This window comes from Rhincodon typus, chromosome 42 (genome assembly GCF_021869965.1).
Source record: "Rhincodon typus isolate 14 chromosome 42, sRhiTyp1.1, whole genome shotgun sequence".
In the NCBI taxonomy this organism is placed as follows: Eukaryota; Metazoa; Chordata; class Chondrichthyes; order Orectolobiformes; family Rhincodontidae; genus Rhincodon; species Rhincodon typus.
The window spans coordinates 4,421,264-4,482,263 of NC_063373.1; the positions used below are offsets into that span (position 1 = coordinate 4,421,264).

At 43.4% G+C, this 61,000-nt stretch overlaps 4 protein-coding genes and 4 long non-coding RNA genes across 21 annotated transcripts in view; 3 read left to right on the forward strand and 5 right to left on the reverse strand.

Annotated features, from left to right (window-relative positions):
* LOC125487517 overlaps window positions 1–2,049 on the reverse strand; it is a 19,115-nt gene extending 17,066 nt beyond the window's left edge. The window contains exon 1 of the long non-coding RNA XR_007265931.1: window positions 1,871–2,049. This is a non-coding gene — a long non-coding RNA (uncharacterized LOC125487517). The remainder of the gene's footprint in view (window positions 1–1,870) is intronic.
* LOC109913555 (zinc finger protein 239-like) overlaps window positions 1–15,535 on the forward strand; it is a 19,149-nt gene extending 3,614 nt beyond the window's left edge. For 4 of the 13 annotated variants that reach the window (XM_048619150.1, XM_020513091.2, XM_048619146.1 and 1 more), the window contains one exon: window positions 5,102–6,225. In XM_048619150.1, coding sequence (XP_048475107.1) covers window positions 5,206–6,084 — 879 coding nt within the window. In that variant the 5' untranslated portion in view covers window positions 5,102–5,205 and the 3' untranslated portion in view covers window positions 6,085–6,225. Of the gene's footprint in view, window positions 2,540–4,893; window positions 4,968–5,101; window positions 6,226–15,333 lie in introns of those variants that run through there. The other 9 variants (XM_048619143.1, XM_048619149.1, XM_048619147.1 and 6 more) reach the window with 6 other exon arrangements.
* On the reverse strand, window positions 15,155–17,406 carry LOC125487515. Its single transcript, XR_007265929.1, has 2 exons — window positions 15,586–17,406; window positions 15,155–15,424 (listed from the first exon to the last, which is right to left on the reverse strand). It is a non-coding gene; the product is annotated as an uncharacterized LOC125487515 (long non-coding RNA).
* A 1,510-nt stretch (window positions 17,407–18,916) lies between these two features.
* LOC109913558 (gastrula zinc finger protein xLCGF3.1-like) lies at window positions 18,917–19,841 on the forward strand. Its single transcript, XM_020513095.2, has 2 exons — window positions 18,917–19,073; window positions 19,324–19,841. Exons 1-2 carry the CDS (start codon window positions 18,917–18,919, stop codon window positions 19,839–19,841), a joined length of 675 nt encoding a protein of 224 aa, XP_020368684.2.
* A 1,630-nt stretch (window positions 19,842–21,471) lies between these two features.
* Window positions 21,472–21,978, reverse strand: LOC109913560 (oocyte zinc finger protein XlCOF6.1-like). Its single transcript, XM_020513096.1, has one exon. The coding sequence runs from the start codon at window positions 21,976–21,978 to the stop codon at window positions 21,472–21,474; it is 507 nt and encodes a 168-aa protein (XP_020368685.1).
* A 24,396-nt stretch (window positions 21,979–46,374) lies between these two features.
* Window positions 46,375–49,227, reverse strand: LOC109913556 (zinc finger protein 239-like). Its single transcript, XM_020513092.2, has 2 exons — window positions 49,170–49,227; window positions 46,375–48,418 (listed from the first exon to the last, which is right to left on the reverse strand). Exon 2 carries the CDS (start codon window positions 48,110–48,112, stop codon window positions 47,300–47,302), a length of 813 nt encoding a protein of 270 aa, XP_020368681.1. The 5' UTR covers window positions 48,113–48,418; window positions 49,170–49,227; the 3' UTR covers window positions 46,375–47,299.
* Window positions 48,961–60,733, forward strand: LOC125487455. 2 transcript variants are annotated; one of them, XR_007265908.1, is made up of 4 exons: window positions 48,961–49,068; window positions 55,379–57,776; window positions 58,423–58,559; window positions 60,100–60,733. It is a non-coding gene; the product is annotated as an uncharacterized LOC125487455 (long non-coding RNA). The 2 variants fall into 2 exon arrangements; XR_007265909.1 differs by lacking the exon at window positions 60,100–60,733 and adding an exon at window positions 58,857–58,955.
* On the reverse strand, window positions 50,567–55,622 carry LOC125487453. Its single transcript, XR_007265906.1, has 2 exons — window positions 55,211–55,622; window positions 50,567–51,804 (listed from the first exon to the last, which is right to left on the reverse strand). It is a non-coding gene; the product is annotated as an uncharacterized LOC125487453 (long non-coding RNA).
* Window positions 60,734–61,000: the final 267 nt, after the last annotated feature.

Consider the following 61,000-nt stretch of genomic DNA (forward strand, 5'->3'; position numbering starts at 1 on the left):
TGACAACAAGGCAGATGAGTTAATGATACAAATTAAAACATGGGGGCATGATGACATTGCTGTCACTGAGACATGGTTGAGAGAGAGGCAGGATTGGACCCAGAATCTTCATTTGAGACAGCGAAGGAGGCAAAAGAGGAGTAGGTGTCACAATTACATTCAGGGAATTTGTTGCACCAATAAGAAGAGATGACATCTTGGAAAACTCCTGAAATAAACCTATATGAATAGAAGTAGAAGAGCTGGTCAGGAGGCAAATTTTCGGGAAGTGTAAACGTGATAAGGTTGTAATTACAGGGGATTTCAACTTCCCCAACATTAACTGTGGTCATCATACTCTGAAAGTTTTAGATGAACTTTTAAAATAGATAAAAAATGGCTTTTAAGCCAAAATGTAGAAGTCCCAATAAGGACAGGGGAAGTCCTGGACTTTAGGTAATAAAGACGGACAGGTTAGTGAAGTATCAGTGTGGGAGCATTTTGTAGATAGTTATCAGAACTCTTTTTGAAAGATTCAGGGTTGTTATGGAAAGGGACAAGAATGGCCTTCAAATCAAAGTTCCAAATTGGTTGATTTAGTAAGACCAGAAATGACTTGGCGAGAGGGAGCAAGGAACAGACACTTTCACCTAAATGAGCAAGAGGGAATTTTAATGGGGAGATATGGAAAGCTACAAGGGGAACATGAATTGATATAGCCAGGTAAAATAAAGGAAAATGCTCAGTTGTTTTACAGATACCTTAACGGTTCAAGGGTAAGGGGGGAAACAGTAAAGCCCATATAGGACTGCAGTGGAAACTGTGCGTGGAACCACAGGATGAAGGTCTTTTTTTTTCTGGAATGGTCCTAAATGAATACTTTGTGTCAGTGTTCACTAGTGAGAGAGACGATTCAGGGATAGAATTTAAAGAAATTAGCACAAAGAGAGAGAAGGTTTTGCGTAGTCTGAGGGACAGAATTAATTTACATCAGAAAGGCTGGTATTAATCAAGAATAGTCAACACGCATTTTCAAGGAGAGTTCATGCCTGACCAACTTGATTCAATTTTTTAATGAGGTGTGGCAATCGGGCAATGCTTTTGATGTAGTCTGTTGATGTCAGCCAGGCTTTTGATAAGGTCCCACATGGGAGACTGATAGCAAAGGTAATAGCCCATGGAATCCACTGAAATTTAGCAAATTTAATCCACTGTCAGCTGAGTGGCAGAATTCAGAGGGTAATGTTCGATGGGTGTTTTTTGACTGACTGGAAGTCTGTGTCCAAAGGGGTCCCACAGTGGTCAGTGTTGAGCCTTTGCTGTTTTTGGTTTGTATAAATGATTTAGAATTGAATGGTTAATCAGTTAGTTTGCAGATGATACAAATGGGTGGTAAATAGTTAGGAGGGTATCCTTAACTTACAGGAGGATTTATAGAGGCTGATCAGATTGGCTGATCAGTTGTTAATAGAATTCAATCTGGATCAGCAAGAAGTGACATATTTGGACAGGGGAATTGGTCATTGCATTTGGCTGTTAACCAAAAGATTGATGTTTTGTAGATCAGCTGGTGAGGGAAGTCTATTTCATTGTTTACATCAGTGTACTATGTGACACAGACCTGGTTTTATTTGCAAGACAATTTCGACTAATGTTGCTCGCTCCACAGTTAGACCTCAAAAGACATTTTCTAACGCATGGTGTTACAAATTGTGAAGAAGGAAAATTGATTTTTGGGCTTATTTGCTAATTAATGTACTACCCTTTAAATCCTGTCCATCTCCGATAGAAGTCCTATTGTTGTGAACATGAGTGAAAAGGCCACTCTTAGCCAGGCAAATAAATATGTGAAGTTGAGAACAAATAGTGACTGTAAATTTAAGAGACATACCTGAACCAAACTTTCCGGAGCATGCTCCCTCCCTGGATTCATTTTCTCTCCCTACAGTTGCTGCGCGTAAACAGTATCCACCCCCCACCCCCTCTCACAGGCTGAGACAAGAAATTTAAAGGAGTGGCGGAGACATTGCTTTGTTCCCAGATGTTGCGCAAAGCAGCAAGTCTCACTCTGAGGACAACATTGCGTTGTGAAGTTCACAGTGGAGGGGTGGGGCTTGTCTGAAACAGCCACTAGAAATCGCTGAGCGTGTCGGGGACGTCTTCAGGTTCCAGACAGCAGGCCAGGCGCTCGGATACGAGAGCCTCGCCCCCATCCATTGTTTCTTCTGCCCCCTCCTGGAGCCAAGGTTTCCAGGGCAACCGGCTGCGAGATCGGGCCAGAGCCAAAGCTGCCCTTCCCCCTCCGCTCCCAGGGCTGCTGCTCCAAAAAGAGACAGATTGAGCTCGACCGCTGGCGGCAGTGGCACTGCGCCTGACCCAGACAGTGGGCCCGCATGGTTTTGCGCTGCCCTCCAGCTAATGATTGGGGGAGGGGAGAATAGTTTAGAAAACTGCTTCCTTTCATTTTCCACCAGGTTATGCAACAGCACTGGGTTTGTGCATTTTCTTTGGAAAGAAGAACCGGACCAAGTGCTGAAAAAGTCATTGGATGAATCAGAAGGTGAATATGTTCAGCCTTTCATAGCACAGTGTGGAGCTGGAGGAACACGGCAGTTCAGGCAGTATCAGCGGAGCAGGAAAGTTGACGTTTCGGGTCGGGACCCCTTATTCTGAGGAAAGGTCCCGACCCGAAACGTCAGCTTTCCTGCTCGTCTGATCCTGCCTGACATACTATGTTCCTCCAGCTCCACACTGTGTTATCTCTGACTCCAGCATCGGCAGTTCTTATTATCTCTGAGTGATGTTCATGTGTGTTTGAGGTTTGTCTGTCCTGTCCGTAGGGAAATATATGGAGCATGTGCAAATAGAGAGTGGAAGACCATGGAGGAATTTGAAATCGAGAATGGGAATTTTAAAATTCAGGCATTGCTGAACAGAGGTCCAAAGTGGGATGTGGGTATTGCTGCCTGGATCAGCATTTTTTGCCCATCTCAGGTGCCCTGGAGAAAGTGCTGCCACGGACCATGTGTGAAGTTTTTCTGAAGATGTGACCAGTGAAACCAGTTGATGGGATCACTTGGATTTTCCAAAAGCTTTTGATAAAGTTACACATAGGAGTTTAGTGTGCAAAATCAAAGAATTGTTAAGTATGTACTGGTATGGATTGAGAATTGGTTAGCAGTCTGGAAACAGAGAGCAGAAACAAATGAAACTTTTACAGAGCATCAGGCTTTGATAATTAGGACACTGCAAGGATCACCACCCTTAGACACCAGCTATTCAAAGTATACATCAACGATTTGGGTGATGGAATCCAATGTAATATTTCCAAGTTTGTTGACACAAAGCTAGGGGGATTGTGAGTGAGCAAGACACAAGAGGCATCAGGGTGATTTCGACCATTTGCGTGAACAGCAAATGCTTGGTAGGCGCAGTATCAGTGCGAAGTTATCCACTTCTGTTGAAAACTCAGAATGGCAGAATATAATTTACACAGTGGTAGATTTGGAAATGTTGATGTACTAAGTGACCCGGGTATACTTGTACACCAGCCATTCAAAGCAAGCATGTAGGTGCAACAAGCAGTTAGGAAGGCAAATGGAACTTTGTCCTTCATTGCAAGAGATTTGTGTACAGGAGAAGAGTGGTCTTACAGCAGCTGTGGAGGGTTCTGTGAGGACACGAGTGGAGTGTGTGTGCAAGTTTGGTCTCCTTCACAAAGAAATATTATTCTGGTTGCAGGGAAACAGCAATCTCTTGTGTTGGTGAAATCCACAGTCAGGGACAAATGCTGTCACTCTCCGTGAATCTGGAGGAAGCTCCAGCTGCACTGTCCTTGTTTTGAGTCAAACTTGCAGAAGATGTCATTTCTTGACATCTCCATAAGGATTTGTCCACAGTAGGAAGTGGATGATATCCTTTCACTCCTGCTTCTTTCCCCTGTTGCAGAGCAACACGAAATCTGATGGCACCGTTAGGTTTTGACACTCCAACTGCAGGGCTCACAGAAGAAAAGAACGATGTGGAGAAAGTGATCCAAGAGGAGTAGTGTGAAATATTAGACAAAATGCTCATAATGAGACCGGAAGTGTTAGAGGAATTGGAATCATTGAAAGTGGATAAATCACCAGATCCAGATGAATAGTTCCCTAGGATGTTGAAGGAGGTTGCGGAGGAAATGACTGGCGCTGTGAGGATTATTTTCCGGAGGACTGGAGGAATCCAAACATGGTTTCATTCTTTTAAAAGGGTACAAAGCAATTGCAAAACAACAATAGGCCAGTCAGTCTTACTTTGGTGATGGAAAATTTCTAAGAATCAGTCATGAGATGTCAGCTAATATGTCACTTCGAAATCCGGGGACAAGTCAGGGATACCATTGCTTTGTTAAGGCAAGGTCATGCTTCACAAATTTGTTTGAATTCTTTAAGGAATTGACAAGGAATATTGATGTGGGTAGTGAAGTGGATGTTGTCTGCATGGATATTATTAAGGCATTTGATAAAGTCTGACAAGGCAGACTGGTCAAAAGAAAAAACGCATGGGATACAGGGTAATGTGTCAAATTGGATCCTCTGTTTCGAGAGATTCTGACATCATCCCAGTTGCAAGCTCCAAGAGACTCTAATATTGAAAGCAGTGAATTTTTTTCAGAGCTGAGCATTTTTGATTATTCTGGAGCAAGTTCGAGCTTTTCATGCTGTGTTCTGTTATCAGTGAAAGATTGCATGGTCTGGAGATAGCGTGGCTCCTTTATGCTCGATCTGAATCCACGTCCATCCATTGCTCTACTTCATGTCTCCCCTCCTGAGTTTCCCCTCAGTCATTGCCTAACTTCCTCAGTCCCTGATAATTTTTGTATTTTAGCTCTGTTTTGTGACTTACTGTTACTTTTGTTATTTGTGCCTATATTAGGTTTCCACCACTGCTTATCTCCTGATTGTATGCTGCTGATGTACCAACTTTACCTTCTCACAGAATCGTTAATGGTCAGAAATTGTTTCTACTGCACTGCTTTTAACTTCCACTCTAAAAATTATGAGCTTCATTGAGTTCACATGTCACAACCTGCGTTTTTGATTTTGTTGTTTATATCTCACTCCCTTTCTTCTGTCTAAATCAGTTTCACAGAGTTTTTAGGAAGTTTTTCAGTCAAGAAACTAAACTCGAGCATTACGTCAGGATCTGAGAGAGTTGCCAAACATATCACAACCTGAATGTCACTCAATGTTGAACATGGAAGGAGAAAGCACCTTATGCAGCGGGGAGAAACCATACACTGGTTCAATGTGTGAACAAGTCTTTAACCATTCAACTGGCCTGTCAGAAAATAAACATATTCATACTGATGAGAAGCCTTGGAAATGTGGGCACTGTGGGAAAGCATTCTTTCATCCATCAAAGCTGAAAATTCATCGGCGTAGTCACACTGGAGAGAGGCCATTCACCTGTTCTGAGTGTGGGGAGGGATTCACTCAGTCATCTACCCTGTTGATACACCAGAGAGTTCACACTGGGGAGAAACCATTCACCTGCTCTGAATGTGGGAAAGGATTCACTCAATCATCCACCCTGCTGAGACACCAGAGAGTTCACACTGGGAAAAGGCCATTCACCTGCACAGAGTGTGGGAAGACGTTTATCAATTCATCAAACCTGGTGACACACCAGCGAGTTCACACTGAGGAGAGACCTTTTAAATGCCCAGTCTGTGGGAAGTGCTACAAAAGTTCTGGGGAGCTGATGCTCCATCAACGTGTTCACACTGATGAGAGACCATTCAGGTGCTCTGACTGTGGAGCTGCATTTAAACGATCATCTTACCTCACTGTACACCATCGTGTTCACACTAGGGAAAAGTCATTCACCTGCTCTGACTGTGGGAAGGGCTTCTCTCAGTCATCCCACCTGTTAATACACCAGCGTGTTCACACGGGGGAGAAGCCCTTTACCTGCTCTGACTGTGGAAAGGGATTCAGTCAATCATCCCACCTGCTGAGACACCAGCACATTCACACTGGAGAAAAGCCATTCACCTGTCCCAGTTGTGGGAAGGGATTCACACAGGTGTCACATCTGCTAAGTCACCAGAGAATTCACAACTAACCACAATGATTGGATTTTATTCTTAATCACATCTCAAAATGGACTATGTTCATTGCTGTCTGTTTCTGCTGATGTTAATAACCACCTGTCTAGTCATATGTTAATCTAGATAAATGTCAAATAAAGCAGCTTTGTGTAAAACACAGTGAATCATCTTCTTATTGTCTCTAACACAGGTGATTCCCTTTTGAATTGTTCTCCCTCTCCCCTCTATCCTCACCTTTATCAAGAAGTCTAAGGAGTTTTGTTGTCACTGAGATTGAGGCAATCTGATCAGCTGCCACTGCCCAGACTGGGGAAAGTGCTCTGGACATCTCAATGATTTGATTTCCCACCAATATATTCACAGCCAGAGGAGAGACCATTCCAGTGCTCTCAGTGCAGGACTGGGTTCAGGCAATCATTTGCCCTCACTGTAAACACCAATGAGCTCACACGATGGGGAGGCTGTTCATTTGCTCTGAGTGTGGGAAGATTCACTCAGACATCCCATTTTCCGAGACACCAGTGTGTTCATTAGTGGCTGCAGCAGTTGGATTTGCTGTTAATTAATTGCTGGACCCATCCGTTTCTCATTTGTTTTTTTTCTCCTGACGTTCATAAATTCCAGAACAGTTTTAGGTGAGAATATTCAAAATAAATTTCACATGAATTAGCTTTGTCTTAAACCCGGTGTGTTTAGTATTTTTTTTAATACCTCTTACACAAGTGAGTCCCTTTTGAAGGCTCTCCCTCTCCTCTCTTCCCTCCAACAAGTATAAGGACTTCAAGGAGCTTTGTTGCCACTAAGATTGAGACAATCCGATCAGCTGCCTCTGCTGCTCCCTCCCTTCCATTAACTCCCTGAAAAAAACTGCCTGTCCAGTTCCTCCTTGCCTGACCCTTGAGCCCACAGCTTTCTCCAGTTTCTCTTCTGTCAGAGCTTGTCTTTCCACGAGACCCACTTTTGTTCCACTGACCCTATTCTCACTACAGATGCACACTAATATTGTTAACAGTTCACTCTCCTCGTACTGTCCCTAAAATCTTCACATTCACCAATTCTTTTTTAAAAAATTATTAGACTTGAACTTGGTGTCCCCTCAATGAGATATCATTGGTCCTCCTATTTCTCATCTACACACTACACCTAGTTGACATCCAGATGCACTGTGTTAGTTTTCACGTGGTCACTGACAACTACCAGCTCTACCTCTCCACCATACCTGTCCAGTCCTCCATAGTAATTAAATTATCCCATACCTAAATGTTGGATGAACATAAATGTCCTCGAACTAAATGTTTGGAAGACAAATCAATTGTCTTCAGTTACAGCTGCACATTCCATTCTCAAACTCCTGGGTCCATCCCTCTTCCCTGTCAATGAGACTGAACCACACTGTTCATAATCTCAGTCATAATTTTATCCTCAAGATGAAGTTCCGACCGCAAACACCACATCGTCAGTCTAACCAGATATTTCAACGCCATAATGTCAGCCATCTCCACCCCAGCCCAGCTTATCTGCTGCTGGAACCCTCGTCTGTGACCGTGTCATCCTTGGACTTGACGATTCCATTGCATTCCTGACCAGCTTTGTACATTCATTCCAACCTTTACGTGGAAATGTGTGATCTCCCAAAACACTGTTGTGCAATTTCACATTTCTTCTAAACTGTGTGTGTGCAGTCGCTCCAAGTTTAGCTGCTCTGACTGTGGCATTGATTTCCAATTTCAGAAGTCATGACCGTGCACTACCCTTGGAGGCTTGCAGAGCCAGAATGAAAATTCAAGAGGACGCTGGTTCTATTCACCACCACCCTCTTTGTTCCCTAACAGCATTGCTGCTCATTTCTTTTTTCTCAGCTTACCGCTGAGATCTATGTGCAGCAGTAGTGCTCGATCATGGGACCTTGAAATTTCAACAGATCATTGCAGTTAATCTGTTCATCTTGGTCTCACATACTCTAGCTCCTTCTTCGGCTTAAATCCAAATGCTTGAAGCATTTATATAACTTCATTCTTCCACTTACAGTCTCTTTCTTCACTCTATCTTGTCTGGTTTCAATTCTCCATACCTTGCATGCAAAATGAGACTGTAATCAATGAGCTACTAGTTTTCTTTTGCAGTCATGGGAACCTTGAAGAAGCAGAAGAATAAATGAATCATTGCTCATTTTAAACTCATTTAAAATAACCTTTCTCCTGTTTGAATGTGGCAATTATGGAAGAAATCCATTGAAGTTTCAAAGTTTGCAGATTTGAAGTTAGGAAACTTGAGTAAATCCTTTTGCACTCCCAATGTCAGAACTGTCTGCCTCTTTGCCAGTGCTTCTGTTTTGGTAAATGGGATGGCCAAGTGAATCCCTCTCCACAATTAGCTAATAAATATCCTCTCCCAGGGTTGATTGCACCCATGGTTGATAATAAGAACATAAATAGATACAAGACAAAAGATAGTAAATTTTACGTAAAATTGCCTAAGTAATATCATAAATTTTCGAGGCCAATCAAGATGGCAGTGAAGGTGATGTATTGTGACTTCACAATGAAGTCCTGGACACTGGACATGCCCTCACCAAGTATCTGTAGCTAGAGGAACCTCAGCTCATAATCGCCGAACTGGAGGCTGTAATACAAGCACTGCAATACATCAAGGAGAAAGTTATCCAGACAGTTTGTTCCAGGTGACAGTCATAGCTCCTCAGGTATGCTCCTCTTATTTTGTCCACGGTCAGGGACATGAAAGTGTGACTCTACGCGAAGCAGGTTTCAGGATTTTTTTACATAAATAAGAGTAGCATTTTAAATCTAAATACAGGTAAGTATGAGAGTATAAAGGCAGAACTAAATAAAGCAAATGGAGAAACTAGGTTCGTCAGTAATGGTATGGTGGCAAACCTTTAAAAAGATATTTACTAACTCTTAGCAACAATATATCCCAGTCAAAAAGTGACTAAATAGTTAAGTTAAGAGCACTATCAAATTGAAAAGAACAGTGTACAAACTTACGAAGGTTGGACAAATTTGAAGGACCACCAAAGAATGATTATAAAGAAATCGGCGAAAGTAGAGTATTATTAAGCTAGAGGGGGTTCGGAAGACATTTACCAGGATGTTGCAGGGTATGGAAGGTTTGAGTTTTAGGAAAAGGCTGGATATGCTGGGACTGATTCAACTGGAGCATAGGAGGTTGAGAGGTGACCTTATAGATGTTTACAAAATCATGAGGGGTGCACATAGGGTTAATGGTAATTGTCTTTTATCTGGCATGGTGGATTTCAAGACCATGGGACATACATTTTACATTAGAAGAGAAAGATTGAAAAAAGACATGAGCGGTAATGTTTTTTATACAGAGGGTGGTTCGTGTGTGAAATGAACTTCCTGAGGAAGGGGTGAATGTGGACACAGTGATGATGTTGAAAAGACATTTAGGTAAGTACATGAACAGGAAATGTTTGGAGAGAAATGGGCCAGTAGCAGGCAGGCAGGACTGGTTTAGTTTGGGATTATGTTCAGCATGGACTGGTTGGACCAACAGGTCTGTTTCTGTGCAAGATGACTCTCTGACTCTCTGAGAGAATGCAAGCCAATGTTATAATGCACTTGGGAAAGTGCACTGATTCTCAAGCCCCACTACTCCCTGGGTCACCATTAAGGTCAATGATGTAATGACAGCTCACAAAATCCTTGGTTTAGCTGACTATTGAATCAAGTTAACAGAAAATACAATCAAGTTCTGTATTTAACAAGAACTCCAGTATATTACCAATAAGAGACTCCAGTGCAGGTCTCATGTAAGTTTTCTCAATACTCTCAAGTGGAGATGAGATCTGAATTCCTGATGTGCAGGAATGAGGATCCTTCGAATGTCAGATCAAGAACATCAGAGTCAATGTCCCAGCATCATCAGAGAAGGGGAAGGTGAAATCCTCCCACAAGCTGCTCATGTGCAACTTCCAGTTTCCAAAACCCAATTTCAGAAGTCTGATATTCTCGGTGACATTTGCTGATAGAAAAGCTGTGAATTGCACTAGAGCCAGGTAGGAGCTGAAACTGCAAAATACCGATCTGTAGTCAGATGCATAATTTATTGCAATACAGGCCCCATCCATGGCCAATGCCAACATGCTACAGAGTTGTGGTGTAACAGGGACATCACCATCACTGCTTCACTTCTTTGGTCCCCATTCTGAGAAGTGGTGAATTTCACAAGCAAAGAAAACACATTTGTCCTCAGATGGCTGCTTCAAGATCACCTCTATCTCTGATGGAACTTTCCAACATATTATTCGCAGTTACTCTGTTACTTTCTGACCCACTCCACTGAAATGTACTTTCAGGCTTTGAGTCATCGTCTCTTCAATTAGAAAGTTGGTGATCTGATAATTGTCAACTCCAATTTCCTGCATTTCTCTATCATCCTTGAGTTCCTTACTGATTAAAAATCTGTCACATCCTTGTATGGACTGAATGAGGCAGACTTGACAGTCTTCTGTGGTAAAGAATTCCACAGACAACCCTCAGAGAGAAGAAATTTCTCCTCACCTCTATCTTAAATTCCTCCTAATCTCTGTTTTAAATTGTGACCATTATTCTGAAATTCTTCCCGCTGGTCAATAGACTATCCGAAAAGGGGAAACAACATTTACCCATTCAAGCTGTCAAGCACCCTAAGATTCTTGTGTGTTTCAATAAGGAACACGGTTTATGTAGTCCTGCAGTCAGTATTTAGGAGAAGCTAAATACTCAGGAGTAGACAAATATGTGATTTGTTCCCGGTCCAGCATGATGGTTTCATCTCTGATGTAAACCCAGAGTGGTTCTGGCAAAGGTGCTCTCTGTTTGTTGTTATCAGCATGAAACATTCCTGGTCATTTAACAGTCCAAACAAAAACAATGAATCCCCCCTCCCTGACTGAGGATCAAACCCAGGCTACTGTGATGAGAGCACGACATCCTAAATAGTAGCCCAACAGGAAAGAAAACATTAATTAGCCTCTCGGCACCATGGGGAATGGAGTTGGGGCTGTAAAAGAAACAAAAGATATGCCTGAAGCAGTTGTGTAACTGACAAAGAAACAAACTGAAACAAGGAAAGAAAACAAAATAGGGGGCAGAGTTCCCAGGCTGGAATTGTTGGTCTTACAGGTGAGTCCAGGAAGGTGTGAAGTGTTGAATTGAAAAATGCGCTGCTTTCTTGAAGCTTATGTTTACCATCACTGGAAGAGTGCAATGACCTGAGAACAGAAATGTCAGCATGAGAGCAAGATGCACGTGAGATAAGCAAAGATCTTCAGACACCAGTAAATTGGCCTGGGTAATAAGTTTCAATAGAACTTGACCATCACCTGAATAGTCACATTTTGACTGATGTAAACTAATAAAATGAAATTTGAGCCTAATATTTAATTGAGGATGACATCCTGCGATTAATCAATTGTACTAATTAGTCTCAAGTCAGAAACAGATGATTAAAGAGTGAGCCTTACAAATTTGGCCATGCGACAGTGAAGGAACCACGATGCATTTCCAAGTCGGGATGGTGTGTGACTTGGAGGGGAAATTGTGGACACTGGTATTCCCAAGCATCTGGTGTCCTCGCCTTTCTATGTGATCGAGTCATGGGTTTGGAAGTTGCTACCTAAGGAGCTTTGGTCAGTCACTGTGGTGCATCCAGGGATGCTGCTCCTGGAAACCAGGTAGTGAGGTACTCGCTGCCAACCTGCAAACATACAAATTAGGAAATGTAGGGCATTCAGCCCTTCAAGCCTGCTATGCCATTCAATAAGACCATGGCTGATTGGTTTGTGCTCCCTTACCTCTGCGGAAAGACAATATATGTTTAATCTGAGATTACTTCTGCTTCACAGAGATAACTGTGATTAACATTGAATAATCAATGACATGGCTAATATTGTTTGTGGCTAGGACTGCACAGTTGAAAAGTGCATTGGTTTCACATGCAGAATTCTGTGATTACAAATCTCTTTAACCTGTTCTGTGTCAGTGTCTGATTAGTGCTGTTTGCCCCTAAAAGAGTCTCACATTGCTCAGCAGTAGAGCCTCAGTCAGGAAAACTAGTGACTCTGTCCACTCTAGGTGTGGCAGAAGCTGTTTATCAAATGCAGATTGCATCACATCTCAGCCTTTAATCAAGGCAATCCCCTTAAACTTCATTTCTTTTCTATTTCTTGAGATCTCTGTTGACCTTATCAGTTCTGAGTTTCCACACATTTCCACAGAGCTCTTCTGGTATGCTCCAAAGCGAAGTGGGAACTGTTCTCTCAATGAATCAGGGATGTGCCTTGGGAGGGTGGGGAGGCTGGTATGTTTCTGGTGTCAACCTCAGAAGATGAAAGATGGAGGCATTCGCTGCCCAAGGAGCATTTTCTGAAATGTTGAGGAACACTGTCGATGTGGAGATCCAGAGGAACAAGCTTGGGGCAGCTAAGTACCTGCTGTAACTTACATGTTAGAAATTGTCAGTATGAAGTTTCTCTCTGCCAAATGGGAGAATGTCAAATTGCAAATATATCAAGTGAGAATAGATAATAATGAAGTGTAAGCACTTGCAAATAAGACTCTCACCACTTACCAGCAAAATTCTCATCCCTCCACTAAATCCTTGGGTGGAAAATCTGACTTTTCACCCCCTGACATTGAGAATCTGATTTCTGGGCTTTCAGCATATCTTGCCAACTGACTCACCATTGCCCACATCATGCAGGGGCTGGAAAGATTCTACTCTGTGTGTTAAACACAAAACTGATTTGTTGTTAAAAACCAAAAGAATTGTAGATGCTGTAAATCTGAAACAAAGACAGAAGTTGCGGGAAAAGCTCAGCAGGTCTGGCAGGATCTATGAAGAGAAATCAGAGTTCATGTTTCAGGTCAGGGGTTGTGAGGAAGAGTCACCGAAGCAGAAACGTTAACTCTGATTTCTCTCCACAGCTGCTGCCAGACCTGCTGAGCTTTTCCAGCAAATTCCGTTGTATTACTGGTTTATTTGATGTTTGCTATGGGACACACATTATGTCTCACTGCCGAAAATGATAGAAGGACCAGGTTTTGTTTTACTGATTCCGGGAGTATTACCAACACCTTTGCTGGATAACAAGATTAAGAAACACATTCTGCAAGGCTTGCAAGTTGGGACTTATCCAAAGAGGAACTGAAGTATGAGAATAGAAAAACTCCAGCGTTAGAAAGGTGAAAACGCCAAAAAGTCATCAACTGGATTTATTGTCATTGCAACATGGAGAAATTAAGGACCTGACACACTGTTTCAAATGACATTTCTGTATTGTGACCTGTTCGAGTAATTAAATTCCAGCTCAGTTACGGGATTAACAACATCAACACAAATAAAGTGCCAGCTGTCAGAATGAACTCGCTTGTAATGAACAGCAGCAGCCCCAACAGAATCCATCCCCTGCAGTCACTTGTGAACACGTTGGTGTTCCGTAAGTGGCATGACTGAGTGAATCACTTCCAATACATGGAGCAAGTGAACAGCCTCTCCCGTGTGAATTCGCTGTGTCTCAGCAGATCACCTGTCGTATTAAAGGCCTTCTCACATTCAGAACTTTTGAAACATCTGTCATCAGTGTGAACACATTGGTGTGAACTGAAGTGAGATAACTGAGTGAATTGCTACCCACACATGGAGCAGTGAACAGTCTCTTCCCAGCGTGAACCTGATGTTACTTTATCAGGGTCCAAGAGTGTTTGCAGTAAGAGCAACTCAACCATCTCTTGGTGTGAACGAGCTGCTGTTTGACCAGATCCTCTTGCCTTTTAAATCTCTTCTAACAATCAGAGCAGTTGAACAGCCTCTCATCAATGTGAACCCGTTGGCACCTCAGCAGAAGTCTGGACAGAAAATTTAACCCCTTCCCACACATGGAGCAGGTTAATGGCTTCTCCCCGCTGTGAGCCCTCTGGTAGATTTGTGACATTGATGATGATGTGAATCTCTCCCACACATGGGGCACATGAACAGCTTCTTCCCAGTGTGGCTGTGTTGGTGAATCTCCAGCTGGGATTGGTAATTGAATCCCTTCCTACAGTCCCCACAATTCCACTGTTTCTCCATGGTGTCGGTGTTTTTTGTGTTTTTCTATGTTGGACAATCAGTTGAAATTTTGTCTACATACAGAACACATATATGGGTTCACCCATTGTGAATGCTGTACTTTTTTTTTAAACACTGTGTAACTGGGCAAACCTCTTTCAACAGTCAGTTCAGTGGAGCACTGTCACCCAGGCTGTGTAACTGGATAAAGGTCTTTCCACAGTCCATTCACGGACTCTCATTCTTATTTTGTGAGGTTTGGTGATTTTTCAGTCACTTTGCTCTCCACATTTAAAGACCGATGACATGCAGATCCCAATAAATTTAAAAATCCTGTCAGATCTTGAAGTGGGCTTGATTGCCCATTTAGAAATCTTTCCATATCCCCGTGAAAAGTAGTTTATAAAAAACAGTCCAGATTAAAAATTTAGAACAGAAAATTCTAGTTTCTTGGAACATTTCTTTCCTCTTCTTTTCCCCCAAAGCTGTAAATTCCCATCCCACACACGCTCCCTCCTTCCTTAACTGAAAACAAAATAAACTACTTTTTTATATTCTTTTCACAAGTTGTACAAATAAAGAAAGAAAATTTGTGATCAAATTAAGGAGGAAAGATTCCAATCTACAAACAAGATATAGAAAAAATTGATAGTGATTCAGCTCAATTCCCTACCTCATAACATTCATAAATAGTCTGCAAATGTTTGAAAATTTAAGAAATGGAACCTGACAACATAAAACTCCGGATTTTAATACATAATGCAGATTGCACTCCAGCTTTTCTATATCTTCTATTTGTAAAATAATGAGACCTGTGTTTTTCAACATGCTGTAGCTACCTGTATGTTCAAATTAGCCACAACCAGCCACAGTCTTATTGTGTGCTGGAGTAAAACTCAGTCTCTTGTTCAGTTTTGGTTTCTGGTTCTCTTCCTGCCCAAGGTTACCCCCAGTTCATGTTTTCCAAGGACCTAATTGGTGCCCCAGAATTTCAATGAGTGAAACTATTAATCCACTTTAAATTGTTTTATTGGTAAAATGAGTTTTGATTTAAATTTTGTGGAAAAATTATTTAACAGTGGTTTACAGTGACTCACTTGCCCAGTCAACTCAGGCTCCAGACCTCAGACCCTGGAACCACTAACAGAACCCCCATTTACTCCTTCACTCTTCTTGCTGTGAGTTTCCAGGACAATGAATCCCTCGGCGCCAACAAGACCTGTCAGGAGAAGTACAGGGCATCAGGAGGAGGAAAGTCTGTGCTGAATCTGGATGCTGAATCTGAATCGCAAAAACAATGAGAGAAACAGGACTGATTAAAAAAAACATTTAAAAATAATCAAATAAATTACTGCTACTCAGATATTCAATTTCTGAGAGACTTAGACGTTCATAATATTCAATATTTTCTATCATGTTTTCAAAGAAATTAACACACGTACTTTTCCTCTATTAATGGCCCAGAATAGCTCAATAAGTGAAAACAGCTTCTCTGCAGCTGAAGAACCACAAAACACAGCAGCGGCAAAGCTCCACCTGGGAGACTGCAGACCATGAGGACTGGAAATTGAGCGGAATCGATGACACTCTCAGCCCCACTGAATAAGTATTATCTAACAAATTGAACAATGGTAGATTTACCCAGAAGCCCCTGCAGTGTTGAATGTCCTCTAATCTGACAACAGTGACCAATGGGGCTGCGCAGTGCTGCACTATGTTCTGAGCATGTGCGAGGCTGATATTGGCGATGGGAGTTAATCGGTTTATCTCTCGGCAGCCAGTAAGTATGACGAGCAAAATAGCAGGAAGGGTCCATAAACACCTACTGTCGACCACAATCATCGAATAAAACCCCGCAGGTCCCGTGTTGCTATTATTTCCTCATGCTCATGGCCTTGTTCACGGCCACCATCTTGTTTCAGAGAAGTCCATGCACGTGTGGCCGGCTTGGTGACATAACTAGTGGACAGCAACTCTACGGCTCATGTGACCAGGACAGACAATGACTGACTCAATAAATGTAGAGCTGGAAAAGCACAGCAGGTCAGACAGCATCCAACGAGCAGGAAAGTCAACGTTTCCATCCGAAACCCTTCGTCAGGACTGATTGGCTCATTGATCTGATTCTCAGTCTGCAGACAGGAACTGGAGAACTGGAGACAGGCAGAGGGAGAAAGGGAGAAAACTGGGAATGGAGGAAAGAGATGTGGGAGACAGATTTGGAATTAAGTCTTTGAGAGGGGAGAGTCAGAGACAGAGTTCACCAAAGTTTCTCAGACACACCTTCGAAACAATCGCTTCAATTTGGAAGGCCAAAGGCAGTAGATATATGGGTACACTATCACATTCAAATTCCTGTCGGGTCACCCACCATTCTGACTTGGAAATATACTGGCATTTCTTCAGTTGCTAGATCAAAATCCTGGATGCCCTCCCTAATGCCATTGTGGGTCAACCCACAGAAGGTGGACTGCAGCAGTTTAAGAAGCAGATCGCCATTACCTTCTCATGGGCAACAAGGGATGCGCAACAATGCTGGCAGTCAGCAATGCCTACATTCCACAAATTAAAAAAAAACTCTTGCCCAAACCTTAATTCTGTGTCCCAAAAACTTTCACCATCAGCTCTGGGGAACAGCTGGCCTTTACCTATATTACCGAAAGCTATCATAACCCTCGACACCTTTAACAAATCTCACCCCAATCTCCTTTGTTCCATGCAGTATAACTTGCATTTCTCCAGCCTGACATTACAACTAATATCCCTCAATCCGTGAACCATTCTGATGAATCTCCTTTCAAATAACTCATGGAGTCTCACATCCTTTGTGTTGATCACTTGTTTGTGCAGACCCAAGACACCATGCCTCAACCCCCAAAAAAGAACATCCAGGCCCCTCATTGGGACATCTGGTTCTTTATCCAAGGGATAAGCCAAGGTTTACGGCTGACATGGTGATGAGAGAACAGGGTGTGTGCAGGCATCAGGGATGCCATCTTCAAAGGGCAGCCATCTTGTAGGAGAATGTTGTGATGTCACTGTGGACAGCTTAGCAAGAGTTGGTGTGAGTAAAGAAACAGGCAGCAGAGTGTGGGTGAGCTCAATTACAGGGAGATTGAATGTGGGAGGTGTTAAGATTGATAATTCTACAGATAATAATGGAATGAGTCATAGAGTCATACAGCACAGAAGCAAATCCTTCCATTCAACTCATCCATGCTGATCACATATCCTAAACTGAACTAGTTCCATTTGCCCATGTTTACCCCTGTCCATTTAAACCCTTCCTATTCATCTCCCTATCCAGATGCCTTTTAAATATTGCAATTTTATCCACCTTTACCACTTCCTCTGACAGCTTGTTCCATCCATGGTCATCCTCTCTGTGAAACTGTTGACCCTCAGGTCCATTTTAACTCTTTGCCCTCTCACTTTAAAACTACGACCTCTCGTTTTGGATCCCCCTACCCTGGATAAAAGACCTTCGTTATTCACCTTTTCTATGTCCCCTTGACTTTATAAACCTCTGTATGGACATCCTTCAGACTCTGACGGACCAGGGAAAAAGGCACCAGCATACTCAACCTCTCCCCATCGGGAAACATCTTGTAAATCTTTTCTGCACATGACTTGCATATATTATTCCAAAACTTGCCTTACTAATACCCTGTACAGCTACAACATGACACCCAACTTCTGTACTCAATGCACTGACCAATGAAGGCAATTGTGCCAAATGCTTTCTCCCCACCCCATCTCCCTGCAACTCCACTATCTGCACCCTTAGGTCACCTTGGCAACATTTCCCCATGGCCTGATCATTAACTGTGTAATTCCTGCTCTGGTTTGCCTTAGCAAAGTGCAGGACCTCATATTTGTCTAAAGTAAACACTATCTGCCATTCATTAGCACATCTGCTCAAGGTCTTGTTTTAGTCTGGGATAACCTTTTTCACCATCCATTCGGTACACCTATGTTGGTGTCATGAATGGATAAGAGTTTCCGAAGGAGATAAGCTGAGACTGGGCCGAAGTTGGACGATGGTAATGTAGTGGAAATAGACGGTTTTACTGATGATATGGACAAGTGGTTGGAATCTTAGTTTGGGGAAACATGGTACCAAGATTCTGAACAGTCTGTTTCACTGCCAGACAGTTCAAGGGCAGAAGGCACTGACTTTCATCCTCCTAATATTTTGTCAAAGGAAATCTCTGCTCCTCTAGTACAAGAAATCAAACAGGTCAGGACTGTGTGTATGGAGAGTAAATTGATGATGATGGATTTGGCATAGATCTGCTACCCTGATCCTTTAAACTAGCGGGGATTGAGGAGTTGAGAGATCCCATCAAATTTCTGGACAGCTTGTACAGATGTAAAATCCTTCTCCTTTGCCCCTGCCTCTCCTACTTCCTCACCATGCCTCTCTCTTTTCTCTCGTACTCTGTGACATACAGATCCAACAGTCTTGTGGAGGCCAGAGCCAGGTAGCAGGTACCTTCCCTGATTGACATTAGTTTTATCCCCTGTTGAGCTTCTATGACAATCCAGCAGCTTTCGTAGTCACCTTACCCAAGTGCCAGCCCAGCAAATTGCCAGATTCACACAGTACAATTTCACAAACTGCCTTTACATTTTTTGTGGCTTCTCTCTGTTCCTTTCTTTTGTTTTAAATCAATTTCACAGGGTATGTAAAGAGGAGGATTTGAAGTCATGAAACTGAAACCAAATATCACATCATAATCTGATGGAGTCAGTCAATTTATCACAACTAGAATGTCACCAGCTTTTAACCATGGAAAGAGAAAGCACCATTCACAGCGAGGAGAACAGATACACATATTCTTTGTGCAGAAGAGGCTTCAGCCAATCACTGGGCTCAAGAAGCACAAATGCTGTCACAATGGGGAGAAACCGTGGAAATGTGGGAACTGTGAGAAAGGATTCTGTCACCACTCTGCACTGAAAATTCACCAACGTGCTCACACTGGGGAGAGGCCATTGACTTGCTCCCTGTGTGGGAAGGGATTCACTCAGTTATCCATCCTGCTGACACACCGGCGATTTCACACTGAGGAGATACCTTTTAAATACACTAATTTCAGGAAGTGCTTTAAAAGTTCCAGCTACCTGCAGTCCCATCAAAGCATTCACACTGAAGAAAGACCTTTTTAAATGTTCAGACTGTGGGAAGTGCTTTAAAAGTTCTGATTACCTGATGTTCCATCATGTTCACACTGAGGAGAGAAGATTCAGATGCTCTGACTGTGGGGCTGGCTTCAAGTCATCATCTCAACTCATGGTACACTGGTGCCTTCACATTGGGGAGAGGCCATTCACCTGCTCTGAATGTGGAATTGGATTTATGCAGTTATATGGCCTCAAGGCTGAGGTTCACACTGACGAGAGGCCTTTTAAATGTCCAGACTGCAACAAGTGCTTTAAAAGTTCCAGAGAACTGATTGTAAATCAATGTACTGACACTGATGAGAGACCATTCTGGTGCTCTCACTGTGGGCAGGAATTCAAAGAGCCAACCCATTTCAAGTTCTACCAGCATGTTCATGCTGATGAAAGACCATTTAAGTGCCTCGAATGTGGGAAGTGCTTTAAACATTCTGGGGACTTGAAATGCCATCAACGTGTTCATATTGATTGCAGACCTTTTAAATGCCCAGACTGTGGGAAGTGCTTTAAATGATCTGGTCACTTGAAATGTCAATAGGTTCACTCGGATGGCAGGCCTTTTAAATGCCCAGACTGTGGAAAGTGCTTTAAAAGCTCTGGGAGTACGGATGTCCAACCAAAATATTCACACCGATGACAGACTATTCAGGTGTTCTCACTGTGGCACTGGGTTCAGGCAATCATCTCATCTTACTATACACCAGCGAGTTCACACTGGGGATAAACCATATCCATGCTCCATGTGTGAGAAGAAATTTGCTCATTCAACCCATCCGGTGAGACACCAGCGATGTCACAAGTAGCTGTAGTGATGGATTTTGCCGTTAATCACATTAGAACTGATCCATGTTCATTGGGGTCTGTTTCTGTTGATGTTAATAAACTCCAACCTAGTTAAAGGTGCTAATATTCTGAGTATCAAATAAATCAGGTGTGTATCAATCACACAGTGTGGTGAGGCATTTTAAAATTGAACAGAAGTTTGTTATTTTTGATGGACTGTCCCTCTTTCCTGCCTCCTCAATCCTCACCTCCAACAGCAAGTGCAAGGAATGCATGAGTTTCCTCCCTCCCAATTGGTCACTGGGACAAACTGCCTTAAATGTTCTTCCGTATCTGAGCCCTGAATGTGCACTTTTCTCTACTTTCTCTGCAATTTCCCGGCATGCCTTGATAGAGCTCATCTTGTCCAAGACTCTCACTTCCTGCTCATTGGCTATATTCCTGCTAAATGTCTAACCACTGAACTTCTCTCTATTTGCTGCATTGTTCACCATTCTCCAACAGATACAATCCCCTTTGTTATAAATCTACAATATTCACATTCTGACCCCACCATCCCTCCAAGTTACTGTCTCATTTTGTACCTGCCTTTCCCACACAAAGTCCTATAATGTATTGTTTCCTTGTAAATCCACACCATCTATCCCAGAAGGCAATGCTTAAATCTCCCAATTGGATTTCAGTCCCTGAAAATTGTGTCTGTTGTCAAATTCTCCATTTCGTGGAGCAAGATGCACTTGTGTGGAAAATTGGCATATTGCTTCCGGCTTGAATTACAAACAACGACAATACCTTCCATAATAAAAGGGAATCAAGTTAGTCAGAATGATTGTTCATTCCCTATAATGTCCATAATGAGAATGTCTATTCAGGATTAGGTGTAGCAGCATTCTGCCAATAGTAGGGACTTCCACTATGTATTAAAAACACTGCCATCCATGAGTTGTTGGAACAGAGTAGGCCATTTGGCCTATTGAATCTGTGCAATCATTCAATGAGATCATGAGAGATCTGATAATTCTCAACTCCGCTCTCCTGCCACTTCCTCATAAACCTTGGTTTTCTTAGTGTTTGAAAAAAAAATGTCTGTCTCAAACTGGTGAATATAGGCCCTTTAGACAAGGGATAGGGAAAGTTCTACAAAAGTAGTTAAATTGTATCAGAGCTATTAACAAGTCTCAACACATTACGTGTTTAACACAAAACTGATTTGCTGACTCTTCTTCAGGATGGCAACACCAAAAATTGTGTTTGAATTTGTTAACATCAGGAGAAAAGGAAACCAATCCACAGAGTTCAGTCTTGGAAGTAACTAACAGCAAAATCCATCTCCTGAAATCACTTGTGAACTCGTTGGTGTCTCAGCAGATTACAAGTCCGCCAAAACACTTCCCACACTCAATGCAGGCGAATGGCCTCTCACCACTGTGAACCCACTGTTGCACAGTCAGATGAGATGATTGCCCGAGTCCAGATCCACAGAAAGCGCTCCTGAACTGTCTCTCCTCAGTGTGAATTCGCTGGTGTGCCACAAAATGACATGACCGAGGGAATTCCTTCCCACACATGGAGTAGATGAACGGCCTCTCCCCAGTGTGAATTCGCTGTTGTTCAGGGAGATCAAATGATTGTCTGAATCCGGTCCCACAGTGAGAACATGTGAACTGTCTCTCCTCAGTGTGAACACGTTGATGAGAAGTCAGTTCTCCAGAATGTTTATAGCACTTCACACAATCCAAACCTTTACACGGTTTCTCGTTAGTGTGAACACGTTGGTGGGACATCAGTTCCCCAGAACTTTTAAAGCAATTTCCACAGTCTGAACATTTAAAAGGTTTGTCAGCAGAATGAACACGTTGATGGTTCATCAAATCGCGGGAACTTTTAAAGCATTTCCTGCAGTCTATGCATTTGAAAGGCCCCACATCAGTGTGAACATTGTCAATGGGGGATCAGATTGCTGGAAGTTTTAAAGCATTTGCCAGAGTCTAGGATTCAAAAGGTCTCTCCTCAGTGTGAGCTTGATGATAGTTCATCAGTACCCTGGGACTTTCGTAGCACTTCCCGCAGTTTGGGCATTTAAAAGGCCTCTCCTCAGTGTGAATGTGTTGATGGCGCATCAGATCCCCAGAACCTTTATAGCACTTGCCACAGTCAAGGCATTGAAAAGGTCTCTCATCAACATTAAATTGCTGGAGCTTTTGTAGCACGTCCTGCAAACTAGGCATTTAAAAGGTCTCTCCCCCTTTGTGAACTCGCTGGTGTTTCAGTAACACAGATGACAAGTGAAACCTTCCCCACACTCCATGCACTTGAATGGTCTCTCCCTGGTGTGACGGGGGTGATGAATTTCCAGCACAGATAGATAACGGAATCCTTCTCCACAATCTCCACATTTCCACAGTTTCTCTCTGCTGTGCATGGTGCTTTTTCCTTCCATGTTCAAAATCTGTTACTATTCAGGTTGTAGTAAATGGGGCATATCTGTCTGATCCTGATGTAATGACTGGTTTCATTTTCCTTATTGCAGGTGCCCTGCTTCTAACACCCTGTGAAGTTAATTTAAAATAGAATAAAGAGAGTGAGAGAGAGCACACAAAATCACAAAGGCAGGCTGTGAAATGCAGCTGAACGAATCTGGTCATTTGTGGGGCTTGCATGTGGAAGAAGTGGCTATGAAAGCTGCTGGATTGTGATAAATACCTAACTGGCTCACTGATGTCCTTCAGGGAAGGGAACCTGTCACTGGTCAGGGCCCACGCAAGACTCGGCAGGTTTTAAAATTATGCTGTGATCTCAATCATTTATGTAAATCAGGAAATGTAGGATTCGTAACAGCAATCCCGAGCAAACTCCAATATTAACCTTCCTGCAGTCTGAAAGACATACAGTAACCAGTACAGTAATCACTTTCTTATATCTCTCAGTAAGTTTCATCTTCAAGTTGCTACTGTTCCTGTTATTCCATGTATCTCTAACCTCACTCTCAAGCCTACTGCATGACATTTGCTCAATTGCATTTGCAAGTCCATGTAAAGTACATGAACAACATTAACTGTAACAATGCTCTTTGTTACTGCATCAAAAATCTAAGCAAGGTAGCAAAACAAATTTTGTCCATGACAACTCCATCAAGGCTTTTCTAAATTAACCTCAATTTGCTCAAGCGACCGTTCATCTTATTCTGAATCATTGGTTCTGGAGGCTTTGCCATCACCAAAGTGATTGACCTGTCATTGTTGAGCTTATCTTTACTTCCTTTTTGAACAAGGTGTATCATTTGCAATTCTACAGGCCTTTGTCACCATCCCTGGGTCTCAAGGGGTTTGAACTGCCTCCTGAACCTCTACACTCACTTCCCTCAGTAATCAATGGATACATGTCATCTGGTCCTGATTCGATTGACAGACAACCTATCTGATGCCTCCTCCTTGTCAATTTTAAATACAAGAAGTGTTTCAATTTCTTCCTGTTTTATCATGAAAAGGGTAACATCAACTTCCTTAGTGAACAATCTAGATTTAATATAGCAGCTATCTGTCTGCCTCCAGCTGTGCATCTACTTTTCAATTCCTAATTAGCTTCACTTCTCATTTACCATATTTACAATTGAGATGCTGACAAACCTGAATCGATAAGCCTTCTATTTTTCCTTCCATTTTCTGCTCATCCTGTCTCTTTGCCTCTGTTATTTGCTCATTCAGTTCCCCCTGAACCTTCCAAATTCCACCTGGTTTTAGTTGCAGTGGCAACTTAACATCTGTCACAAGCACTCTTTCCTCCTTTATCTTAATTTCTTTACTTTGCCATTGTGGGTGCTCTGGATTTGTTTTCTCTAACATTCTCCTTTGTGGGTGTTGTAATTTATGCCTGCAGCTGACACTTGGTTCTCTGAGGATTGTCTTTGTTTAGATATGCTAACACTAACCCTCCTTCCAAACTATTCTACTTGCTAACATTTAGTGATGAACTAATAAGTCTTTGGCAGAAGAGGAGTTACTTAAGTAACAAAGGTAATTTGTTTTATAACTGTAAAATAACAGGTTAAACAGTGACGCTTGCTAAGAGGCTTTGTTATTTCTTGAGACATCCTGTCGGTCAGGGCTACATGGTTTTGTAAAATAAACGAAAAACTGAACAAGAAACATGAACCTGCCTAGCACTGTCCAGAGACAGTCATCTATATCTCAGTGCGCAGGACTATACCATAGGTTCTGAGTTAACCTTTGAAGGCCAACCATCTTATGCAACACTAGCAAAGTATGTACCATAACTGTGCCAGTAGTATTTCCTCTTTAAAGGCAGATAATTGTTCAGTTCTGATTCCAATTTATCTGAGTCAGATCCATTCATACCTTATTGACATTGGCTTTTTAACCAATTAATTACTCTCACACTCAGCTGAAATCTTTGCCCACAATTAGAAATGTCAAATCTTTTCCTACCAAATTCATCGCTTGATGATAACCAGATCCTGATGAATTAAGTGACTCTTTCAGATCTTGATTTTACGTTTGATTTGACCTCCACAGCCATTGATACAATGCTTCTAATATTCTGTAAAATAAAGCTTACAAAAACTGCAGGGTGAGTTCAAAATAGAAGTTCAGATGAGACAAACATTCCTCTTGAATAAAATCAAATACTGCAAATGCCAGAAAACTGAAATGAAAAGATAAAATGCTGCAGAAACTTAACATGTCCAGCACCATCTGTCAAGGTTTCATGAGAATTAACATTTCCAGTCCAGTTACTCCTCTTTGTCATGCAAAACGTTGAAGCCGTTTTTCCATCCTTGACACTACCACGACTGAGATTTCGTACACTTTCTGTCTGTCTTTCATTTCGCTTGGTGTGAGTTTGCTGCGTGTAAATGCTCCCCTCCACACCGCCTGTAAAATGAATTTATAAACTCCATCCCTGTCAGTCCAAGACAGACATTCACAACATTCTCTCCTGGTCCAGGATGAATACGCATGCGCCCCGATGACCCGTTCTTCTGACAAAGATGGTGGCCGTTATTCGTGGCCTTTCGCCGAGAGATGCTGCCTCGCAGCTTCCGCCCTGTTAGCTGTCAAGACGGAACAGGGAATGTCCTTCTTAGGGTTTCATGTTTCCACTGTATGTTTATGAAGCCTTCCCGCCGACAAAGTCCTCTCCATGACTCTCCTAAATCTGTTTTTTTCTCACCGGTTGCGGAGCCAATATGTTCACATGCCCCGAGCGTAAGCCCACACAGAGCGCATGCGTCAGTCCGGCAATATACAGCCCATGCTCAAATCACCGAGGCCACTGCGCTTGCGCAAATGTCCCTCATTAGGACAAGGTGCAGTCTGTCCTGTCTGGGGACAACATCAGAGCGTCAGAAATAGCAGCAGGACGAGTACATTCAGCCCCTCAAACCTGACCCACCATTCAACTAGATCAGAGCTAATCTGCACCTGGCCTCAACTCGTCATTTCTCCCAGTTCGTTATATTACTACTAAAGTTAGGTTTCTAATAAGAAAAATCCATCTCATGGGTAAGTGTTAGTAGGAACTACCAATGCTGGAGAATCTGAGATAACAAGGTGTAGACCTGGATGAACACTGAGGCCAGGTAGCATCAGAGGAGCAGGAAAGTTGATGTTTCGGGTCTGGACCCTTGGGGGAGGGGACGGAGACTCTGAAATAAATAGAGGGGGAGACGATGATGGAAGGTGGATAAAGGAGCAGATAGGTGGAAAGAAGACGGACAGGTCAAGGAGGCGGGGATGGAACCAGTAAAGGTGAATGTAGGTAGTCCACCTACAGGGTGGACAATTGCAGGGTGACGCAAAATGTTAGGGCCGTGGCATGGACAGGACAAGCTGTCCTCCTGGAACCATACCATGAGAAATATTAAAGTCCATTTCAGGGCCTGTAATCGTGGCCGAGTGGTTAAGGCGATGGGTTAGAAATCCCTTGAGGTTTCCCATGCAGGTTCCTGATGACTGCATTTTGTGTTCATGCAGATTTTAAATGTCTTCCTGCTGGGATCAGTTATTGCTCAAACTCCAGAAAAGTTGTCTCAACAAACCCACATTTTTCACAGATCTGTTTATTTGTTGACATGCAGGAAACTCAAGTTCTGAACAAGAATCCTCACAGACTCAAAACGTTAACTCTGATTCTCTTTCCACGGGGGTAGGGGTGGGCAATATTAACTGATCTGAGACAGTGAAAGGATTCTCATTTCCTGCACATCAGGAATTCAAAACCCATCCCTGCTTCCTGACAATGAAAAAACTTGAGAACAGACAAGACACTGAAAGGCTCAAAGCGAGAGGGCACCAGTTGTAGGAGAATTAACTCCTGGTGACATGGAGATGTCTGCAGTGGGTAGGATCAGACTGATTCCATGTCTCCATAATGAATGTCCCAGCCTTTGTCTTGGAAAAGTAAAACTGATCAAAGACAATTGTCATTCCAGGAGGGGCAGTCCAAAGGTTGAACTCACTTTAGGGGATGGTGCAAGCTAACTAACTGCTCGTCTCTGTGGTGCAATTGGTTAGTGTGCTTAGCTATTAACTGAAAAGTTTGTGGTTCAAGACCACTCAGGGACAGAGTTGTCTGTTTCCACTCCATCAATTTTCTTCCCCTCACAATGCCGAGTTGTAAATGGGATCAGGAAAACGTTCCCCAAACAGAATACTTACCTGGTCAGTAACCTTGAAGGTGTTTCTAAATTGTTTAAATGACTAACGTAAAGAACTGCGGATGCCAGAAATCTGAAACAACACCAGAATTTGCTGCAGAAACTCAGCCGGTCTGGCAGCATGTGTCAGTGAAAACAGAGTACTGATAAAGTTCAGAAACATTAACTTTGTTTTTCTCTCTCCGTCAGTGCTGCCAGATCTCGATCGTAAGACATAGGAGCAGAAATTAGGCCATTAAGCCCATTGAGTCTGCTCCGCCATTCAATCATGACTGATAAGTTTCTCAACACCAATTTCCAGAATTTCTTGAGGAACTTCTGCCTTAAATGAATGTTAATTTCAAAATAGCATAATTAAACAATCAGACTCACCAAATCCATTTAACTCTTCAGAAATCAGTGAAGTGATTGGATTCAAACAAACTATGAAAGATTCACTCTTCCTCAGCTCCACAGGGTGAGAAACCGGCAAATGCACTTGGCAGTATGCTTCTGTTGACAAACAGGAGGCTTCATGACCGAATCCGAAAACGTTGACTTCTCCTTTCCTCCAGATGCTGCATGGTTTGCTGTGTTCTTCCAGCCTCCTTTTTGTCTCCCTTGGATTCCAGCATTTGTAGTTTTTTGTCTCTGACCAAGTCTTTTTCTGTAGTCGTGGCCAAATGGTTAAGGCAATCGATCACAATTCCACACGTGGTTTCCCTGCACAGTTTTGAATCCTGTCAACTACAATTGAGAGCTGAGGACAGACAAGAGCAGAGTTTGACACCCTCCTCTTGTCCTCTGAGAGGAATCATAGTTGGGGGGAAGGGGGAAAGCACCTCAAACATGAATAGTGAAAAAACCCACTGTCTGTCAGAGTGGAACGGGTAGAAACACTTAGGTGTATACTTACCGTATATAAGGCTATGAGCCAAGTGCTGGCAAACCAGACTAGACTGGTTAGGGGCTGGTCTTTGACCAGCTCAGAGGTAATGGGCCGAAGAGCCTTTTTCTTTGCTGTTGGACAGCTTTGGTCAGCTCAGTTTATGAGGTGTATTACAACGATTGTAAAAGACACCCAAGCCAAAAAGGAATCGAATCAACACTCCTCTGATCTGTCTGTCAGTCATGTTATCCATTGGGACATTGTGCCTGTGGATAACTGGCACTGTGCACATTACTGGGACCAGTATCTAAGAGACTCAGGAAGAGGAGATCCTGGCGTCTCTTTACCCAGCCATGTGCAAACCCATTGCTTCTCAATGCCTTGTGTCATATTCCCTGGCCCTGCTTTCCAGGTAAAGATTAGCTTCATGATCTGCTCATTGACCTGGCTTCTAGACGGTCAGGGGGAGCTGGAGGTGAGACAGTGACAGAAACAGAAACAGATGAGACACGAAAGTGTTTAGAGTTTGTACTGTGTCTGTTGTTTTTAGTGAGGAATGTCTGCCAGGCACTGCCTTGTCAGGTTCCCAGGGACCGCAGGGATTGGGTCGGTGGGGTTTGGAAATTGAAACTGGTACACGAGCAGATTGTGGGACAATTTCAGCTCATTGTCCATTTCATGGCCCAGCTCACAGTAATGGGTTCTGATTGTCCGGAGAAGCCGCTTATGTTCCATCTAAGGATGGCTTTTGTGGGAGAAACTTGTGTATGGGGACAGAGAGCAGAAGTGAAGCACATGGAGCAGGCATAATCCTGAGGCTTGTGTCACTCTTGGGGGATGTGTCTGTGTGTTTCTCTCTGTGGGTGAAAACAAGGATTAGTTCCCCAAGGGGGTGTGAACACAGTTTTACCATCCCAAACCCATCTGTTGTGTCATTTGAGGTTACAGGGATATTAAATTCTAATTCCCCCTCCAGGTATCAAATCCAGCCCACCACGATGAAAGCACTGAATCCTTACTACTTAGACCATCAGGGAAAACAGTAAGTGCACTTGCATCTTTTCTTAATGACACAGCTTTTGGTGGGTTTTTTTTTACTGGATATGTCCTTCTCCTCCAAATTGATGGAGTCATCAAATTTTTACAGCATGGAAAGAGGCCCTTCATCCCAGATTCCAGCACTTGGCTGTTATCCTTGTGTGCACTGACGTTTTAACTGTTCATCTCAATGAGATTTTCCCTGCGTGGTTTTAATGTCAAACAATAAAACGAATGGAACTGTAGGTTGAGATGCTCAAACTGTCTTTACACCCTTTTGGGGAACAGAACCTTATTTCCATCCACAGAGGGAAACACATATCCACATCCCCTGAGAGTGACTGCAGCCTCAGGAGAGACCAACTCTCAGAAAGCAATGATTTCATCCACTTGGCTTATTCTTGTTTCATTTCAGACTGTAATGCCAGAGTCTGGTTACAGTAAAGAAAGGAAGCATTTGGCCATTCTCCTGTCCATATTATTCCCCCATTGTTTCCCCATCAGTCTGCACATTATACGGCCTTACCTCGATCTTCCTACCAAACATTGGCCATGTCAGCTGCTGCTTCTCCATCTGAATGGTCTTCCTCGAGTTTCTTAAAGGAGAAACAAGAAGGTGGATTTCCAAACTCAAACAGATCAGCCCTGGCCTGTGGGCAAAATGGCACTATGTGTTACATCAGGAAAAAATTCAAATCGCCTTTAAAACACTCCTTTACTGTCAGCTGCAGTAGATGTACGAAAAGTCTGCAAGGCTCCAGTAAGAATCAAACACACAACAGCTGGTTTACAAGAACAATGGTCTAACTGCTGAAGTATGGAGCCAACAGTGAAGTGGGGGCTTTAAAATGGACAACAAAAATGAGTCTAGCGTCATATAATTGGATCGCAGGAGAAGTGTAATGCAATCGAGACAAATCTAGAACTGTATCCACTGAGACACAGTCTCATGCATTGAATACTGCAATGTAATAGATGAGTGGATAGCCTGTGTATTATAAGCCAAGACAATGTAACAAAATGGATATAGAGTCGAGGGGATTATATCCAAAGTGATAGAAACAGAGATCTTCCCTGGTGGTCCAGTGATTACAGTTCAGTGCTTTCACTGTCATGGTCTATTAATGGTTAAAATTTATAGCAAAAAAAAACAAAATACTGACTGATTTTTAGAAGCAGAATTGTGGCTTGGACAGTCAGAATCACTTCACTGCGTGTTACAGTTCCACATTGGCAATGTCAGCTGTAAATGTCTGACATGCAATCGGCTTAAAACAAAAATAGAAGGGACGTGGGGAAATGTGAACGGCAGTGGTGGTTTGTGAGAGGTAACTGTAGGCCTCGTGAAGCCAGGGTCTAGGTGTGTGCTGAAGACCAGTTTACACTGCTATCCTGGTACACAGATAATTCCAGCTCAGTCACCCACAATTATTCTCTCTCTCTTGTGTTGTCTGCTAGTATCTCACCATGGTTCCCTGCCCTGAGGGGATCCATACATTTTTAACTTGGTAAATTTTATGCGGGTCAGTTTTGCAGCCTTGCATTAAGACTATAAATTTTAGGAGCAGAAAGAGACCATTCAGCCCATCAAGTCTGATCTGCCATTCATTGAGCTCATGTTTGATTTGTTAAGACTCAACTGCATTTTTTTGCCTTTCCTCATCGCCCTTGATACCCCAACTGATTAAAACCTGTCTATCGCAGCCTTGAATATACTTGATACCAGGTCTCGACAGTCCTCTGCTCTAAAGAATTCCACAGTTTTACAATCCTGTGACAGAATAAATTCCTCCTCATCTTTGTCTTAAATGTGCAACCCTTATTCTGAGATTACATCTTGTTGTCCTAGACTGTCCAAGGCCAGGAACCAACTTTTCCACATCCAACCTATCAAATCTCCAAAACCATGCATCTCCAAAAAGGAGCAGGATTTTTGTACTATGGTTGAGCAGTCGGAGGTAATGGATTTTGGTGCTTCCTTCCAGTTGCTTTCATCTTTTGGCATGAAACTCTCTCTGATCCTTCGAGATCTCCTCTCTTTGCTACTTCTAAAGTCAGGAATTCATGTTCATTTTAAGAGCTTGTACTGGAACAATTCATTCTCATTCCCTGACTGGAATCAAACACAGTAAACAGCAGTGAGAGAACCAAATCCTAATCATGAGATCACTCGGTCTATAGCATGCATCAGGAGGCTTGCCACTTTTCTTAATGGCACTGCTCTTGACATTTATTTTCATTTCAGTTACAAAATGATACAGAGAACTGAGTTTTAAACAAGCATGGAGAGAAATCCTTCTGCCCATCATGTCAATGCTGGTCATCAAAAACTATTGCTTCCAACTCCAGTTTCCAGCAGTTGACCTGTCTTCTTATATGCTCTGACATTTCAAGTGTTCATTTAAATAGTTCTTCAATGCCTTGAGGGTTTCAGTCGAACACTAACAGCTCCTTCAGCCAATGACATGAATATTGCTATTTCCTGAAACATGAAATCCACACTTTCTTCCATAAAGACAGTTCAGAAAGCCAAAACTCTTCTCTGAGCTTTTTCCCACTTTGCCCCACTTTCTCTGATGATCTCAACATTGTGGGTGTTATTGCCTGGCCGGCTGAGGTTACCGTTAATGACTCTCCTTCACAACCTATCTGCTTGTCTGAGGCATAATGTCCCTCAGATTGAACCACCAACAGTTGTCTCTATAATGAGAGAACTGCCCCATGATCCAGAACTGGTGTGGCGACTTTACCTTTTAATGTGTGGCTCAGTGTCAGACTTTGTTATATAACATTCCTGGGGAGTGCAGGGGATTTTTTTATTCTACATTAAATGTATTTTGTGTATCAGTAGTCCTTGTTGGAGATAAATAGAAAGATGGCTTGTACGTGTTGCAAGAAATAAATTCAAAAGCTACAACGACGGCTTCTAACCAGCATTCCTAACGCTGGTGAACTCACCCATCCACACAATCGATTATCATTGCACAAGCTCAGTACCCTTCCCAACATGGATAGTCTGTAGCACGCACAGTGGGGGCAATCCTGAGGCTTTTTTTTCCATCTCCACAAAAGGTAACAATGAGGCGGAGCGGCGAAGGCATTGGACTGGGCAGTTGAACGTAGAGGCTTTTTAACATACTTTGTGGATGCGGCAGACCCCGAATAAAGAAGCAATCTGTTCCCGTTTCACAAAACGAGATGACACTTTGTAGGGGGCAATGGGCAGCAGAACGCATGTGCAGTAATCTCAGTCCTGGAGAGAAATATGATTGTTTATCCTGGACTGACAGGGATGGAGTTATAAAGTCCTTTTACTGGGGGTGTGGAGGGAAGCATTTACACACAGCCTAAAAAAAGAGAAATGTTTCTTTCATTTCAATTTCTATCCTGGACGGATAGTGATAGTTCTGGTAAAGTTATTTTACGGAATGTTTGAAGTGGATTGCACCTCAGAAACTCAAACCAAACAACACATCACAATCTGACAGTGTCACTTGATTCACTATTCATTCAACACTGGATATTATTGGCCATTGAATGTAAGAATTGAAAAAAAAGTAAAAGCACCACAATATTCCTTTCTTACATCTCCCAGTAAACATTGCCCACATATTTTTACATCAACTCTTGGGAACAGCTGTTCTCTACCTCCCTTATCTAAATGTGAGAGGTGATGGTGTTCACATCCACTTGCTACCCTGCTCGTTCTCGTTGGTGGAGGCTCAGTGTTTGGAAGATTCTGACAAAGTTCTAAAAGCTGTCTAAAATCCCTCTCCTTCAGTCCCTACCTTTCACTTCTCTATCTTCATATAGAAGTCAGTGTTTTATGAGAGATTCTCACTCTTGTTGTTTGCTTGACATCAGTTTCACAGGTTATTAGAAGGGGAATATTTACAATCCAATCATCACATCATGATCTGATGGAGTAGTCCAATTATAAACAGAATGTTATCACATTTTGAAGATGGAAGGAGAAAGCTCTGTTCACAGTGGAGAGAAACCGTACACGTGTTATATGTGTGGACGAGGCTTTAGCCAATCATCAGACTCACAAACGATGCAGTCACACTGGGGAGAAACTGTGGAAATGTGGGGATTGTGTGGAGCAATTTATTTCCCCATCTGACCTGGAAACTCATTGATGCAGTCACACCAGCAACAGACCATTCACCCGCTCAGTGTGTGTGCAAACGGATTCACTCAGTCATCTAACCTGTTGCAATACCAGCTTGTTTACACTGAGGAGAGACTGTTTTAATGTCTAGACTGTGGCAAATGCTGTAAAAACTCAGGAGGACTGTTGTGCTATCAACGTGCTCACACTGTAGACCGACCTTTTAAATGCCCAGACTGTGGAAAATACCTTAAAACGTTCAGGGACTTGATGTCCTTTCAGCATACTGACATGAATGAAACAATTTTGAAATGTCCACACTGGAAAATGTTTATAAAGCCTCTGGGAACTTGACGTCCCATCAACATGCTCATACAAATGAGATACCTTTTAAATGCCCAGACTGTGTAAAAGACTATAAAACACCCGGGGACATGACATCCCATTAACTTGCTCACATTAATGAGAGTCCTTTTAAATGACCAGATTGGGAAGTGCAACAAATCCCCCAGGGACACGATTTCCCACAAACATATTCACTCTGAGGAGAGACCGCTCAATTGCTCTCTTTGTGGGACTGGGTTCAGGCGATCATCTGACCTCATGGTGCACCAGCAGGTTCACACTGAGAAGAGACCGTTCTCCTGCTCCAAGTGTGGAAGGTGATTCACTCAGTTGTCCAACCTGCTGAGATACCAGCAAGTTCACATTGGGAGAGACATTTTAAATTCCCGGATTGCTGGAAGTGCTATACAAGTTCCTGGGGACAGTTTTATTATCAACATGTTCGCACTGAGGAGAGACCTTTCAAATGCTCAAACTGCAGAAATCACTGCTCAAGCTCCAGGGGACTGTTTTATCATCAACTTATTCATGTTGAGGAGAGACCTTTGAAATATCTAGTCTGTGGGAAGTACTATTGAATTTCTGTGGAATTGACATCCCATAAACATGTTCATATGATGAGAAATCTTTCACTGTCGAACTGGGTTTAGGCAATCATCTCAACTCTCAGTACACCAGTGAGTTCACACTGGGGAGAAACCATTCAATTGCTCCGTGTGTAAAAAACGTTTAACTCCCTCATCCACCATGCTGAGCCAGCAGAGAGATCACACTGGGGGACAGATCATTCACCTGCCCAGTGTGAGCTAAGCGATTCACTCCCTCATCCACCATGCTGAGCCAGCAGAGAGATCACAATGGGGGACAGATCATTCGCCTGCCCAGTGTGAGCTAAGCGATTCACTCACTCATCCACTCTGCTGAGACAGCAGAGAGATCACACATCTCAACTGCAATTGGACTTTACTGTTAAACACACCCAGGACTGAAAGCAAAGATTTAATATTCTGGATAAAAGTCAAATAAATCAGCTTTGTATTAAATACACTATGACAGATCATCGTAATAGTTCAAACACAATTTAGTTCTTTTTATAGAGCTCTCACTCTCCCCAGAGTAGTAGTCACCATCATCCCAGAGAACCATAGGGCTACTGTTATTAAAAAGAGAGATGACTAGTGGTGAGGTTAATCTGATACAGTTCTTGTCGATGAGACCCAACTGTTAGTCCCTTGACCCTATTCCCACCATCCACCTCACCCCCATGTCACTGATATTGCTAACAGTTCCCTCTCTTCTAATTCTGTACCTCTCACCAGTAAATCCACCATCGTTAACCTTCCTGAGAAAGACAGACCTTTCACCCCAGCATCTTTGCAAATGCCTGTCCTATCCACAACCTCCCTTTCCTGCCTCATGTCCCTGAGGCATGGATAGGGTAAATAAACAAGGTTTTTTTTTCCCAGTGTGGGGGAGTCCAAAACAAGAAGGCATAGGTTTAAAGTGAGAGAGGAAAGATTTAAAAGAGATCTAAGTGGCAATCTTTTCCACACAGAAGGTAATGTGTGTATGAAATGAGCTGCCAGGGGAAGTGGTAGAGGCTGGTAAAAATACAACATTTAAAAGGCATCTTGATGGGTACATGAATAGGAAGGGCTGAGAAGGATATGGGGCAAATGCTGGCAAATGGGACTAGACTTATTTAGGATACTGATCGTCATGGACGAGTTGAACTGAAGGGTCTGTTTCCATGCTGTATACCTCTATGACTATATATTATCCCTAAAGGATCCAGCCTTGGCCACTCCTATTTCTCAGCCACACATTGCCACTAGGTGACATTACCGAAAAGCACTGTCTTAGTTTTTACACGAACACTGACAGCATCCAGCCCTACCTCACCACAATCCCTTTCTATTCCTCTACTGTTGCTAAGTTATCAGACTGCTTATCTCACATCCTGTACTGGATAAGCAGAAATTCCCTCTAATTAAAGAGCAAAAAAAAACCCAAAGCCATTGTCTTCAATCACCCACTAAAAATTCCACTCCCTAACTTCTGAATCCATCACTCTTCCTGGGAACTCTCTAAGATTGCACCACTTGTTCAAAATCTCGGTCTCATCAGGAGTTGATGGTGTGATGTTACTGCCACCGGGCTAGTCAATCAGATAATTTACCAGGAGAAATTGGCAGATGGTGAAATTTGAACTCAGTAAAAATCTGGAATTCAAAGCCAACATTGTTGTAAAGACTGAAGCCCATTAGGGATGGAATTCTGCCACCCTTACCTAAAGGATAATTCCAAACTCGTAACTCAGATGTGGCTGATCGTTAACTTCCCGATGAAATGGCTCAGCAAGCCATTCAGTTCTATCCACCTCTAAAAAGGTGTCCCACCAGCAGGATAGACACAGCAGAGGTAACAGCACAGTGGTATACACCTAGAAGGGAATTGCCCTAGCAGTCTTCAAAGTTTCTTCCAGACCTCTTGACGTATCATCACACCATGTCAAACATGGGCAAGAAAACTCCTGCTGATTACCAGAGATAGTAAGAACTGCTGATGCTGGAGTCAGAGATAACACAGTGTGGAGCTGGAGGAACACAGCAGGTGAATTTCTATCTAAAAAAATTTCTGAAGAAGGGTCCCGACCCAAAGCGTCAGCTTTCCTGCTCCTCTGATGCTAATTACCAGGTGGTGCAAACACCCCCATTCTCCACCATCAAGAACTTCTGTTGAAGCACTGCTCGTCCATCTTGAACTGCATTTGCAGAAAGCTTTGCGGGTGACAATGTCCACCACAAAGAGCAGCAAAATTTAGAGTCCAAGCTCATCAATTCCTAAAGGTTATTGCTGCTAGACTGGATCTACAAGTATTGAGAGGGAACCAACAAGTGATCAGGGCAGGGAGCTGTCCTTGTTAGGGAGTAGACTCGTTGGGTGGGCAGCCCTTGTCAGGAAACAATGCCTTGAAGACAAGTCCCTGACAGTCCCCTTAGGTGTGTGTAGTTCTCATCAGCAGGACATTCCGAAGATCTTTTGGTACTTGGGCACTATTACTTGCAGACTGCAAACTGTCTATCCTTTGTTGAGTGCTCTCTTGCAAGTATTCCTGCTTTTGTTGGTCACATTGCACATGTTGGTGAACCTCCAGGAAATTTAAGAAATGGTCAAAGATTGGAAAGTGCTCAATGTGAGGAATCTGGACACTCTGGATATTGTAGGAATGTGCTTAGTGCCAGATATCCCCAGTCACACTGTCCTTCCAGTCTCCTAAGCACCATGAGAGGAAGAGGCGACTGTGAAACAAGCTCCTAAGGACAAACTTTTTTTTAGACAAAAATTCACCTCTTTTCAAGGTGGGGACATTTGAGGTGAAGCAGGGACGGTGATTATCTTGAGAGAAAATCAGCAGGACTGGCATCATCTGAAGAACGGTCGCTAAACTCGAAACATTAACCCTGTTTCTATCTCCACAAACACTGCCAGACCCGGTGAGTTTCTTCAGACATTTATGTTCTTCCTGTATTTATCTCATTCACGCTGATTGGTTAGAGCCCGCCCCTCGCTCACTCTGATTGGTTGGAGGACCAAACGCTCCACATCGCCCCCTCGCATTGGTCCGGAACGGCCGCCAATCGCCCAATTGTAAGCTGCTTCTGTGATGCCATCACGCACCAACCATTGCGCGATGACATCACTGCTCCCCGGAGATTTCGGCACTCAAGATTTGTCCCCGACTCCAGTGTCCCCGATCTGTTTCTAGTTACGGGCGTCAGCCAGAGATTTTAATATGGAATCTTACAGTTTGGAAGGGAGTATTTTTAACCATTCTTGCGCAGTGTAGGGCTTTGAGTGCTGTGCTGTGCTGTGTTATCTGAGACAAAATCAATGGCTCTAGGGCTGATGTGACCCCCTTCTTCCGTGAATCTGAATCCATGAACCCCCTTCCCCTCCCCCATTTCTGAAGAAGGGTCTCGGCCCGAAACGTCAGCCTTCCTGCTCCTCTGATGCTGCTTGGCCTGCTGTGTTTATCCAGCTCTACACCGTGTTATCTCAGATTTTCCAGCATCTGCAGTTCTTACTATCTCTGAAACAATTTTAACCCCACTGCGAAGCATCTTCTAAGGATGTCTACCCTGAAGAAGTTACCCTCCGGAAAAACCTCAGTGGATCTCTCTCCCACTGCAACTCACTCGTAATCTCTTCAGCCTTGCTTCTCCTCTATCCATCTTCTATCCGCCTCCCCCTCTTTCCCTATTTATTTCAGAACCCCCTTCCCCTCCCCCATTTCTGAAGAAGGGTCTAGGCCCGAAACGTCAGCCTTCCTGCTCCTCTGATGCTGCTTGGCCTGCTGTGTTCATCCAGCTCTACACCATGTTATCTCATGTCTATCCATTGCTGTGTTTCACCTGTGCCCTCCCTGATCATCTCTCTGACATTGTCTAACCTGCTCTGTCTCTAACAATAGGGCTATGTTACCCACGTTTAATGTTTTAATGGTCAGATTTCTATGGTTGACAGTCCCCTCCAGTGAAGTGTCAGTGTTCTGTCCCGATTGTTATTTATATGCCTCATTTTGCTAGAGTGATTGGTATTATTTCCAGTTTTGTTTCTCAGTGGTTTTTACACAGGGTCTAATTCAATGTGTTTGTTGATGGAGTTCCAGTTGGAATACCAGGTCTCCAGGAATTCCCTGGCATGTCTCTGTTTGGCTTGTGTGATTATCAATGAGTTGTCCCAGTCGAATTGATGTCCCTCATTGTCCGTGTGTAGTGAGACAAGTGAGAATTGATCGTGTCTCTTGGTGGCTAGTTGGTGTTCATGTGTCCGTATAGTCAAATTTCTTCTGGTTTGGCTATGTAGTGTTTCTTACAGTCCTTGCATGGTATTTTGTATATTACCTCAGTTCTGCCGGTTTTAGGTATGGGATCCTTTACGTTCTTCAGTAGTTGTCGTAGGATGGTTGTCAGTTTGTGGGCTACTTTGATACCTAGGGGTCTGAGTAGTCTTGTGGTCATCTCTGAAATGTCCTTGATGTATGGTAAGGTGATAAGTGATTCTGGTTGTGTTGTGTCTGCTTGTTGTGTTCTGTCTCAGAGGTAATGGCAGATTGTACTTTTTGGGTTTCCATTTCTTTTGAAGACTCCGTATAAGTGTTCCTGCTCTGCTTTGTGTAGTTCCGGGTTGCTGCAATTCAAAATTCAAAAACAATTTCTGAAGGTTTTGCATGGTTATTACATGGTAATTACTTACAGACTGTTACTTGGATTGGATTTGTCTCCATTTCTGTGCTGAGGGGAATTCTGTACCAAACAAAGAGGTAACATTTGGAGATTCTCGCTTCTCCTCTAATTCCCATTCCCCTTCTCCTGGTGGATAATGGAGGGGCTGCTGTGTGGACTGTGCAAGAATTGTCAGTAAGGACGTGATCAGCACCTTTTCATTGGAGACGTTAATCAGTGGAACCTTTCAGACAATGAATGGTAGAATTTGTACCAAATATTAATGTAGGATTGAAGTCAAAGTTCAGAATATTGTTGTTCCTGAATTATGGGGTTTTTGAAAGGACTCTATATTCTTGGGACTGCAATTAGTGATAGATCCAGATACAAGGATTACTAACACCAGCAGAAACAACCCAAATGGTCAGAATGAAAGGGACTCAGTGCTCATTATCAATAACAGCAGAATCCAATCCCTGCAGTCACTTGTGACCTTGCTTGTGTCTGAGCAGTTGGGATGACTGAATGAATGCCTCCCCACACTCAGGGCAAGTAATCAGCCTCTCCCCAGTGTGAACTTGCTGATGTACCACCAGATTCAATGACTGAACAAATCCCTTCCCATACTCAGTACAGGAGTATGGCCTCTCTCCCGTGTGAACTCACTGGTGTATTAGCAGAGCGGATTAATCGGTGAATCTCTTCCCACACTGGGAGCAGGTGAACAGCATCTCCCCAGTGTGAGTTCACTGCCATACAGTGAGGTGGCCTGAATGCCTGCACCTGCCCACAGTAAATGCAGCTGAATGGCCTCTCAGTGTGAATTCGCTGGTGTGTCAGCAAGGTGGCTGTCTGAATGCATCCCTTCCCACACACGGAGCAGGAGAATGGTCTCCCCCAAGTGTGAACCCACTGGTGTGCAATGAGGTTGAATGACTGCCTGAACCTCTGTCCACAGTCTCTGCAGCTAAGTGGGCTCTCCTCAGTGTGAATAAGCCAGTGTTTCACCAGGTTGGCTGACTGACTGAATCCCTTCACACACACAGTGCAGGTGAATAGCCTCGCTCCAGTGTCATTGTGTCAATGAGATTCAGCGGTGATAGGTAATTGAATTCCTTCCCACACTCCTCTCATTTCCATATTTTCTCCAGAGGTCAACTGCGTCAATGAGGTTCAAGCCAGGGTGGGTATTTGAATCTCTTCCCACAGTCCCAACGTTTCTGCAGTTTTTCCATGGTGCAGCTGTCCTTGTGTCTGTCTCTTGTCCATGGTTTCTCCAGCTGTGAATGATGTGTTTTTTTTTCAGGCTGTTGAACTGGTTAAAGCTGTTTATAGTCAGCCCACTGGAACATGCTCACTAGTGTATTTATCTCAGTGCTTTTTCAGTCACACTGGTGTTTGAAATCTTGTCTCACCGATAGATCAGATGAACATATTCACAGCCAATCATATTCAGCTTCTGATGAATCGAGTGACTCTGTCAGATCTTGATGCAATGGTTTCAGTTTCCTGTCTCCAATCCTCTCCAAATCCCTTTGGAAAAGGAGTTTGTAAAAGTTATCACTGTCAGTGCAGGATAGCAGCTCAGAACAATTTTTCCCCTTGCTTCCCCCATGCTGTAAATCACAATCTCACAAAACTTCCCTCTTCCTTGGGCAGAAATCCAAAACAAATCTTGGATAATCATTTCCATATTGTTTTACAATTATTTACAACTAGAGAGTTTAATAGTTGAATTCAATTATTACTTGTGTGTTAAATCATTAATCTCAAATACCATGACCAAACATATAGGATAACAGAGATAACATCTCCAAGTTTGCAGATGATACCAAGTTGGATGGGGACACTGGTGAACTGTGATGAGGGTGCAGAAATCCTTCAGTGTGATTTTGAGGTTGGGTGAATGGGCAAGTCAATGGCAGATGAAGTATAATTTGGATAAATGTGAGGTTATACTTTGGAAGAAAAAGCAAAAAGGCTGATTACTACCTGAATGGCTGTAAATTGTGAGAGGGGAGTGTGCAGAGGGACCTGGGCATCCTTGTACACCACTCGCTGAAGGTAAGCGTGCAGGTGCAGCAGATGGTAAAGAAGGCAAATGGTATGTTGGCCTTCATTACGAGAAGTTTCAAGTACAGGAGCAGGAATGTGTTATTGCAGTTGTACAGGGCCCTTGGTGAGAGCACACCTGGAATATTGTGTGCAGTTTTGGACTCCTTTTCTGAGGTAGGATGCCGTTGCTCTCAAGGGAGTGTAGTGTAGGTTTACCAGACTGATTCCGGAGATGGTGAGTCTCAGGTATGAGAAGAGATTGACTAGGTTGGGATTGTTTTGGCTGGAGTTCAGATGAATCAGGGGGGATCTCATAGAGACTTAAAAAATTCTAACAGGACTGGACAGGGTAGATGTAGTGAAGATGGGTGTGTCCAGAACCAGGGGTCATAGTATGAGGATTCAGGGTAGATGATTTAGGATGGAGATGAGGAGACATTTCTTCACCCAAAGAGTGGTGAGCCTGTGAAATTCATGACCACAGGAAGTAGTTGATGCCAAAACATTGAGTGTATTCAAGCGGTGGCTAGATATTGCACTTGGGGTGCATGGAATCAAAGGTTATGGGGAGAAAGCAGGATTAGTCTATTGAGTTGGACAATCAGCCATTATCGTGAAGAATGACAGAGCAGGCTTGAAGGGCCAAATGGCCTCCTCCTGCTCCTATCTTCTATGTTTTCTTGTGCCCATATCTGACTGTGCTATTAAATGTGCAAATATGAATGTGATTTCTCTAATCTGTCTAGGATTTCCTTCCTTTATTTTACCTTTTAATTTTATTTTTGTCCTCCCTCTTCACTTTTTAAGTAACCCCTGCACTTTCAATACGCCTCAATAGCTTCTGATTTTTTGAGCCCTTGGTATCTTCCATAAGCTTACTGTTGTTTTCTTTAGCCAATCCTGTATATTCCTCAACATTCGGGGTTCTGTGGATTGTGGGTCCCACCCTTCACATTTCCATGAATGTGGCCCTGCACTTTCACTCTTTCCTTTTTGAAAGACTCCCACTGTTCTGTTGTGAATTTTCCTGCAAGTAGCTGCTCCCAGCCCACTTTGGCTAGATCCTGTCTTATTTTAAAATTGGACTTCCCCCCCCAATACAGAATCAATACTTCCAGGCCATTTGTGTCCTTTTCCATGGCTATCTTAAAATATACAAGTGTTATTGTCACTATCACCAAATTGCTCCCACAGTGACACTTCTAATGCATGTCTGGGTTCGTTCCCCACAATTCAGCCTAGCACTGCCCCCACTCTTGTTAGACTTTCTATATCTTAAACCAGAAAACAATCCTGGATAAATTTTAAGAATTCTGACCTTCAAAGGCTTTCATACTTTGCCTATTCCAGTTAATATTGGGGAAATTGGGTAGTTTAAGGAGAATCCAAATGCATTTCATTGGTATATTAGGGGCAAGAGGATAACCAGGGAAAGTGCACAACCCATTGAGGATCAAAGTAGCAAACTGTGTAGAAGCAGGACTGTAATATATTTGGACAAATTACAATTGAAGAAGGAGGAGGTGTTAGCAATTTTAGCAGGCTTGAAAGTGAATAAATGCTCAGGCTCAAATGAGATGTATCCCACGCTGTTGTGGGAGGCAAAGGAGGAAATTGCAAAGGCCCTGGCATTAATTTACAAATCATCTCTTGACACAGACGCAGCAGATGACTGGAAGATAGTTAACCTCCCAGAATATTTGATTGTGTTGTTCATTGTAAAGAGACACACGGGTAGTGTAGAAAAGAAGAAACATTTGCCCTTCGTAATAAAGTTATTAACCTTGGTGTTAAGGTAAGGGGCAGAAGGTCCAGAAGAGTTTTAAATCTGATTTTTTTCCCCCAGAAGCCAGTGGGAGTTTGGAACTCACTGCCTGAAAAGATGATAGAGGTGGGAAACCATCACAGCATTGAAGAAGTATTTGGATGGTCACTTGAAGTGCCAGAGCATTTGCTGCTGTTCTAGCCCCCTTCCCCCAGTCAGGCCCTGTCTCTTCTGCAAAGGAGCCGGGTATCAGTGAAAAGGATGATGCAATTCAATAATTCATCCCCAGAATGAGAAATTAAATGGAAGGGGAGAGAAAATAAAGTGTTTTGCTCACAGATTATAGACAAGAGAGGAAGGTTCAGTCTGGGTGAAGCTCAATCTTCATTCAGAGATGATGTGGAGATGCCAATCGAACCAGGAACATTTCTCATTACAATGAACTTTTCAGCACTCTACACCAGCATCCCCCACGATGACGGCATTGCTGTAACAGACTCAGTACTCAATACCTCCAACTGCCAATTTCCAGACACCATCCCACAACTCATCCGCTTCATCCTTGACCACAACGTCTTCACCTTTGACAACCAGTTCTTCATCCAGGCACACTGAATAGCCATGGGGATCAGATTTGCTCCCCGATATGTCAACATTTTCATGCATAGGTCTCTTTGCTGCACAGAATCTCCGACCAACACTGTACACCACATACATTGATAACATTTTCTTCCTTTGGACTCATGGCGAGGAATCACTGAGACAACTAAATAGCAATATCAACAAGTTTCAGCCCACAGTCAGACTTACCATGGACTGCGCTTTAGAATCAGTCTCATTCTTGAACACAGGGACAGACACCTCAGTACATCGCTCTACTGCAAGCCTATGGATAACCTCACGAAGCTACACTTCTCTAGCTTCCACCCAAAACATATTAAAACAGCCATCCCCTATGGACAAGCCCTACACATACACAGAATCTGTTCGGATGAGAAGGAACAAGACGGACCTGAAGGTGTTGAAGGACGCCCTCATAGGAACAGGATACGATAGTCAACTCATCAATCACCAGTTCCAACGTGCCACTGCGAAAAACTGTAATGACCTCCTCAGAAGACAAACACAGGATACGATAGGGTGCCCTTCATTGTCTAGTACTTCCTGGGAGTGGAGAAACTACGCCATGTTCTTCACAGCTTTCAACACATGATCGATGATGATGAGCACCTTGCCAAGATCTTCCCCATGCCTTCACTTCTGGTCTTCAAACAACTGCCAAACCTTAAACAGACCACTGTTCACAGCAAACTACCCAGCCTTCAGGACAACATCAACAACGATACTATACAACCCCTGTCATGGTAACCTCTGCAAAACATGTCAGATCAGGCAAGGATGCCCCGAGCCATTGTACATTGGTGAAACCATGCAGACTCTATGACAATGGATGAATGGACATTGTGCAACAATCGCCAGACAGGAATGTTCCCTCCCTGGGTGAGGGGATTCTTCAATGTTGAAGGACATTCGGCCTCAGATCTTCGGGTAAATGTCCTCTAAGGCAGACTTCTGGATACACAACAATGCAGAGTCCACAAACAGAGGCTGATAGCCAAGTTTGATACCCATGAGGACAGCCTCAACTGGGATCTTGGGTTCATATCGCACTACAGGTGACCCCACCACACTATACAGTTTCCCACACATACACACATTCTCTCTTCTTCTCACACACGTTCACACTCTCTATCCTTCTCATACATATATACACTAGCTCCCCCTCACACACATTTTTTTTCTCTCCCTGTCTCTCTCTCTCTCTCACACACACACACACACACACACACACACACACTCTTTCCCCCCCCCCATACGCACACTGTCTCTTCCCCCCTCAGTCACTCACACACATAAATTTATGGGGTGAATTTGTATTTGCTGATACATTTTATTTTGTACAAAAAGCAAACAATATATAGATAATCAGTCAATATGTTGTTTTATAAATTCCTACTTTAGAAATAAAGCCAGTCTGACTCCAAACTGAAACAAACAGATTCTAAACAATGTATCACACCTAACATGCATTGTCTGACCTAAAATGTTGCATCTTCTTTACACTGTTAAAACATTTCATTCTCTCAGGACAATGACTTGAAAGGAATCTGGGGATTTATATATACATATTAATAAATTAAAACTTTTTCAAACTGAGTAAAGATTTAACAGATCTTAGGTTTATTTAGTACATCCTCATCAATGGTGTGACCCTTTGATCTTTTCCTTATAAGTTATGTGTCTTATATTACCTCTCTCACTAACAACTGAAGGAGAACTGAGGCTCCAAAAGCTTGTGTTTTCAAATTAATATTCAGACAGAGAGAGGAGCAGCATTTCTGGACAGGAATAAGCAGCTTCAGAAGCTCATTGCCCCTCATTCTGTGCTGAGACAATAGGTGAGTTCTGATTATCTGGAGGACCCGAATATTTCAGGTTTGCAATGGGAAGCCTTTCACATTGTGATTTCTCACAATTGATGAGTGACATAGCCAATAGGAATTGCTGTGCCGGCGTCGATGTGGTCATTGCAGTCCCACCACCACCCCCTCGAGTCAAGGTTTCCGGGGCAACCAGCTGCTGGCTCGGGCCACAGTGACAAACTGCTGCCCCTCCCCCTCTCTCCAGCTCCAACTCCAGCTCAGGTTTGGTGTGGCGGGGGGGACTTTGCAAAATCCCTTTTCTTCATTTCCTACCTCTCTTTGAGAGGGGAGCTCATTGACACTGACACATTACTGAAAGGGATAGACAGGGTGGCTGCAGGGAAGATATTTCTCCTGAGCTAGGAATTCGAGTTTCGGGTGCAGTAGGAGATGGTGAGAACCGAGGTAAGGAGAATAAATAAAACAAAGAACTGAAGATCTGAAACAAAAACAGAAATTGTTGGGGAAGCTCAACAGCGTCTGGAGAGGAAAACACAGAGAGAACATTTCAAGGCCAGTGACCCTCTTCAGAAGGGTCTCAGATACCTCGAGCCTGTTCTGCCACATAATAAGATCATGGCTGACCTGATTTTTTGCCTCAACACCTCATTCCTGCCAATCTCTGATAATTTTTAGAGATAGTAAGAACTGCCAATGCTGTAGTCAGAGATAACACTGTGGAGCTGGAGGAGCACGGCAGGCCAGGTAGCATCAGAGGAGCAGGAAAGTTAACGTTTCGGGTCAGGACCCTTCTTCAGAAATAGGGGGTCTTTCAGACATGCCTACCTTGAAGAAGTTATCCTCCTCACTCCGAAAAGACCTCAGTGGATCTATCTCCCACCGCAACCCTCTGGTAATCTCTCCGGCCCTGAAGCTGCTCGACCATATACTAAAGCAAACCAGGTACTACAGCCACACTGCCTTTCTCAGTACCTGCCTGCAGAACCACATCATCACTGGCACGGTGGCTCAGTGATTAGCACTGCAGCCTCGGGACCCGGGTTCGATTCCACCCTTGGGTGACTGCCTGCGTGGAGTTGGCACATTCTCCCTGTGTCTGCGTGGGTTTCCTCCGGGTGCTCCAGTTTCCTCCCACCATCCAAAGATGTGCAGGCTAGGTGGATTGACCGTAGTGTTCAGGGTGGCGTAGATTATGGGGATGGGTCTGGGTAGGCTGCTCTGAGGGTTGGTGTGGACTTGTTGGGCCGAAGGGCCTGTTTCCACTCTGTAGGGATTCTATGATTCAAATGGACTCCAACCTACATTCAGGCCATCCCAATTTGGCCCTGACCACAACAACTTCTACATGCAAAACATCCAGATGCTCCAAAAATGGTTTTCTCTGATAACTTTTAACTCCCTTTCTATTAAGAATTCTATGTGCTTCTCCATTAATATTTAACTATTATACCTCCATTACTCTCTGGAGGAGAGAGTTCAAATAAAAATTCCTCCTGGTCCACTTCTGAAATGCAGTATCCCTTATTTTAAAATGATATCTCCTCATTTAAGTTTCTCCCACAAAGAGAAATATTTCTCAGCATCCATCCTACCAAGTCTCCTCAGGACTTTATATGTTGCAATACAATCACCTCACATTGTTCTAAATTGCAATGGACGCAGACCCCACTCAACTTCTCCCCATGATACTCCACGCACTAGCTCATTGGAGACAGTCTTTCTCCATGGCAAACATTTTTTAAAGATTCCACCAGCACTAAAATCCTCTGAGATCCCTGTGTTCTTCAAACTCTCACCTCATCCTATCCCAATCTGCATCACTCCACCATTGGAGGCTATGCTTTAGCTACTGAGTCCCAAACTTTGGAACATTATCCTTACACTTCTCACTTCAACAAAATCTACCTCTTCAACTAAGATTTGGATCATCTGTGAAACACCTTATGATATTTATTGCAAAAGGTTCTACATTAACACAAGTTGTGTTCATTGCAGATTTTGAACAGTTGAATCAGGAATGACATACAAATGTTTCAGATCAATGCACCATAATGAACACAGCCATTTTTAGACTAGAAACTCAACCTGGTATTTTGCTTTCAGTAAGAACAGATCAGTTTGACACCACTCTCTTATTTTTTCAGCATGTTTCCAGCATTCACAGTTGTTCTTGTAGACTCCAATTATATAGGAGCTTCTGTTCTATGTCTAGGAGCTCTGAACCACAGAATAGAATGGCTGAGAAACATTTCTCATGCTCCTGAGGGCCCGTCTACCTTTCCAATCCTGGATGTGACTAACAACAGCAAAAATAGTGGAATTCAACTCCTGTAGTCACTGTGAACTTGCCAGTGTCTCAACAGTTAGGATGATAGACTGCATTCTTTCCCACACCTGGAGCAGCCTTGTGAATGGCAATTGTCCAGTGTGAGTGCATTTGTGCAGAGTGCAGTAATGTGATCACTTGAACCCAGTCTCAGAGACAACACCTAATCTATCACTCATCAGTGTGAACCTGTTGGTACATCAGTTCCCGGAACTTTTACAGCACTTCCCATAGTCCAACCATTCAAAAGATTGTTTATCACTCTCTCATATAAGCAGATTGGATTGAAAGTAAACAGCTCCTCCCAAACGTGAAATTGCTTGTGTTTCGTTAAGTTGGAGCAGGTGAATGAATATTTTCTCTCCTGTGTGTGTTCTCATTGTGTCTACGTAAGTTGGAGAACTGACTGAATCTCTTTCCACACTCCATGCACGTGAATGATTTCTCCCCTGTATGAATTCTCTTGTGTCTATGTAAGCTGGATAACTGAGTGAATCTCGTACCACACTCAGGGCAGGTGAACGGTTTCTCTCTGGTGTGAGTTGTCATGTGCGTATGTAAGTTGGATAACTGAGTGAATCCCTTCCCACACAAAGAGCAATTGAATGGTTTCTCTTCAGTATGAATTCTCTTGTGTGTTCGTAAGCTCGCCAACTGAGTGAATCCCTTCCCGCACTCAGAGCAAGAGAACGGTTTCTCTCCACTGTGAGTTATTTGGTGAATATGTAAGCTGGATAACTGAGCGAATCCTTTACCGCATTGAAAGCAGGTGAACGGCCTCTCCCCAGTGTGTGTTCTCTGGTGTGTAAGTAAGTTGGCTGACTGAGTAAATCCTTTCCCACACTCAGAACAAGTGAATGGCTTTTCCTCAATGTGAGTTCTTTGGTGTTTATCCAAATTGGATGACTGAGTGAACCCTTTTCCACACTTGGAGCAGGTGAATGGCCTCTCCCCAGTGTGAGTTCTCTCGTGTTTATTTAAATTGGATAACTGAGTGAATCCTTTCCCACACTGGGTGCAGGTGAATGGCCTCTCCCCGCTGTGACTGCGTCGATGACTTTCCAGCTGAGATGGATAACAAAATCTCTTCCCACAGTTCTCACACTTCCACGGTTTCTCCATCGTGTGGGTGTCCTTGTGCATTTCGAGATTGGATTATCTATCGAAACCTCTACCACATACAATCCCCTGGAATTATTCTCTGCTGTGAACATTGCAATTTTCTTTCAAGCTGTATCACTGCGTAGAGCTTCTTGTACAGTTGATGCTCTGGCAAATAGGTGTGTTCTCATGCATTTCCAGTCACACTGAGGTTTGAAATCATTTCTGGCTCACAGAAAAAAACATTTCCCCTTTCAGTTTTAAAGGTCAATGATATTCAGGTCATGGTATAGATCTTGATAGAATGATTAGTTTGATTTTCCTGCCTGTAGATCTTCTTCTAACTCCCTGCAAATGGAATTTAGAAGTCATTTCTTGAAGTAAAAGTTAGAAACTCCGAACATATCAGTCTTTTCTTTCTTTCCTGTTCCCCAGAAAGTGTCTCACACCCCTCCTCTTTGAGCTGAAATCCAAATTCATCTCTCTCCTCTCCCATTCCCTCCCTCTTTTCCCTCTGCCTGTATCCAGTTATCCAGCTCATGTCGGCAGACTGAGAATAAAACCAATATGTCAATCATGAGTTAACAAGGTGTAAAACTGGATGAACACAGCAGGCCAGGCAGCATCAGAGGAGCAGGAAGGCTGACGTTTCGGGTCTGGACCCTTCTTCAGAAAATTTTCGAAATTGTTTGAAAATTCTGAAAATTTTCTGAAGAAGGGTCCAGACCTGAAACGTCAGCCTTCCTGCTCCTCTGATGCTGCTTGGCCTGCTGTGTTCATCCAGTTCTACACCTTGTTGTCTCAGATTCTCCAGCATCGGCAGTTCCTACTATCTCAATGTGTCAATCATTGTCCCTGCTGGTCACGTGGGCCCAAGCAGCCCGCCCCCCCACCTCACTTGGAACGCCTCGCTTGCGCGCCGCTCGTCGTTGAAGGCCGTTAACCCGGGGTGCGTTCTTGAACAAAAAGGCCTGGCGCCACAAAAGCGGGAACTCCAGGTATTTGTTCAACATTTGCGGTTTACACAAGGCGCCAACAAGCCATCACCCCCCAAACACCAGTTATAATTCGCCGTTTTATTCCCCCCGCCGCCTCTCACCGACTGTCGATCCGCAACTTTCGTCGGCGCCATTACCATCACACAGCTGCGCATGCTCACAACGCACGGCGTCGTTCCTCTTGCGCAGACGTCCGCCGTGTGTAGATAGGAGACATTCACAGCCGCGAAGAATGCTGGGTAAAGGGACTTGGTCATCACTATTTGTTCATTGTGACCACGGCCGCCAACCGATTGAAATCGGGGCGGTTACGTATGGGTATTCAGCGCGCACTCACGTATCCCTAACGCCATTGTCGTTAGAGAAGTTTGAAGTCTCAAACTGGATTGGACCTTACAATGCAATGTTAAAATTGTGCACTCGTAAGTATTGTACGCTGCTAGCGTTCCCAGCAAGTTACAGAACAATGGGAATATCAGTCTACCATTTACGTGCAGCAAACAAAAACAAACAATAATTACCCAGATCCCCGTGTATGTTGAAACAACAATTTCAATAAGATTTTCCATCTTGTTAGATTAGGCTATATCCCACGTGTCAAGAGGTTATAGAAGGAATGTTTACATGGCTCAGAGTTTAAAAACCTTGCCAAAGCCTGGGATGAATGAGAAAAGCTAGTTTTCTTTTGTCTAGCTCCTACCGTGGCAGGGCAGAAAAGTGATTAGACAAATTCCACTCATTTTTCCAAAGTGGAATTCTAGGGATTCCACAATGGAGTTCAAGGAAAAGACCTGCACAGGTTTTGGATATGACAAGATATTTGAGGACTAAGGAGAGAGAAAAGAGAAGTTGGAGAAGGGGGAAGATAGGGGAGGTTTCTTTTGACAGGACAGGTTGATGATGTCTAATTTCAAGGAGAGATGGTGGGTAGCTTATTTATTCAACGGGATGAGGGCCCAGAGTCAACCACATTGCTGTAGGTCTGGAGTCACATGTAGGCCAGACTAGGTAAGGATGGCAATTTCCTTCCTTAAAAAGGACCTTATGAACCAACTGGGCTTTTCCTGACAATGGGTTCATGGTCATCATTAGACTCTTAATTCCAGATATGTATTGAATTCAAATTCCACCATCTGCCACAGAGGGATTTGAACCCAGGTTCCCAGGACCTTATCTGGGTCCCTAGCTTAACAGTCCAGTGATAATACCACTAAGCCATTGCCTCCCCTTAAGAGAAATAACTGCTCAAAAGTTCAATGAATGCTGAGAAAGTTCCATACAACAAAAGGTGAAGGAAATGGAGAAGATGAACTTTGACAGGGATGACAGGAGACAATAAAGACAAATATGGATTCAAGGGTCAGTTAAGAAGGAACCTGAGAGGATTTGGTTCAGTGAGTCAGTGGAAGGGAGGGTAGGTCTGCAGAGGTACTTGCTGGATGGTGGAGACAAGGGAGAAAGGATAACCCTTACGTTCAAGATTAAGATGACAACTTTCTAATCATGAAGGTATTTTATTTGATTTGTATCCAGAAGAATACCACAAATGACTGAGCTGGCATTTGTCAACATAAGCAGAAACAGACTCCAAGGTACATGGTCCAGTCATAGATAGGATTATCAGAAAAATACAATTACTATTGTCACTTTTGACCTCACTGTTTCACGAGGTGTCAGGACTGACAGATTCTCTACCCAAAATTTGAAGCAGATGAACAGTGATTTCCCAGTATCCCCTTACTAGTGCAGCAGCAGAATGAGTATAGTCACTGAGTGAATCCCTTCCTACACAAAAGTATGAGCGTGTTGGTACATACTCAGTTGAGATAATTGCCTGAAGTCTATTGCAGTGAAAACATTTGAATGGTTTCACAACAACATAAAAACACTGATGGTACATCCTGGGAACTTTTGTGGCATTTCCCATAGCAATTGAAGGGTCTCTTGTCAGTGTGAATTTGCCAGTGTCTTATCAGATTGGATGAACTAATGAATCCTTTTCCACACTGAGCAGGGGAATGGTCTCTCCCCAGAGTGAATGCATGCTGCGGCAGCAGGTTAAATGCCCGAGTAAATCCTTTCCCACACAGACCTGGTGAATAGTCTCGCCCTGCTGTAAACTCACTGGATTTTCAGCAGCTTGGATGAGCAAGTGAATTCCTTTCCACACTTGGAGCAAGTGAACGGTCTTTTCTCAGCATGAATTTGCTGGTGTATATTGAGAGCAAGTGATCACTTGAATCCAGTCTCACAGCAAGATCACCTAAACAATCTCTCATCTGTGTGAACTCATGTATCATCAGGTGGGATGATTGATGTGAATCGCTACCCCACAGTCGCAGCACCTAAATGTTTCTCCCAGCTGTGATCCACTGCTGCCTCAGTAGGGCAGATAGTGAAATCATTCACTTCACATTCTGGGCAGTTGAAAGGCCTCTTCCAGTGCGACTTCACCAATGTTGTTCCTGCACAGATGGGTAATTGAATCTCTTCCCAAATTCCCCGTATTTTCAGTTTCTTTCAGTGGTGATTGCATTTATGTTCTGACAGATCAGATGGCTGGCTGAAGCCTAGTCCACACATACAGTATGTGCATGGGTTCTGTGAGCAGTGCTTCTAGCTTCCATTTTCAAAATCCAATAATATTGGAGTTTCCGTAAATGAGGCAACACCATGACATTCTGATGTGATGTTTGGTTTCAGTTTCTGAACTGCCAATCTTCCTCATCCAATAGCCTGCAAAATTGATTTAAAAACAGAAAAACTGGGAGTGAGACAGAACCACAACAACACAAAAGCAGGTTGTGAAATTGAACAAAAACGAATTCACACATTTCTGGGGTCAGCAAGAGGAAAGTCCGATAGTGAAAGCAGCTAGATTGCCCCACAAACCCAACTGCTTCAGTGATGTCATTCTGGGAAAGGAACCTGCAACCCAAACTAGACCAACACAGACTCTGGCCTCTGTAGGAGACAGGTGGCTGAGGAAGATAAAGGAGAGATTTTAAATGTCTATCCCAGAAAATTGATAGACTGTCCCTAACCCTCAAATAGCACTACTTAGCAGGACCACAAACACCATCAGCTCAACTTGTCTTCCAAATCAGATTGTCCTGCCTCGTCTGATATCCAGTACTGATGGACAGAAGTTTCCAACACTTATAAATTGGGAAGACTGAAGTTAATCTCTAATGTCCTCGTCTGATGAACTCCTTGGCAACTGTCTAAACCAGACTTTTCAAAACTCGTGTCATACGAGTTTCAACCATGTATTTGCCCAATATCCAGGACTACCTACTTACAGGTCAGTAACATCACCTGACCCCATCCTAGTTCCAATTGATTTCTAAGTGAAATAGTTCTCCATTCCTTCATTACCCCTAGATTTACCAAAATTCTGAAGGCCATGTATTTACCCTGTATTTTACATAGAACGTTGGTGCTCACTGACCTTAAGGCTCCAGTTTAAGAAGCACTTAAGTTTTAAAATTCTCTTCCTTATTTATTAATTCCTCCATCACCTCTCTAGTCAGCTCTAGCCTCCTAACCCTCGAAAATCTCTGCACTCAATAATTCTTATTTGCTCAGCATTGCTGACTTGAATATAAGCCCTGGAATTCCATCAGTAAACATCTTCCCCTCACTTTTCTACTTCAAGATATTTCTTAAAACATTTATTTGACACAAACTTGTCATTTGTCTAATATTTTCCTGTGTTCTTGGAATCATATGTTATAACATTTGTAAAATAACATGCAATATTTATAGAAGTACAAAGTGTTTATGAACATACGAGTTAGAAGCTAGGGTAGGCCATTCAGACTTTCAAATCTGCTCCGCCGTTCATTAAGATCATGGCTGATCCGATTATTCTAATTTCCCGCAGACCCCAATATCTTTTCATCTTGAATTCTGATGAAGAGTCACTAGTCTTGAAACATTAATTTTTTCTGAGCAGATTTTGCCAGACTGGCTAAGTCGCTCCAGTAATTTTTGTTTTAACCTCCCACTTTCTTGTTCAATCAATCCATCTCTGCCTTAAATGTTCAAAAAAGCTCCAATTGCTTCTTGTTGAGAATTCGAAAGACTGTGGCAAAATGATGCTCCAAATTTCTGCCTTAAATGGGTAACCTCTTATTTTGTCAGATGGAACCCTCACTATAGATTCTCCAAAGAGAAGCATCCTCCCCACATGCACCCTGTGAAGTCCCTTCAATATGTTTCAGTAAATTTGCCTCACTCTTCTAAACCCCAGTAGATACAACTCTAAACTGTCAAATATTCCCTTAAACTACATTCTGTCTATTCTAGGCATTAAATCGAGTAAACCTTTTCTGAACTGCTTCCACTGCATTTATATTCCGAGTGAGGAGACCAGCACAATAAATACTATTCCAGATCTGATCTATGCAATGGCCTGTGTAACTGAAGTATAACTTCCCTACTTTTACATTCAATTCTGCTCAAACATTTTTAGCTTTCCTAATTATTCCTTGTACCTGCTGACTAATCTTGTGATTCGTGGACTAGAACACATTCCTTTTTGCTCAGAACTCTACAATTTTTCACTTTAGTCAATTTACCACATCCTTGTCCACTCATTTAAACTTTGTAGTTGCCGTATATCCCACTTCACAACCTATTTACCTCCCTACTTTGTATCATCAGCAAATTTAACAATCATTCTTTTACACCTTTCATTCAAGTGAATTATATACATTTGATCACTTCGCACATCATTTGCAACATTCATGCCACACAAATCCCACACTAACACCATCACCAATAAGAGTCAATCTAACCACCACCCCTTGACATTCAATGGTGTTACCATCAGAGTCCCCCAATATCAATATCCTGGGGTTAACATTGACCAGAAACTCAAATAGACTTTCCACATAAGCACAGTGGCTACAAGAGCAGCTCGGAATACTGCTGTGAGTAACTCACTTCCTGATTCCCCAAAGCTTGTCCATCTACAAGACACAAGTAAGGAGTGTGATGGAATACTCCCCACTTACCTGGATGAGTGCAGCTTTAACAGCACTCAAAGTTTGACACCATCCAGAACAAAGCAGCCCACTTGATTGGCACGACATCCAAAAGCATCCACTCCCTTCACCACAGACATTCAGTAGCAGTGTGTACTATCTGCAAGATGCACTGCAGCAATTCAAAGATCAGACTGCACTTTCCAAACCCATGACCACTTCCATCTAGAAGGATAAGGCCAACAGACACATGGGAACACCACCACCTGCAAGATTCCCTTCAAGCCACTCATCATCCTGACTCAGGAAAGTATTATTGTTCTTTCAGTGTCACTGGGTCAGAATCCTGGGATTTCCTCCCTAAGGGACATTGGGTCAAACCACAACAGGCAAGTAATGATGGCCAACCAGAGATACCTGCATTCCAAAAGTGAATTTTTTAAAAAAAGTCTTGATTTGAACATAAGAGACCTCCTTTACTCCCTTTGGGTAACTGCCCCATTTCCTTCAAGCTACGTGGCTGCACATATATGGCACCAGTACATCAGTTGCGTCATTCACTTCCAGTTCCAGAAGTCACTACCATTCACATTCTGAGGCTCACACAGTCAGCACGTTAGAGAAACGCTGCCAGTAACTTATTTAGGAGCATTGTAGGAACGCATTCATAACACAGACTGCAGCAGTTAAAGGAGGTCAACCATTAACATTGATTATTTCACTGGCCAAATGATGTAGAGGCCTAGTCAAATGGTCTGAGGACACAGGTTCTACTCTGAACCTGGCAATTGATACAATTTAAATTCAGTTCAATAAATTTGGAGTTAAAAGCTCATCTGAGTAATAGTACCATGAAACTCAGTGATTGTCATAAAAACCCACCTGCTTCACTAATGCCCTTTTAGGGAAGGAAATCTGTCTGGTCTAATGTGACTTCAGACCCACTGTAATGCAGTTGACTCTTAACTGCCATAAGAGGCTGGTTAAGGGCAATCAGGAATTGGCAAGAAATTTTGGTCTTGCCTGCAATGCCACACCCCATGAAAAATTAGAAGTGTCTACTCTGCCGTCAGCTGGGGTTTGGCAATATCTGCTGTTGGTCTCATCAGAGACACCCAAATTCCCAGAATATATTGTATAAGTTTACATACTAAAACAGATCAAATGCATCCACTGAAATACTTTCTTCCTGAATCAAATTAGCGTGCATTTAGCCAACAAAACTCTCCGAGAACCTCCTTCCCTTTGGCAGCTTCATAGTGGAAATTGCAGGGTTCCAATGTCCTCGAGATTTTAACGTGGAGTTTCTCCTTCTGCAGATCCTCCTCCCTGTCCACTGCAGTTGAAACTGACGCAGCAAAGGCTTTCTAAAGGGAATGGGAAGAGTAACTGAAGAAAAAAAGCCTAGGCGAAGGGAGTAAGACTCGGTGTCTTGCCAGCATAAACAGGACGACCCGAACGGCCTCTTTGTATCTTACAATCAGTTAAGTGATTCTGCAACCTCATCAAAAGAACTACTTTGAAGACGAGAGACCAACCTCTACAGCCAGCCACCACCTCGCAGTAAAACGCCTCCTCATTTGTCCATCTGAAAGGCGACGGTGACCGGCGGCCCCGCCCGCCCTCACTCACTCCGATTGGTCGGAGGACCCGTCGCATGCAATTGGTCTTCCAGTAGTACATCTGTTCCTATTTGTGCTACTATGCCGTCAATCAGTCGTGTCTCGTTGTAAGGTCACTGGGGGCGGGGTTCACTGGTGCGGGGCGTGGCTGAGTGGATGACATCATCACTTTGCGAATAGAGCCGGAAGTTGATCCCAGCTGCAGAGGAGCTAGAGAACTGAAGCCAGCTCTCGGAAACAGAGAGTAAACTGGGAGTGGAGGAAACTAATGGTGGAGATGAATTTTTTTTTAGACAAGATTGGAGCGAGAGTATGTGGAACTGGGATTTACAGCTTTGGGAGAACATGAGTGGACATGATCACCGTAGAAACTGTATTTGTCTAATCTGGATTTCCATTCTACACTGGCATTGTAAATTCATTCCACATGGGATTGCAAGGAAGGAGTGCTTCTAACATAGAATCCCTACAGTGTGGAAACAGGCCCTTCAGCCCAACAAGTCCACACTGACCCTTGGAGCATCCCACCCAGACCCATCCCCCTGTAACCCACCGCGAGGCTCAGACGAAACATCGTATCAGCATCTGATTGAATCATTCTGTTCATCGGAGCCTGAATGTTGTCAGCCTTTAAATGTGAAAGGAGAAATATTCTATCTTTGCTAAAATACTTAAAACATCAATGTGACTGGAAAAGCACTGAAACACCCTGAGAGTGTTCCCGTGAAGTGAATGAGTTTGCAACAATTTTGCAGCCTGAAATAAATTGTCCAGTTTTCAGTGAGCAGAGACTGTACAGATGTTTTGCTTGTATGCAGAGACAAGGCTTCAATTAATTATCCAACCTGGCGAGTCACAAGGATACCTACATGATGGAGAACTGTGTGCATGTGGAGAGTGTGGAAAGTGATTCAATTACCCTTTGAATTGATATTCATCAACACAGACACATTGGAGATAAACCATTCATGTGTCCTAAGTGTGGGCAAAATATTTGCTTACTCATCCATCCCCTATATATACCAAATGGTACACACTTGTAAGAGACATTTTGCCATTGTTGAATGTCAGGAATGATCTGATGCTTCATCAAACCTCCTGATCAGGTTCACTTTGATCAGAGACCTTTTAAATGTTTTGATTGTGAGAAGAGCTTTAAAAGCAAACAGGAGCTGCTGAGACATCAACACATTCACACAGGAGTGACACCTCACACTTGCTGCATTTGTGGAAAGGCATTCACTCTGTCATCCCAACTTCTGACACACCAACTTGTTCACACTGATCAGTGACCTTGTCTGTGTTCTGACTGTGGGAAATGTTTCAAAAGTAAAAATGATTTGCAAATCCATCAACGCATTCACACTGGAGAAAGCCAGTCATCTGATCCCTGTGTGAGAGTAAATTCAGGTGTTTATCAGCAGGTTCACACTGATAAAAGACCTTTAAATTGTTCTGTTTGTGAGAAAGGCTTTAAAAGCAAACAAGATCTGTTAACACAGCAGCAAGTTGACACTGGGGAGAGACCAGTCACCTGTTCCATACATGGAAGGAATTCACTCGCTCATCCTACTGTCTGAGACACCAGTGAGCTCACACTGGAAAGAGCCATTCATCTGCTTGTTTGTGGAAAAGGATTCACTGATTCGCCCTGATACACCAGCAAATTCACACTGGAGAGACCGTTCATTTGCTCCATATGTGGGAAGGGATTCGCTCAGCCATCCCAGCTCATTGACCACCAACTGGTTCACAGTGATCAGAGACCTTCCAAATGTGCTGACTGTGAAAAAAAGCCTTAAAAGCAGGAAGTATCTGGTCACACACCAGTGAGTTCACACTGGGTGAAGCCATTCACCTGTTCTAAGAGCAGGAAGGAAGTCAGTCAGTCAGTCATCCCACCTGCTGAGCCATCAGCAGCTTCACATCAGAGAGAGATTGTTCATTTGCTCCAAGTGTGGGAAGAGATTTGCTCAATCGTCCAACTTGCTGAGAAATCAGCACATCCACAAGTGATTGCTGGGTCAGATTCTACAGTTGTGATCATATTCAGCACTGAATCACATCCAGAACCGAGCCAAGGTCATTATGACAGGTGGGTTCTGTCTTTGCTGATGTTAATATTACTTATAACTGGGTTGGATGGACAATAAATGCTGGCCTAGCCAGCAACATCCACACACTGTGAATGAATTTTTAAAGAATAATTAAGTTCGGCATTCTGGTTGGAGCAGACAGTTTCAGTAGAGGAATCAAAAATGTCAGATTGTCATAAAACAGTTGACGCTGGTTTCTGCTTTTCCATTCACTTCCTTATTCTCCCAGGACTCATGAAGTTTACACTCCTCCGAAAGGGCACCCTGGCTTATTCTGTGTTTGAGTTATTTGTTCTCTCACTGCCCAGTCTGTGAATTTTGTAATGTTGTCTTGTATCATGTTATATTCTTCCTCAGTTTAGATACACAAGCTTGTTATCAGCTGCAAATTTCAACACTGAGTTACTTGTTCCCAAATCTTAATACTGGAAAGCACTGAGCAGGTCAGATAGCAACTCTGGACGGAGAGAGAGAGAGAAACAGAGTGAATGTTTCAGGTCAGTGAGCTTTCATCAGATGTGGGGAATGTTAGACATCGAACAAACCTTGAGCAAGGTATGGACAAGACCATGACAAAAGGAAGGTCTGTGATATGGTGGAAGACAGGAGCAATTGAATGACAGAAACATTTCTTTCCTTTCTAAGGAACTAAGAAACAAAAGATGTGCTTGGAGCAGATGTGCTGCCGACTGAAGGAAACAAAACAGGGGACAGTGTTTGATCACCGAAAATGTGGAACTCGATGCTGAGTCCAGGAAGCTATAAAGTGTGGAGGAAGGAAGGTGAGTAAGTCAGAAGTTCGTCATTTGGACCCACTGTTGGTCCTGGTTCAAACAGCAAATTGTAGAGCAGAACACTTGGGCCCAAGGGAGAGGTGATCACTGCCTGCTCGTATATCTTCCCTGATCATATCTGCGCACGGGTAACATTGGAGGTGGAGCTTGCTGGCGAACCTTTTGCTGATTTTGGCTTCTTTTACGTTGATTTGTTCTCATATCTCATACTGGTTCCCAAATTGGCTTTTGTGAATTTCTGTCCTGTGCTGCTCATGATCCTGACACTTTCATCTCCTTTTATAGGGGATTAGATGGAGACTTAAATGAACATCACATCAAATTGTGACAGAGTGACTCTTCCGCAGGGCCTGAAAATCTTTGACTGTCCGTAACTCACTCCTGGGCACCTGTTGTTCTGTATATAAACCATCCTGAACCTCTCAATTAGATTCCAGTCTGTAACTCACTCTCAGGTATTTGCTATACTATATATAAACTATCCCGAACCTTTCAATCAGATTCCAGTCTGTAACTCACTCCCGGGTCTCTGTTGTTCTGTATATAAACCACCCCGAACCCCTCGATTGGATTCCAGTCTGTAACTCACTCTTGGGTAGCTGTTATTTTATATATAGACCAATCGCCCTAAAGGTGTTCTCTGTGCTGGTAAAATTGTTTCTCTTTTCCTCTCCTTCCCACTACCACCTCCACCACACCCCCTGGACCTCATCCACAGTGTGGCCTACCCGATTGAGGCTTTCAGCTCATCCTGCGCCAGCAGAAAAGACAGGTTTCACTTCCTACTCTACATAACGTCGGTGAGCTGATGTTCGTCGACTCTCTGGGAGTCTGGCTGTTCATCATGGAGCCAATAACCTCGGACCTTGACCACAGTGTGCTGAGAATGTAGGCCACGGTCCTGTTGCAGGTTGTGTGGTTGCTAGGCAGTGGGGTAGTCATTTTACTGCATTTCCCATCCACCATGGCCTACATCTGAGAGGCTACAAGCCCCCAGAGGTTAGATACAGAGTAAAGCTCCCTCCACACTGACCCCCCATCAAACACTCCTAGGACAGGGACACCATGGGGTTAGATAGAGAGTAAAGCTTCCTCTACACTGTCCCCCATCAAACACCCCCAGGAAAGGGACAGCATGGGGTTAGATACAGAGTAAAGCTCCCTGTGATCTGCTGCTAGGTGAATCTGCGTTAATAAAAATTGCAGAGATCTGAGAAAGACTCTGCCACTGTGCACCTGAATAATCTACCTGTCTCTCTGTCTCTCACTTCTCCCTTGTTTTTTCTACCCTCCCCTCTCTTTTTCACATTCTATCTCTCTCTTCCTCATTCTATCTCTCTCTTCCTCTCTGTCTGTATCTCTCTCTCTGTCTCTATGTCTCCCTCTCTCTCCCCTGCGTGAGTGTGTCTCTCTCTCTCTCTCTCTCCTACACACACAAAACACAAACTTGCTCTTTCTCTCATTCTGTGTCTGTCTCTCTCTCTCTCTCTCTCACCCCCCCACACCCCCCAATTCAATCTTGCTACAGTTTCTCTGTGTCTATACTGCCTTCAGGCATCTATTTGGGTTTTACTGGTTTGAACTGGGAGTGATTCAGTTCCCACTGACCCAGCCCCAATCCCATCTCCTTGTCTGAGCAGTGAGATGCCACCAAGAGAGAGACAGAGGGAGAGAGGAAGACAGAGAGAGAGAGACACTCCAGGCGAGATTCCACACACAGACTGGCAGAGAGAAACTGAGGGAGACACGGAGAGAGACACAGAGAGAGCGAGAGACCGAGAGGGATAGAGAATGTGACTTTCTCCCAGTCTCTGTCTTCCTCTCCCTCTCGATCTCTCTGTGTCTGTTCGTCTTTCTCTCTGTCTCCCTCCCTCCTTCTCAATCTCTCACTCTCTACAGTCTCTCAGTGTCTGTACCGCCCTCAGGCATCTGTTTGTGTTACACTGGTTTGAACTGGGAGCGATCCAGTTCCCACTGACCCAGCCCCAATCCCAGCACTGTGTCTGAGCCAGCAGCAGATCACAGTGAGACGCCACCGAGAGAGAGACCGTGTGTGAATATGACTTTCTTCCAGTCTTTCTGTCTCCTTCCATCTCTGTCTTTTTCTCTCTTGTCCCCATTTCCCTCTTCCCCTCTATTCTCTCTCTCTTCCCCTCTATTCTCTCTCTCTTCCCCTCTACTCTCTCTCTTCCCCCCTCCTCTGTCTTTCTCTCCCTCTCTCTCTCTCTTTCTCTTCCCACCCTACACTCTCTCTCTCTCTTCCCCCCGACTCTCTCTATCTCTTCCCCCACTCTCTCTCTCTGTCCCCTTACTCTCTCTCTCTGTCTCTCTCTCTTCCCCCCTACTCTCTCTCTGTCTTACCCCCTACTCTCTCTCTGTCTTACCCCCACTCTCTCTCTCTTCCCCCCTACTCTCTCTCTTCCCCCCTA

Bases quoted from the DNA above. Each gene is read 5' to 3' on its own strand.
- LOC109913556 (XM_020513092.2), bottom strand. From the start codon at position 48,112: ATGCACAAGGACACCCACACGATGGAGAAACCGTGGAAGTGTGAGAAC.
- LOC109913558 (XM_020513095.2), top strand. From the start codon at position 18,917: ATGTCACCAGCTTTTAACCATGGAAAGAGAAAGCACCATTCACAGCGA. The intron at 19,074-19,323 runs GTGAGAAAGGAT...TTAAATGTTCAG, and splicing joins ACCGTGGAAATGTGGGAACT to ACTGTGGGAAGTGCTTTAAA.
- LOC109913560 (XM_020513096.1), bottom strand. From the start codon at position 21,978: ATGAACCATCAACGTGTTCATTCTGCTGACAAACCTTTTAAATGTTCA.